The sequence below is a fragment of the Numenius arquata genome, chromosome 10, assembly GCF_964106895.1.
Source record: "Numenius arquata chromosome 10, bNumArq3.hap1.1, whole genome shotgun sequence".
Lineage (NCBI taxonomy): Eukaryota > Metazoa > Chordata > Aves > Charadriiformes > Scolopacidae > Numenius > Numenius arquata.
The window spans coordinates 55,320,127-55,391,949 of NC_133585.1; the positions used below are offsets into that span (position 1 = coordinate 55,320,127).

General features: G+C 41.7%; 2 protein-coding genes across 2 annotated transcripts; one reads left to right on the forward strand and one right to left on the reverse strand.

Moving 5' to 3' along the window:
* Nucleotides 1-2,638: 2,638 nt before the first annotated feature.
* On the reverse strand, nucleotides 2,639-17,147 carry CEP44 (centrosomal protein 44). Its single transcript, XM_074154923.1, has 11 exons — nucleotides 17,074-17,147; nucleotides 13,732-13,878; nucleotides 12,953-13,100; nucleotides 11,808-11,954; nucleotides 10,743-10,850; nucleotides 9,545-9,676; nucleotides 8,963-9,172; nucleotides 6,179-6,248; nucleotides 3,954-4,081; nucleotides 3,656-3,693; nucleotides 2,639-2,852 (listed from the first exon to the last, which is right to left on the reverse strand). Exons 2-11 carry the CDS (start codon nucleotides 13,818-13,820, stop codon nucleotides 2,795-2,797), a joined length of 1,128 nt encoding a protein of 375 aa, XP_074011024.1. The 5' UTR covers nucleotides 13,821-13,878; nucleotides 17,074-17,147; the 3' UTR covers nucleotides 2,639-2,794.
* A 4,771-nt stretch (nucleotides 17,148-21,918) lies between these two features.
* On the forward strand, nucleotides 21,919-33,648 carry FBXO8 (F-box protein 8). Its single transcript, XM_074154960.1, has 5 exons — nucleotides 21,919-22,250; nucleotides 24,086-24,212; nucleotides 30,347-30,465; nucleotides 32,017-32,213; nucleotides 33,000-33,648. The coding sequence occupies exons 1-5, from the start codon at nucleotides 21,922-21,924 to the stop codon at nucleotides 33,185-33,187; spliced, it is 960 nt and encodes a 319-aa protein (XP_074011061.1). The 5' UTR covers nucleotides 21,919-21,921; the 3' UTR covers nucleotides 33,188-33,648.
* Nucleotides 33,649-71,823: the final 38,175 nt, after the last annotated feature.

Genomic DNA, 71,823 nt, shown 5'->3' on the forward strand with positions numbered 1-71,823 from the left:
AGTTGGAAGGGACCAGAAAGAGCATCCAGTGCCACCCCCTGCCCTGGGCAGGGACACCTCCCACCAGACCAGGTTGCTCCAAGCCCCCTCCAACCTGGCCTTGAACCCCTCCAGGGATGGGGCAGCCACAGCTTCTCTGGGCAACCTGGGCCAGTGAACAGGTTGAATCTTAATGGAAATCCTGTAAGTTTTCATAGATTTATAATCTTGCTAAAAATTTCAAGTTAAAAAGTGTATTTTTTTTGGAAGCTTCAGTTTTAGCATTCTGCTTTAATGAAATTATGTTTCATTATCCCACGTACTGCATAAACACTTCCAGTTATTACTGTTCCAGTTAAATAATACCAGGCGGAATTATTCTATTGATGTTGAAGGAAATAGAGTTGTCAAAACAATTCTTAACTATAAAATTAATAATATATATTTTTAAACAAATAATTAAATTCGGTAGCTTTTAGAGACAGCAGTAGCTCAGTTAATGATTCACAATCTGAGAGCAACAGGACTTTTTTCCAGGTCGCTGGAAAAAGTGAAACTATAAAAAAAAAAAAAAAGAAACAACAGTGAGGAACATTCTCTGGATTTGGGTTTGGGAAGGCATCGAACATTTCCCGTCACCTGGCAAGATCCACCCATTTGCACATGTAGGATGTCAACTCCCAGTGTTGTGACGATGCTGGAAGTAGCACTGCACCAGGAATTATTCCCAAACTGTTGCTGTTCTCAGTCATGACATGAATATCCGAGCTTTGCACTGCTTTGCTGCAGTTTTACTGGGACATGTACCCTTATTATTACTGGTTCCAATGAGAGAACCGAATATAAAACAAATTATAACTCAAACATGTAAAGAGGGTTTGAATGCCCTATGAATTATTTTTTTTCAGAAGATGGCACTATCTTCCAAAACAAAATTTTATCTCAAGAAAAGGAAAGCAAACGTGAAAGACCTTTAGAAGAGCAGCTACACTGCCCCAACAGTAAACCAGCCTGGGCTTCAGCTGCAGCAAGGCACATCCCTGCCTTATCCTGAAAATAAGAGCAAAGCCTTTAATTACAAAGCCTGAATCCCTCTCTGCAGAGAAAAGTGCTGCATTTAAGCCTCTGGAAGAAAGAAAAAGTTGAACAACTCTAGATTTTCCACTTTGCAGTACTAAATTGACATGACATTAAATTGCACACTTACAGAAAGAGCTTTTTCTAACACTTTCTGCCTCAGACGCATTCAGTGATAAATCCCCGTAAGTTGACTCATTGACACCGACTAACACGTCTCATCTCCGCCGTGACATCCACAAACAACAGGCTTATTGCTCCGACTCCTGCCACGAACATTATCAAGTATCACACAGAATAATTATCCTACTTCACATAAAAGCCTCTTCGATTCCAAGGCAAAGAGGAAAAATTAAAGAAAATTAATATTTCAAGATATTTGATCCTTACTAGTTTAAAGCCATAACTTTAACTGTATAGGAATATACTTTTTTCCTCTGGTAATTACTTTATATAGATTTCCACAAGATGGTGCTGTAGCCCTATTTCAGAAAATCACACCTTTTTCCTGGTGAATTGGTCAAACATTTAGAAAAAAAACTATTTATTTCATTGTTGGGATAACAAACAGTGATTTGCAGGGTCTATTTTCAATTAAAGAGCAAAACGTGTTCCCATCATCTAACCTTCCTTTTTTGAAGCAACTGGAAAAGTAAGTTTTATTGCAAAAGTCCCAAACCCCTCAACTGAAGTTTATATAACATAATGGATCACCGCACGTTCTTCTGTTTGTATATAAAATAAAGTCAATTTATATCCCATCTGGTTATAAAAAAAAAAAAAAATCATAATTACTGTTAAAACCTATAAATCACTTTTTACAGCATAATGTTAACCAGCTGCTTTTGCCTTCATTTGCAAACTCTGCCAAAAGAACCCACTGGTTTTATGAAATCAAACCCCCCAAAAAAGCCTTTTTAAGAGAAGTGAGTACTGTAGCACAAAGGATGTGTCGAATAATAAATAAATTTGATCAAAGACACGTGAGGTTTGATAATATAATGTCTATGGAAGTCTTACATCTACTTATGCCTCTAAAGAGAGATTTTAATATGGCTTTCAAATCCTAAAGATGTTGGGTATCTTTGGGTACTGGCTGGGCTCCATCTGTGCTGCTGGGCAGAGAACTAAAACGCTCATCACACCTCCTGCAGCCAAAGGCTCCGGACTTATTTCCACATTTAGATCAAACCCACCCTCGCTTTTGTCAATGTTAAATGGAAGCCATAACGTACTGGTGCTCTCAGCATCAATATTTATATTTAAAAAAACAAAAAAAACACACCAGCAAAAAAGGTACATATTTGAAATTGAGTATTTAAGTTTTCATTAAGACTTATTCCGCAGTACAGATGGTAAGAGGGTACGTAGGAAAAGCCTCGTGGGGGTAATACACACGTCCCAGCTGGAATGTTTCCAACAGGATGTAAACCCTGCACTTTAAGAACCACATTACTTAGCACCCCGCTAACAAGTGTCAACGCAGAAATACACCCCTGTAATGACTTCACTTCACAAAGCAGGGTGGGAAGCTATTCCAACAGTTTTAAAACCAAAAATTGAGGCTGAGGGGAACGGAATTAATACACAGACGCATTAGAAAATATTTATTCAAAGGAATAAAAGCACTGGTCATCATTACAAATTCTATATATTAAAAAATTAATGCTGTACAAACATACATATTAGTTTTGATATCCATAAAGTCTCCAGAGAGGAGGTCTGAAGACCAGGGCTTTCAGGTCTTCTCAGAGGTGTTGCTTGAGGTTTTCAACAATTCTGAGGTTTCTTCAATTCTGAAAATAAATTTTGTTTATACACACACGCTTATTAAAATACAGTAAAAAATAACTGACTCACCTTTAACTTTCTAATGAACTGAAAATACTAACAAGCAACACAAACCTTAAGTTTCCTCATCCCTCCTCTGCAATTGGTTGGAATTTAAATGCCTACCACATCTCCATAAACTTTAAGTTTACATAAAGAAAGAAGTAACCCACACAATAATATTAAATCACAAAAAAAAGGCTACAGCCTTTGTTTTCCAGGCCAGGTGCTTAGAGAAAAGAAATCTCCCGCTAAAGAAATACTATACAGCAATATTTTTCTCCTCAAGTGTAAAAAAAAAAAAATTTTACTAAAAATAATGTCATTACAGATCTCAGGACTAGTATGAAATACACCTTGACACAGTTATTGCAATGCTTAGGCTGAAATTGATTTTACTTTTCCTTAAATAATAAAAAACAGAGTTAAGACCTTGTAGTTATTTTTCAGGAAGAGAAGGTGCAGGGAATTCCTACCAGAAGATAAATAATATTCCTATTCCTTGTCAAGCAGATTCTAAACACTCTTTAATCTCTAGTTAATACTATTAAGGCGGCTTTCTATTGCTTTTTAGAAACCAAAACAGTGACTCATCCCACAAACACAGGGCCGTAGGTGGATTTATTATCCGGGGGGGTCATAAGGAAATGCCACACCTGACGCAGAGACCTTTGAGGTTTGGAACACAGATGTACGATCTCTCTGTGCCTCAGTCCAGCACAGCTCCCTCCCGGGAAAGGAATTCCTCCTGCCCTTTCCCATTACTTACATTTTCCTTATCCTTTCCATTCTTTGCCTTGTTGTCTCCTGCAATTTAAAAGCAACAAAGTCAGCAAACTCTTCAAAGCAAACATTCTTCAGATGGACTTCCCACCTGAAAAATCCATAGGGAAAAATGTGACTTTTAAGCAGTGTTTGCGTATCCGAAGGATTTGTACGAGACAGACCTCGCCGTAGCTTTGCAGTTTCCGTGTTTTTCACCACTAGTTTATACAACTAAAACTAATGCTTACTTGTTCTCTTGACCTCAGAAAGGAACCAACTAAGGATTTGCCAGTTTTACTCACCTTTGAGAGGTCTGTCAGCTCGGGAGAACGGACGGTGGTGGCTTCGGGAGAGGGGTCTGTGGGTAACGGCGAGCTGCGTCCAGGCGGCTGGTGGAGCCTCTTGGGCCTCTCCTCCTTCCTCTCTCTGTCTGTGGGGAAAGACTCGGGTTTTGTGTCACCTCTGCCTTTTTGCTCTCCTATTGCAAGGTCAGCTTTCAGAGAGCTTGATTTACAGGATGGACTAACAGAAGAGAGTGCATTGTTTAGAGAGGGGAGGGGCAAAGAAAAGCTACTGGTGAGGGTCCAAAATAGGCTTCTCATTTTCTTAAACCAAGGGAAGTGCAGAATATTGTGTATGACACACAAGACAAATCCCAAAGAGATCCCTAGGAATGCTGCCTTTATTCCGATTACAGTAAAATCAACATTTAATAAAGTCTAATTACTGGGTCAAACGTTTTAGAGTAATTTCAAAGTTTGCCTGATTTTTATTGTAAACTACCTGTTCAAACACGTCTTTAATTTGTGCTAAGTGCTGTCTTAGAAGCATTAGAAATATGAACAAAATCATCACCTTCTTGCTTAGCTTAAAATTTGTATCAAGCTCTTGCTGTTTCCCAAGCTCTCTTCCCTCTGGGATAGGTTTAGCATCCACTCAGCAGAAACACACTTTTTTCCTACATTGGGAAAGGCTTTGATAATCTTTGCAATTTTAGAATTCTATTGTCAGGGAGGGGAATTTAGTATTTAGAGAGAAAAAGTGTTTCCATACCTTTATATTCTTAGTAAGGCCACCACCTATGGCTCCTACCTTTGGAAAATGTTTAGCTACACTATTCCGTATTTAAAATCATATTAAATTATTTTAAATCAATTAAAATTAAAATTTTTTCTTCTGTACAGCTGTGATTCCTGAAGACCACTACAACCAAGGAGAATCAAAGCATCCGAGTACAGTGCATCTCAGATACAAGAGTTCAGACCGGCTGCACAACTCGCATGCCTAAAATTTCCTGAATCATATTTTAGAAGAAACAGGAATAACAAATTCAGAAGAATTCTAGAAGTCTGAAAACATAGAAATTCTCTCTCAAAGCCCGTCAGCCTGCCTACAGATGCCTGACTGACTACGAAGCCTTCAAGTGCCAGTAACATACCACTAACCTTACAAAAGGCAGTTAAACACATTGCGAACTTTAAGGTCTGTAAAAAGAAGGTCCCATTTCTGAGACTACAAAATTAAAACAAACTTTGACATAACCAGGAAACTGCCTTCCTAATTTCCATGGAAACTGGGTTACCGAGAGCCCCTTTTAATTTCAATGCAACAGCCCAACACTGGACAAAAATGTCTACTAAGTGAGAACGGGAAATAGAATATTCTCCTTACTACTACTTCTCCTACTACTCTCCGTACTGCTAACAGCTGCCATAGGGGAAACAGGCCTAATTAATAAAGATAACGATGTAAGGTAAGGGCTAAAGAGCTACCATTGAGGAAGAGAGAAAAATTACTTATGGTCAGGGGAATGTTTTTAATTTCTTTCCCGCTTAAAATACAAGAAATAAACGAAACAATGAACTTTATCAAAATTAAGTTGGAAATGGGAGAAAAAAGGTTGTCTCGCTCTTCAAAATAAGAAAGTTTAGCAGAAACGTTCGTTGGAGAGCCGCAAACTGCTTCCAAAGGGATGGGACTATAGAGAACATCCAGCACTAATTTGAAAAACAACACAAATTATGAATGAAAAAGCCCTGATTTGTCCTGAGTCCCATTATAAAAGTAAAAATCAATATCATAAATGTGACACTATTTGATTGTAACAAACACGTGGCAGCAGATATAACTCCTGTGCTTACAAATAGTTTATTTTTAAAACATTATGATAATGAAACTGCTCTGGAGAGCAGATACCATCATTGTTTTTCAGAGCTTTAGCTATAGCACCTTAATTAAATTTGCATCTTTGAGATTTTTAGTAGAGTTGTTTGTAACTATTAATTACTATTGCTGTATATTTTCATTAATGCTTTAAAGATTATTTATTTCAGTAAATAAAGCTTCTAAAGAATAAAATACAAACACGAAATGACCAGCAGGTTAATTTCTATCTTGCAGCATGCATTTAAATTCAGAGGTCGCTAAATTGCAATTGTCTACTTAAAAACCACTATTTTATTCAATCAAGGTCAGAAGAAGCATTTAGCATAGGATGTTAATTAAAAAGAAAAGCATTAATACTCACCAGGAGAAACTGGAATCCGACTAGAAGTACATTCTTGGCTTATATTGCTGAAGTCTGTAGGGAAGTCCCTCTGAAATACAAGTTGTCTGCATTTTAGCCACATACCCTCTTTAAATCATTGACTGAACAAAAGTATATTTAAGTACTAATTATGTACGCATTTGCTACACCACCCGGGTATGTTGGCACTGCACAAATGTCTTTACAGGACTAATTTTGGGGTTTTTTTTAATCCAAAATTTCCATACAGCCATTGCATTAAAAAACTAAGTTTATTTCACAGGGCCCTTTTTAGTATCAATATTGCTGTTCGCAAACAGGTCAAATCTGGGTCCAAATATCCATCTAACCTGGGTGTGAGCAGAATGAACAGTCAGCCTGGGCCAACAATTACATCTTGACAGGGACCTTCACAAAATCAGTGCACCTTCTACTTCTGGCTGATATTGAGAAATGCAGCTCCTCTGTCCTAAAATTTCAGCCTGTAGAAATTCATTCCACTTAAATGCTTAGAACTCAAAAGTCTGCCGTAAGCTACTTTCCCAGGCTCCTAAATGAGAGGGCCCTTCTAAGAAAGGTTCTCAGTTTAACTCAATCCACCTTAGAAAAGGTTGTTCACAAACAAGGAAACAAAATTGATGTTATATTAACAATAACTGGTTTTGAGTGCGGTTTTCTAATTTCGAAATTAAAAAATCCAGACTTTTTTCATTAATATGCTATCGTTACGATTTAAAAATCTTAGCCTTTGGTAAAGTATATCACTTTGGGGAATATTATAGCCAAGTATGTGAATGAAGGATAAATAGTAGGTATTGTGTGGGAAGAAGCTGGAGAAAACTATAATAATGGATCTCTCTTAAAAAAAAAAAAGTTTAAAAAAAAAAACCAGCTATCTGCACTGACTGCTTCTGCTCAGTTCCTTTGACTGAAATGGATTTGGTAGCTTTGAGAGGTTCCCAGAGCTAAATGCACAGCTGCTGCTGCTTTGGCAGCAGGGCAAGCCAGACCTTGGAGTGTTCCTGCTACGCTGGCCGGAGGCCAAGGCTTCCCTGGAAAACGCAAGAGGAAGAAGAAAGGCGTAATTCTGAATTGCTTCTATATCTGTGCAGCACGACTGGGATGGAATGTCACGAAACAAAGAGGCAGCAATTCTCTGGCCCAAAGGATTATTTCTTGGCAGTTTTCAAACGCCTATTGCAAAAAAGTTCGGGTTTTGAAGACTTTTTAATATAAAAACCAGCTTATTTTGCTTTGAAAAAAGACAAGCAACAATGCCACACACAAACTACATTTAAACTTCTTTCTGCAGATGACTCCTTTCAGTAACATGCAGTACAGAAATATAATTAACTTAACATTAATATCACTCAAAAATTTCCATTAAGTATTTTCCAAATACTATTCCAAACCTTTGAAGAACTGCAATAAACATGTTACTTAAGTAATAATAAACCAAATTTACAAAAGGAAAAGAACAAGCTTAGTCTGCAATACAAGCTTGAGAATGTCAATCCTTATCACTTGAGCTCCGGCCTTTAGAAATAACCCAGTGCTCAGCCCGAACACTTCTTTATTTCAAGATTTTATACACCTACCACACTTTCAGGGCACAAAGGGAAAAAAGAAAAAAGTGTCTTGTATACTAGTATTACCAACATTTTCAAGTTTGCAGGGCCAACAACACACACAGAGCTCCCGGTTACAAATAAATTCAACATTTTTACAACTACAGAGGAAAACGCAACGCTCATCAACTATTTTCCACAAGGGTTGTTAACTTCTGGAAAGCATCTGAAGGATACACGAGATACACATGCAAATACCTTTGAAATTAAGCATGTGATCACAAAGTTGATGCTAGGGTTCACTGCATCTCAAAATCCTGACATGTGTACATATATGAAATTATACAGTGTGCATTCAAGGACCTTTCAACACCATAAGAAATAACCCAGAGTCTTAATTCAACAAAATACTTGATTTGTTCTGACAAATACGCCAAACGTAGCCACATCACAACAATAGCACTTTCACAGATTTATAAATGCAATTAGTATAACGGACAAGAAACAGGAAAGAGGGAAGGGGGAGTGCAAAGAAGAGAAATATCATCGATTAGGCTAGAAATTTCAAAGAGCCACAAACTAAGACTAAAAAATTTGTTTTTCTATTAACCTTGTATTTTCCATCGAGCATACTGTCTATTTTTGTCAATGCTAGTTATACATAGAATGAAGAATTAATCTTCCAGAGGAAATATCTGCATCTGATTAGAGTCCGGAGAATTAAAAAATGTAATTGTATCAACAGTAACAACATTTGCAGGCCAGTATAAGAAATTCAGAATAATGCAGACCAGAATAAGGAAACCCTGAAATGTGTCAGTAGCATGATGAAACTCTTAACTACAGAAACATCAGGCTTTCAAAGACAGCATAATTAAGAGTCTTCAAAAGCCTCCTCCTACAATTTCACTAGGAAATAAAAACACACACAGTTTAAAAAAAAAAAAATAGGCTTAGCTAAACCTGCTGTTCCTGCAAGGAAAGAATTTCCAGAGAGCTTTGCTTCAGAGAACATGAGAAAAAAAACCAGCACTTAACAACAGTTAAGAAAAAAAAAATACCACCAACTCCCTAAACAGCACTTCCATTCCAATCACGCCTTTAAAAACAGGAAAAAAACGCTCATCAGAAGGCAGGACAAGCAGAAAGAGGCTGAAAAAAAAACCTGTGTCTGGGCAATTTTTGCTATAGAAAAAAAACCCAGACGTTAACATACCTTTTTGGCTTGCAACAACAGTTGTGTTTCGAGAAGCAAAACTCGACTCAACAAGTTATTCCAATCCTTCTCGTCTATGATCACCTTCCCTTTCAGTTTCTCTTCTAAAACATGCAGTTTGTCTTCCATCCAGTCCAGCTTCTGAAGCTTCTCCTGGCAATCAGCAAGCTGGCTCTTGAGGAACTCCAGCTGAGAATTATCTTCTATGGCCTGGAAATACAGATAAGAACACATGACCTCTGATTTCAAAACCGATATAATTCATCATTTGATCAATGAAATTAAGTGGAATCTTCCTCCAATTCAGTAACCACATTCTGTTCTATTAGAAAATTATTTTTCTTTCAGAATTGCCATAATAGGAATATTTGTGGAACTTGGCTTTTAAAAGAAACTGTTGACAGAACTGGCTCTTGGAAGTGCAGTAAATTATAACTGACTTTTTAAATATATTTATTATATATCTGTCAGTTATACCTAAGGAGCATCCAGCTATCTTGTAAAAACCTTTGTCCTTTAGAAAAGTCCTGTAAGAAAAGTTAAGAATACATGCAGACAGCATCTTAAAATAAGAGTTCTTACTTGTTCGCCTTTAACTTCCACAACATCATGATCTAGGAACAATTCCTCTTCATCACCTCCCTGTGCTGGAAGGGGGAGTGGATGAAGGTTATCAGTAACTTCATTTCCTGTGTGCCGCTCTACCTGAGGCTTCTTTTGAGTATGTTGAAAAAAAAAAAAAAAAATTAAAAAATTCACTGGTGTTATTCACTACAAGAACATTTCAATTAATCAGCCAAGTAACTGACAGAAAAGACCTACCAGTTTAGTATTTATTTATTTAAAGTTGACAAGCTTATCCCAACCAGCTGCAGAACACAGAAAGCAACAGCAGGCAGTTTAACTTTAAAAAAATCGTATAGACATGAAACTGTAAAACAAGTATGGAGAGACGCTACCATATGTACTGTGTACCCTGGTTTCCTTCCATAAAGGGTAATGAAGGCATTAATGTCCTCTTGTATTGTAAGGTGTGTTATATTTCTAAGCGTGGATTGGGAGGTATGAACCTCCCTGTATGTGTTAATATACGTGTAGACAGTTCCAACATCAAAACCACCACTCAAACAATCAGAAAATAAGAAGTTTAACTAGGAAGATTAGAACTCTCACTTTTTCTTGACAGCAAAATAGCCCTATTTGCTACACATTTCATTTCCTTTGAATGCTTCCCTCGGAGAGAAAAATGAGAGACACAAATTTTGCCTTTCTTTGTGTCCCGTCACAAAACAAAACAGATTACCTAATGATTAAGAACCCACAATTACAGCTTCCTAGATGTTTTAGTGAAGCTGAAACTCTCCTCTTCCAGGGAATTCTTAATACGCTCCCATCTACCCCCCTCCAGTTCTACCATTCAACAACCAGAAGTGCCAGAGAAATCATTCAACATATTTTCTTTGTGAAGTTTTCCTTGCTGCTAAGAGCAGCATTTTCCTTCTAATTAGAAATCACCAACATTTAATGGGCAGTCCCAGTCCTAAAAGTTTTGTGCAATTTTACTTTAGCAGAAAATACCAGGAAAACTGTCTCTTCCACAGGCCAAGAGCAGCGTAACATAAAATCAAGTGTTACTCTTGTAAAACTGAAGCCAAGAGGAACGTTACACTGGTCTGATCAAACATGAAGACCTAAACAAAAGCAGATATTGCTGAAAGAGCCTGACTCGATACAAACGAGATTCACCTTTAGACATACAACATAAAAACTAATTTCCTACCTGTTTGGAATTCAGAGCGCTGCCACTAGGAACAGTGAGGACATTCTCACAATTTGACCATACTTCACATTTAAAACATCTGAGTTTTTTCCTTGTTTGGGATTTAACCTTCAAAGTGCAAGGGAGAAAAATATTATACATTCTGCTTCTAACACAGGAATATTTTCAAGGCTGGATACGGGGATGGGATGATACATCCCATTTTCTACCATCAGTAAGAGGCAGGAATATTGCATGGCACATACACAAACACATTTAAACATCTGCAGCATAATAATGTCTAAAAACCTTTAGGTATGACCCAAACTTACAGAGAAAACAGATCTGGAAGTGAAAGACATGTTCATACACTCATTAACACCTAAGCAAGGCTGCATCAAAGCTGGTTGTAAAGAGAAAAGGCAACTTGCACTAGAGTTTAAAGACAAATATGAAAGAAATGTAGTTATGCCCCTAAAAGTAACAAATGAAATATACAGAAGTCCTGAAGACTGTTACAAACTCAAACAAAATCCTGTCAAATATGAAGATTGAAAATTCCTTTTATTAAAGCATACACTGATACACAACATACACTGGTGAAAAATAGTGTCTTAACAATGTAGGGCAAATATGAGTAATGAAAATAATCCTATATGAGATGTATACCACTGAAACACAAATACAAGCATCATGTTTGAGTTAAATGTTACCAGAACTTCAACACATCAGATGGTATTTGCTTTGGTTTTAAATCTATCTGAAAAGTCTACTGAATTAGGCAAATATTCACTGTGTTGAGAAGTGCAAAGGAAAATATATCACTTACTGTAAAGTTATCAAGTACTAGATTAATCTTAATTCAAGTATTTTTTTGTTTATACTATGAAGCATTGGCAGTTGCGTGTCTTTTGTATTCCTGATAGCGCTCAAGCGTCTTACAATGGAACTTTAGACTTGTTTTCCCCCTATTTTGACCATCAGCGATGCTGCACCTTCAAATAAACTGTTTTTTAGCTTCCCCCTGCAGCACCAGGCATGTCAAAAGCAGCTTATCTCATAAGAAAGTTACAATTTAATCAGTACCTTATTCAAGTTACTTAATTCCTTATGTTTTTTCACCACACAGTTGATGATGTCGCAAACAATCTGCATTTTTCTTTCCGCAAAGCCAAACTGAAGAAACTGCTGTTTTGTTAAAACTGGTTTATATTGAAACTGATCTCGAAGCAGCTGCAACAAGAGAAGAGTTTACTTTGCTTTCAAAACCACCACACAATTTGTGGTAGAAACAGACTGCTCAGGCTCTTAATTTTCTACAATCTTTTCTTTCATTCTGCTCTTGAGCAGCTAAACCTTTTCTCGTTTGGTTATTTACATATTCTCAGCTGTTTCCTCTAACTAGACTTCCAACACAACTCCTCCAGAAACATTTCATTCCCATCACTCTTCTAAAGTTTAACTCGGCGTCTTAAGATTCATAAAATAAATGACTGTAGACATTAATATTTAAGGACTTAAACAAAAAGTTTCCGAAGTGAAGGCACAAGAAGAAGTTGTGTTAATCTCAGCAAATGCGTCAGAGGGCTTAAGTGAGGCTCCCACAGAGACTCTTTTGTGAAGGAGCCTCTGTCCTCCTCGAGGAAAACGAGCCTGAATAAGCCAGTACTCAACGCACCAAGTCACCTTTTATAAAAATGTGCTTATGGATAGTTTTAGGTATGATTCAAACTTATTTTCATTCAGTTAAGAATTTGGTTCCAATTAATAATTATTTTTAATTAATAAATTAATAAACTGTTAAATACTGGACTGTATATATTAATATGGTATGGTGTGTTAAAATAGCTGTATTTTTTAATCGTGCTTTCATCACAATTACTGAAGTTTGCTGGGATTTTTTGCTAGCTATGATTTCCTCCAAGGTCACTTTTATAGAAGTGTAATAAATATTTTGGTTTTATTCAAAACTAACATAAAACAATAATACTTCTGTTTCTGCAAGTGTCTCAAAATATTTAGCTAACAATATCCATCCCGATTTTCATAACATTATAAATAAAGATTTACCACGTAGTGACTTACTACTCATTTTAAATCCGAACAGAATTACAATTCACATTCATTGCCAAAAATCTTCCTTTTCTAGTAATACTCAAAGTAGATGTTTCATTCTTAGCAGGCCACACTCAAAACTGTGTCTCCTCTGCAAAGAACACGAAGAGAGATACCTTATAAATAGCTTCAATAAAACGCAAGTCACTTTTTGCTGCGAGTTCCACGTCGCACTTCACCAAAAGCTCCGCTATGTGAGTTGAAAAGGATGTAAAACAATAGCTGATGATGGGTAAAAATGCAGCTGGGTCACCCTTTACTAACCTAGTGAGAAACAAAAACATTTTACACAGCAGAAGATAACAAAAGCTTTTCATTACATTAATTCAAACGTTTCACTTGAAAGGTGTTTTAATATCGCAGAATGTTATATACAACTATCTCCTTCATTTTAAGGTTTTTTCCAGGCATCTCTCATTCAGCAGCCTTTACTGTTATCTGTAAAACGCTCAAAACAACATTTTTGTGACCCTCATATAATTGCAACATTGTCAGGTCTAAAGCCCACCAGCATTTCCATCTCAAGATTCAACCCCTTTTTATCGTAATCCTTACAGGCTGAAACGTCCTGGAGAAAGTTTTGGTAGCACTTACAAAGAAATTATAAAAGTGAGAGATTAATAAAAAAAAAAAAAAAGAGAGAGAAAAAATAACATCACAAAAAAGAAGAAAGCAAAGCAAGATAATCAGACAGTTCAAGAATATTCTAAGGACTGCTCAGCACAGCAAAACTGCATCCTTTTATCTTCCAGTTCATACGTATCAAACCCCAGCTTCCCCCAGACACATGCTCTGCTTACTCATCCCTGGCTGCAACGCTAATATTTATACACATCTTCTTTACTCTTCTCACTGTCATATGTATCAGCATAAATTTATTCACGCTGCCACTTACACTGTGTAATCCACATCTCTTGGATAATTTAACAGGCGAAGTCCTTGTTCTATTTTTCTTATACTTCCTTTTAGGTCTCCCGTTGCCATTATTCCAAATGCTATTCTTCTTTCAGATTACAAAATAAATGTAATATAGTACATTCTCCTGCTTAAAAAGAAAAGGTACACAAAAGTTACAAAATGCAATAGAATTATCACTGAAATTCAAAGGTTTTCACTCCTCTTTTCTAGACACTACTATTTCCAAAGTGTTACAATACAGCACAGAGCTAGGGCTTGATACCAATTATTATCAGTCATCATTTCCATTCATTCTAAATGGGATCAATTAGTAACCCTCAATCCAATCAACCAGCAAAGCTCTTTACATTTAAAAGATATCTGAAAGCATATTAAGAATTTAGGGTTGGCTAAATCCACTAAAACTGAGGGAAAACAAGTTTCTGTGCTGTTTCAAAGGCGTGGAAGCTCCAGAAGCAGTGAAAACCTTCTGCATTTTTCAGTTTTTTTGCTGCTTTTTAGTCTTTTCTTCACCTGGCCCCAAGAGCCATGTTTGGATGTATAAACACCAGAAGGCAGGACTAGCAACTCATCACAGAATATACCTCTCTATTTAGCTGATGCATTAAATACACTTAAAATTGTTTGGGGGGTGGGGGGGGTGGGTGGGAGTGGGGGGTGTTAACAGACTGTGGGTATTTCAAAATAGGTGCGAATTTACTGGCATGATAACCAAAAGGTTTTTGTTTAACTTCCACATTGTAACACGCAAGTTGAGAGATCCCACAGAAGAAAAAGACTCATTTAAGGACACAGTGCAAAAGGTGCCTTTCTCCCTGCAGAACTGTCCTGCAAGGAAAGTGAAGAAAGAAAAAAATGGAAAAAAAAAAAAGTGGGAAAAAATAAACCAAAACAATAAAGAATCACCAAAGCATGAAATCACCATCATCCAAATCAGTTTTCAGATCTATCAGAAGGATAAATAAGAACTGATCAGTAAATTCTTAAATGGAGGGAGAGGAAACTGTGGAGAGGAAAATAAAATTTAAAAAATAAATAAATTGCTGTAAGAGATCCAAAAAATACTGGCAACTCCCCCTCGCTGGCAGACAGTACAAAGACAGACCTGAAGCAGCACCTTCAAATACCAGTATTAACAATAATCTTAAAGAACTTTGTCTCTCACTCCACTGCTTCAAAATACATTTATATTTAGAGACAGGCTAAGAGTACTATTTACTGTATCTTGCACACGTTTGTTTATAAGCAGCCAATATTAGTTTTTCTCCAACTCGACACCTTTAAAGACTGGATGACAGACCAGCTCTTAAGACACAGCTGAAAACAAGTGGCCTGCATCTGAGCTCTCTGGACGTACCGAGAGAACTTGAGGAAGCCCATTAGTAAACAGCTAAACTCAGTGGTTTTTGGACTGGTTAGAGAAGAAACAAGGAGGGGGAAAGTACAGAAAGTTGACACTTCTCACAAAAAAAGTTCTCCTTCCTCTCATCCTTGAGATTTGCTTGTGACTGGCTCAATCCTCTACAGTACTTCCTCTAAAAGCCGTGGTAAGAGTAATGATATCAGCTATAAAACAGAAACTTACTGTTGATTTTTTCTCCTAGAATCTGGGAGATAATTGCCTGCTGCTGTCTTCACTGAATTTCTTTCCTCGCCAGAAAACAAATACTTTGAAGCCTACCCATCCAGGCAGCTAAGAGGCATTGCCTGACAGCCTATATGTATTAAGGGATTGTCTCAAGACACAGAGTTTTATATAATTTCTCTTGCTGACACCCAGATTCGGACAAAAAATACCAAACAAAAGCTCCAAAGAGACTATGCCTAGCCTTGTCAGAAATCAACTCCGATGGGTACTCCAGTTTGCAGCTTTGTTATTTGGTCCTAATCATTAAAGCAATGAGTCTCTTTGAAAGGAACTCCTTGACAATACACAGTAAAAAAAAATATACATATATTTACAGTTAAAGCTTACATTCGCAATGGTCTAGGTTTGATTTGGTTTCTTTTTGGTTTTTTCCTTTTTTTTTTTTTCCTTCTTGTGTCATGGTTTAGTGATTTTTTTTTTAATCAAAGTTAGGTTGATGGTTGGACTAGATGATCTTAAAGGTCCCTTCCAACCCGGACAATTCTACGATTGTATGTTAAACACGTGTTCTGCCCTTGTTAAAATATTTTCTTCATATTTAATTATTAGGTTCTTTCTCCTTAAGCATTAGCTTCTGAGCTATTAGTCATGCTAAATATAAGTACACAACACTCATCGTTAAAGGCTGGGGACAATTTAACCTCAATTATTTGGAAACTGAGGCAGCTATTCTTTCTGCATTACCTAACAAAGTGATCCACCCTACAGTTCTGCCAATTGAACCAGACCTCAAGTTTCAAAGAGTCTGACATAAAACTGAAGCTCTAATTTGCAACGTAAATACTCATAGAAGACACTCTCATAGAAATTCATCTGATTGTATAGGCTGTCTCCCAAAAGCGTCAACAATCCTTTCTATACCTGACCTCTGGATGCAAAACCCAGCAACTACCATCACTACAAACTGAATCACAGAATGGTTTGGGTGGGAAGGGACCTTAAAGCCCCCCCAGTGCCACCCCCTGCCCTGAGCAGGGACACCTCCCACCAGACCAGGTTGCTCCAAGCCCCCTCCAACCTGGCCTTGAACCCCTCCAGGGATGGGGCAGCCACAGCTTCTCTGGGCAACCTGGGCCCGGGTCCCACCACCCTCACAGCAAAGAGCTTCTTCCTAATATCTAAAACTGAGAGGAGATAGCTTAAGGGATGATAAAATTCAGATAAAAAAAACAGAGCTAAGTTTGTAGAAAATACTTTAACATCCTGGGAAGGTGAACACTAAGAAGTGCCACAGGCCTGTATGAATTCATGACAGAGCAGTTACAGAACATCAGCTACCCAGAATAAAGTCAGGTACAACAAAGGTTTAAAAGGTAATAACCCAGAGCTGCAAATCGTTTAAAGAACAACTCTCAAAATCACAGGCGGTATTCAAAGAACTAATGAATGTCAAAAAAAAAAAAAAAAAAAAAAAAAAGCCAAAACCCCACCAAAAGGCAAACAACAAAACACAAAAAAAATATGCAAATCGTCAAGTATCTCGGTATCCCTAGAGCAGCCGGAGAGCGGCCCTCCCCTGCTCGGCCCCGGGGCTCGACGGCCCTGAGGGGCACGGGCACAGACGGCCACAGGCCGGGCCCCGAGGGGGGAGGACACCGACACCGCCCCTGCCGCTCACCCGCACCCTCCGCCGCAGGACCCAGCCGCCCCGCCGCCCCCCTCAGGGCCCACCGTCCCTCAGCCGCTCCCGGGCTCAGACCAAATCTGCCGCCGCCGCCACAGCCCAACGGTCGCTTCCGCTTCCCGCGCCACCCTCCGCGTGACGTCACTTCCACCAACAACAGCACACGTCACACCTGCCAAGCCAGGAGACGGGGTGGCGGCGGCCTCCCTGCGCGCCGGAGGGGCCTCCCTGGCTTCTCCGCCGCCTCTCCCCGCCGCCGGGGGCTGCCCAGCCCCGTCCCGCCCGGCGAGGCTCACACGCACCGACCCGGGGCCGGGCTCGTCGCGGCGGCGGTCGAGACCCCCAGCTCGCACAGGTACGGGCCGCCACCGGGTCCCCTCAGGCGAGCGCCGGCGGACGGACGGGCGGCGCATCCAATCAGGAGACGGGGTCATTGCGGGAGGACCAATGGCGCGCGGGGGGCGGCACCCGCGGGGCCAGGCCCGCAGGTGGGCGCTGAGGGAGAGCGGGCCGACCCCTGCCCCGGCTCAGGCCCAGGCCCAGGCCCCGGCCGGTCCCGGCTCCCCGCGGCGGGGAGAAGCGGGGCCCGGTGAGGCGTCGTCGTCCCCTCAGCTGGGGCAGGAGAGGCCGGGCTGTGGTGCTGCAACGGCCGGTGGGGTCGCCTGGGGTCGGGTCTGAGGGGCCCTGGCGTGAGGAGGACCGGGCAGGCCTCGGGCACGGGTGCAGCTGCCATGAACGGAGGTTCGGTCGCGATAACGTCGAAGGAAGGGATATTTACCTCTTTGGGTCGCACAGCAGCAGGCGTAGGGCTTGGCTGCCGTGAAGTGCTTACATCGAGAGTGCGTGTTGTGTTGTATTTAATAAAGCAGAAGCCAGTACAGCATTAATCATAGAATGGTTTGGGTGGGAAGGGACCTTAAAGACCACCCAGTGCCACCCCCTGCCCTGGGCAGGGACACCTCCCACCAGACCAGGTTGCTCCAAGCCCCCTCCAACCTGGCCTTGAACCCCTCCAGGGATGGGGCAGCCACAGCTTCTCTGGGCAACCTGGGCCAGGCTCTCACCACCCTCACAGCAAAGAAGTTCTTCCCCAGATCTCATCTCAATCTCCCCTCTTTCAGTGTCAAACCTAGCTTACATTTAGCTTTTAGTATCCTGTCATGCTCTTCAAAGAATTTATTATGAGGTAACAAGGTAACATGAAGAAGACGTGATTAAAATAGAAATCAGACTCAGACAGATATCTGACAGACAAAAAATCAGCAATTTATAAATGAGCTTGATGTTGTTTTTACTATGATAGTTATTACTGCCAAACTGTCAAGATGTTTCAATTATTAGATAAAGTTACATAATTGGAAGTTTGGAAACATACATTTAAGTGGCCTGTTGAATCTGGAAATTGAAAATGTATGCTCAAAATACTTTAAAAACATAGTCTGGACACCATTGCTTAAAGGGCTTTATAATAACAATGAGTTTACTCATCTGGTTTTATGAGTGAGTTCTCAAAGCATTCATCCTGGATTGCTACAAAGCAGTGAGGAAAATAAGATGTGATTTCACAAATGGCCTATAAGCTGCTGAATAGCTACATGCAAATTAAAGCTTGTGGGTTTCCGGCAGCTGGTTCTAGAATGGCTTAAATTTTGTCTCGCTTTGTTTCTTCTCGGAAATTTCTTCAGTTGGTATTGAAAATAGAAACTATATATTTTTTTATCATTTTTTATCTTTAAAAAGACTTTTGAAATTATTTCTGCAGAGCCATTTTATGTGTAAGTATATGAATACATTATCAGCAGGCTAGTTTCTTAAATAACACAGGATTTGTTTTCTGTCTTAGAGTCGCTTTCTAGTGTTAAATAATTTAGAAGTGATTATGTTGTTGGTGTTGGATCATAATTAGCTTTTGTGTGGGGTGAAAAACGCTGTGAGCGCCAGTGAAAACTGTTGATATTCCTGTTAGCTCAGCATTCCTCAATGGAATGTATTTTGTGAACAGGAACTTCTAGCTGAATATTACAGTAAACATATTAAACTAGCAACTCAAATTTGGGTGTTTGATTTAGGGCTAAGTAGCCTTGAGTAGGAAAACTTGGTCCTCTGCATTTCCTTTCCGAGTTCTTTACAAGTAGTGCATATGGAACAGAAAGATAACCTGACTTTGAAAGAGGTTTGAAAGCTATTATAAAATTGCCAGATGCTTATCTGATAGTGTAAAGTTCACTTGATAATTCACTGGACACGGCCTTTCTATGAACTGGTTCTGATAATGCCCCTGCTCTTTCTCTTTTGTCTTTCTGGTGTATTATGATTACGAAATTTTTGCACTATGATTCCTAATGATCTTCAGAGCCTTGAATTTCCTGTTACTCCTTTTTTGTTTGTTTGTTTAAACTGTGCCCAGATAATGAGTATTTTCAGAAGATTTTCAACAGATGGGAGTTAACAAATGTCTATAGAAATGTGGCTTTGTTCTAATAATAAAAACTAACATCAGAAAAGATGGCAGAAGTGCTAGCAAAATTAATTCTTTAATTTGTCTTACCAAATGTTACCTCAACAAAGAGATTTCTGCATTTAACAGAACTTCCCTTTCTTGCTACTTGAGTTTACATGGAATAGGTTCTCTCATTTCATCTTTTGTAAAATGTCAGGTTTAATATTGCAACGTTACCGTATTTTTTCTTGCTGATTTCTATTGCTTTAGTGGTTAAGGACTTGAACTAACAATGAGGAATTACAAGCTGGTTTTACTCCTGGTATTTTCCGTCCCTGAAACTAGTATTTTGCCATTTGGCTATTTTATCATTTTGTTTAGAGTCAGTGCTGTGTTTTCAGGCAGATTTTATTTTTGTATTTACATGAAGAGCTACACCAAGAAAGCGTGCAGATTCTATTTGAGTTACATGAGTACACATACATTTACATCTTTCAAACCCCTACATTTTTGACATAATTGAATGGAATCCTCATTATTCAGTCATTCAGATCATCTCATATCTTCTGAGGGTGAGCACAGCCTCTAAATTTGGCATCTGGGTATTTGAAAGTGTAATGCCTTGTTGGCAGTGTTCAGTTTACTCACGGGGCTAAGGTCAAGAATTGCCTGAAGCCTCTCGATATTTAGAGTTATCTATTTACTAAGTACTGTACTTAAGTAATTAACAAGCTCATGTACAGTGCCTAGCAAAATGGGAACTTTATCTTAATTGAATCCTCCAGCGCAGTGATAGTAGCCCTTTTTGAAATGTTGTATTTGCTCAGAAATATTCTTTATCTGCTCTTTTCATCCCTTAGGACAGTCTCCTCTCCTCCTCCCAGCCCCTGGCTGTTAACTGCCTCCCCTTGCAAACTGGTTTTCAGCTTGGTGCTAAAAAAAAAAGGTGGCACTGAGCAACTGCAGCTCTGGGAATGTCTCTCTAATAAAAGTTGCTACCTGTTATTTTAATCTAGCTAGGCAATGAAAAATAAAGTCACAGCTCTTCATTTTGTGAAGAAATATGTTTTATTTACATCTAGAAGTTTCATAAGTTAATTGCGAACACCGGCATGAACTACCACTTTCATCAGGGCACTCATTCTTGCAATGCCATGTTTTAAATGGCAGATTGTGGTATGGCTTCCTCTTGTGAAACAACTTTACCGGTAGCCCTAAGGACTTTCAAAATTTTTATACTGGTCTCAAGAAAATGAGAATATCTTCTTTATTCATACATTCCTGCAACCAACTGTATATCCTGTTTATGGTGTGACTCAGTAAACTTTTTTTTTTAAACTGATAATTTATAGGAGTTCATCGTGGTTTAACCTGCCTCTGTGTGATAAAAAAAATTAAGCCAAATATATAACTGTACAAGAAATGAGAATAAAAATAACGACAAATATATGTAAAATCTTGTATATTACTAAATTGAATATAATACAGTTTTAATGTCCCTTTTTAATTCCCTGTGCTGTTAGACCACAGATAATTTCAAATACACGTGAAGTCCTAACAGACTAGGTCATAAGGGTTTCTTTATTTAAAGTCAGCATTGTGAACCTGCGGATTCTTAGTATGATCACTTCAGTGATCTGTCATCATCACAAAGGTTGAAAAATACGATAGTTCACCATATATACACTACTTGTGATGGGATTAAGACAACATTCCCATACTGAATTACTATGATTTATTGTACTTTAATTTCCCCTCTTGGTAAATACAGGTGGTTACTGAAATTTGAGTTGTGGCATTCAGACTGACATTCAGGATATGTTCTTTTTATTACCATCTCCAACAAAGTTTGACAAGAAATAATAAACGCGGTGATAAGTAAGATAGAGAAGATTTATCATGAATCTTTTATGCTGCTGTGCAGGAAAGCTTGAAAAGATATTTTGGATGCTAAGAAACAAGAAACTGAATCCTTAATGCGTTATCATTGAAGTCATTAAGCTTTGTCTTAATGTCAGGCACAGCCTAATTTTGTGTACTAGCCACTCAGGACATTTTTGTTTCTCCTTATATGTTACAGCACTTAAATTGACTCCAAATAAGCTATTTGTACTAAATTTTAAAGGAAGTCTGAAGATAATAATTCCAAATGTGCTGACGTTTAAGGCTTCTTAACTTGCATAGGACGTCGGTATGTTTGGTACTGTTTGCAGAAGGCTATTGTTCATTTTGTATATAAAATTTTTGGAAAAAATCTTCTAGTTTTTTTATGGGTTTTGTTTTCAGTATTTATTCAATTGCTCTATTGGAGACAGATTACATCGTGAGCATAACTTTGTTAAAACTCACTTTTTTTTTTTTCTATTCAGATCAGTCCTACAATTTTCTTTTTCCAGTGTGTCTTACAAGTATTTATAAATGTTTAATTTTTATTTTATGTCCAGCAGGCTCGCAGATGGGTCAGGGACTCTGGAGAGTTGCTAGGAACCAGCAACTGCAACACCAAGGTTATGGTGGACAAGGCTACCTTACCAGAGACCATGGGAGGAGGATGGCTACTAACAATGTTCCCAGTACAAGCCATCGCAAACAAGCCCAAGGAGGCATCGACATCTACCACCTGTTGAAGGCAAGAAAATCTAAAGAACAAGAAGGATTCATTAATCTGGAAATGCTGCCACCAGAGCTTAGTTTTACCATTTTGTCATACCTGAATGCAACTGATCTCTGTCTGGCCTCGTGCGTCTGGCACGATCTTGCTAATGATGAGCTTCTCTGGCAAGGGTAAGCAAAAAAAACCAAAAGTATCACATGGACATAGTAAAAATAATTATTAGATTTTAAATTTGTCTTTTGTAATTCTAACCTGGGCGAAAGATTCCTACATTAAATGAGATTTGACATGAATGTTGTTAAAAATGTGTTATTCTGGATTTCTAATTATCATCAGGATATTGTTATTGGAGATTACTCGTGCTTGGTACAAGTATACATGTCTAGAACTACCCACCTGTTTGATATATCATGGGGAAAAAACCCAAGGACTTGTCTCCACTTTTGTATTAGCTCAAAGCACATCTCAAATATTTGTATTACTACTTCTCTGAACTTCAAACAAATGTCTAGCTTGAGCAAGCAAGCCTACTCAGCTGAAGCTCCAGGTAGAAAGGGATGAGAACTCATCCACTATACTCATCTTAGAGCAACATTAATGTATGTTTTTTGGAAGATGGTGATGGAAGGGGGAAAGAAAAGGTCAGTTCCACAAATGTGTCAAGTGGAAACACATTTATATATTACTTCTGCAGAGTTTGTATGTCCAGGAAATAAATAAAAGAACATTCTGTCAAATAAAATAGTATAAGATCAAAATTTAATGGAAAATATTTTCTTTGACATTTGGTGTTTTACCACAGTAGGAAAGACTCATGAAATCACACTTATCTTTAGAGGAGATGGTCAGCAGAAGTTATATCTTCTTTCACAATATATTTTTACCCATTAACTTAGCAGACAGTGAGAGTATTACTGTAATAGTTGGGTGGTTGGTAGGTCCCTGAACCAAAGCTTGAAGATACTAGAGCTTCTTAGTTGTATGCAGTATATATTTTTAACATACGGGGGGGAGGGGGGGGGAATAGGTATTTTCTTCAGAGTTCGCCGTGGGAAATAGCTCAGGCATTTTTAGTGAAATCTTTCCAAGTACTCAGTTCAAAATGTACACTTTGATAGTGAAAATATGTCCCGATTTAGCAGATTAGTAACAATCCCAAATGACATAATCTCTGTAGACGTTTTAGTCTTCAATATTCTACGTGTATTGGATGTGTTTGAGTTTAGGCTTTGGCAGGTCCTGGGGCTGCAATTCTCAACTCAGGCCAGGTAAGACCCACATCTGTCCCGTGTCCTCAGTGGCCAAATTATTTACAAAACAGATGTGTTGAAGCAGAGCTACCAGTTCAGTAAAGAATCTGGATAATAATTGGAGTGCCAAGAAAGAGCTAGTTCAAGGGAATTTCATATGGTGTCATCAAAGAGACTGATGAAGCTGAGACAGGGAGTTGGGGTGGGATAAAAGGGAAAGAAACAGAGAAGCGGTGGGAGATACAGAGGGATGGGGCTGGCTCAAGTAATTAGGACTGGTCAAGACTGGAAAACGGACAGTCAAGTGGAAAATGACCTGAAAGCAGTGAGTTAATGGCATCACTTTGTGCCCATTGGCTGCACAACTGGGGCACAAGAAAAGAAATACAAATTTTTTTATACTGTCCTACTGCCACAGGAGAACAACTTGTCCCAGTTAGCCAGTGTTCAGGTTCCGGGAGTGCCAGGGATCCCAGCTGCATGGATGTCATTACAATGCCACCTACTGGGATATGTTTTGAGATTGCACTCAAACACACTAAAACCTGTGGGAGAAGAAAACAGTAATCATATAAATGAAGACTTTTAGCAATGATTGTGCAAAAGGCTCAATAACTAAGTGTTCTGAGCAACCTGGTTCTAACTTTTCCTATAGTTTGAGTGTTTGGCTTTGCACTGTTGATTGCGCTTTGGTTCTGTAAAATACATGAAATGCAGAAAAGAACTTTGATAACAGAGTGATTCTGTTTTCATAGGTTGTGCAAATCCACTTGGGGTCACTGTTCTATATACAATAAGAATCCACCTCTAGGATTTTCTTTTAGAAAATTGTATATGCAGCTAGATGAGGGCAGTCTCACCTTTAATGCCAACCCCGATGAGGTAAGTAAACTGTCGTAATAAACAGTTAAAATAATTGTGATCGTTGCTGTGTAATTATAGCCATATTAAAGCCAAGTTTTAATAGGTGTTTGGTTTACTGTAGGAATGGTTAATACCCAGTTACAGCCCTATCCTGATCTTTTTTTGCGTATGGTACACATCATTTACATGGCTCACCTCTTAAGCGCTCTGTACAGCAGTCTGACCTACGGATGCCAGAAATTCATAACCACGTATTGACTTAGGAGGGAGGCAGAGATCCCAACTGAAGAAAACAGGGAATTTAAAAAGGACAATAACACGCTTACATAAATTAAAGTGCTAAAATGCTTCTGCAGAGTATGAGTTTGATCCCACTTCAGTTAAAGCAGGGTGAGGTATAAAGTAACGCCGGTTAGTCCTATGACAATTACGGTTTCTTGTAAGGGATTTTTAAATATGTCCACTCTCAAGGAGCAAATCTTGAAATACTATGAAAAGATGTCCCAAAGGTCAGTATGATTTGATTTCTGTGGGTTTGTTATGCATAAACACAAACTTGCTTTATAGTATATAACAACATATATTTATTTTCAAAAAATACCCCATGTCAAATGAAAAGCCGTCCATTTACTAATTCACGTAACTCACTGGAAAACTTGATTTCTGCATATTTCCAAGAAGAAAAGAGTTTGAGAGTAGATGGCTTTTGCCTGGGAGATAGGCAATTAACACCCAGGTGACAGAGGGAGTCTTTTGGGTACAAAACCAGACTCCTGCTTCATGTTTCCTGGGAAAAGAAGGTATACGCTACTGGAAAAAAGGAGTGTTAACTTCCTGCATTATTTATACGTACGCAAGGAAGTGGTAATTGAATAAATCCAAAACAGGAAAAGGATTAAGAGACATGAAAAGATAAAATTCTAGGAGCCAACAGTTCACTCTGCTGATGTGATACAGAAAACATGAACTTGTGACCACGGGGTGAAATAAATAAAGCAGTCTTATGAATCATTACAGTAATGTAATTTGGTTTAAATTCTTGCTTTATCTCATATTCTGCTTGATAAAGAAACCCACTTCTTTTATTAGGCGCAAATTACAGTATTTTGTAATTTCTCTGGCAGAGCTGTGACTTGAGCCGTGACAGGCGGTGCTGAGACGCCTTATCAGCACCTTACCTCAGGAGTGATTAGCATTGATTTTCAGCAGGATTTTAGTGAATTTAGTAATAAAGGTAAAGCTTTTCAAATGAGACACAATATTTAGGTAACTTAAACGTGTTTTCAAGAATATACCGAGTTTTAACTGGTAATAGCTTTGTCTGCACAAATTTTTCTTTGTGTTCCGATTTGTTTTAACGTAATTTTTCACTTACTGTCTTAGTTTATAACATGTTGTGATATTGCAACCTAATTTAAAGTCGTCTTGGTAGGCTTAAAGGATTTGGAGCCTTCACAAAAGGCACTGAGTAAAAAATTTGTTATTTTTAAAGGAAATTCAGATCTGCAAATTAGAGCTAGCTTATAGTAGTTAATTAGCTACTTTTAGCTAATATACCTAAATTAGATGTTAAATTTATTATGCTACGCTTACTTCTGGGTTCATCATGGTTATATTGTACAATAGTAGAAGAAACCGTCTGCTTCAGGCCTAGTGAGAGCCGAGAACCTCAGGGTATCTCCTAAGGGCTTCTGTTCCTCTCTCCCTGTGGAGCACCATAGCCTGGCAGGAATTATTCAGGGCCTGAGTTCTGGGAGAATTCACAAATACTATTGCTTTTCTTGTTTACCACTGTGATATTGGCAGAATTATTCTTATAAGGACACTGTGACTGGAATTTATGATATGACCATTCCACTATTACAAATTGTGTCTCGATTTTCCTGCCAAACTCTTGCTTTACATTTGATAACAGACCTGATCAAATTACTGTAAAAATAGGAATACTTACAAGCCACAGGAGCAAGATTCTCCAAAGGACACGTCCCATGTCATGAAAATGGGTAACCAGGCTCCCCAGCACCAGCTCCAGAGCTAGCGGTGGCTCACGGGGTAGGGACGAGCATCTCCACACGTTGTGGTAGGATTCTCCGGTTGGCCATTGTCGTGTGCATGGTGTTGTGGTATCTGCTGTAACTTCACGTCTCAGTTGTGTGCATGAGCTTGCCTAATTCCCAGCAGGTGCTCACATTCTGCTCAAAGGATGTGCCTAATCACATCTCGCGTAATCTGGAAAAAAACCCAACCCAGTGCATGTTTGGTTTCTCATTATTTTTTTCTTTGGTTTTGTCTTTGGTTTTTGGTTTTTCATATGGCAGCACCATTGTAGCCAAGATTTTGGAACTTGGTTTTTATTTCTGTGGGGAGAAGGGGGTGGTTTAGTGTTAGTGTTAATCCTTGAATATGAATTATTACGTTGTTTAATCTGCCGACGTGGTCTCTGCTGTGTTTTATTCTAGAGAGCGTATGGTGTATGTGAAGCGTTTCTCATGCACTGCTCATTTCATAGCTCACACGCTTATGATTCAGAATTTGTAAGCAACCAGAAGTTATTTCCTGCCGTTCTGTATGCTGTTTCTAACTCCCTACCAAATAGTTTGTCAAGTTCATTACATGGAGCTATGCTCTGTAATTAAAATTGGAACCGAAGGTGGAAAAGAGAATCCTTTGGTCATTCGGTCAGGAAAGAAGATCTAATTTTTGTTTTGTTCCTAATGGTAACAATTCTAACTGATTCTATTGAATAGCATTTATTTTTATGGATCTGTTGGAATTTGGATTGTGCTGAAACTCTCACAGTTTAATGAAGTCAGGATTTCCTTTATGTAGCAGAATAACGACAAAGTAGTGTAAGACAGTGCTTGTAGTAAGCACTTTCTGCTCTTCTCATTGTCTCATTCATTACCAGCTGCCCTGAGTTTTGGCCAGAGAGGTCAGTTTTCTGACCTTTCCATGATTATAACTGAATTGTTGCATAAAGCTACCCTACCTGGCTTTTAATTGTAAGTAGTCAGTAGAGATGAAATATATCTGTGCTGTATATTTCTAAGCAAATTTTTTGAAAACTTTTCCTATTTCGTAGTGATCTACTAAGCAAGCCAGTTTTGAGATGCACTGATTTATCTGTCCTAAGAATATTAAAAGTATGTGTATGTTGTAGAGGGAAGAAGTTCTTTTGTTATGATTTATCTAAAAAGTCGGAATGGACCAGAGAGCTGAAACCTTTTGAAAACTACATTAAGTCAGAGAACTTTAAATCTTGTAATTCACTAGTTATGGATTCTGAGTAACACTACATTGTACTTGTGATTTCTGCCATCATAAGTGTGTATCACTGAGACTGTATTTTAAAGGCATCCAGTGAAAGAGACACTGTTTGAGATGTATGTTCTATACCGTGTCCGCATTTGTCACCAAATGACTTGATTCATAACTTAGAAAACAAATCTTAGGAAAAGAGTCTTATATTAGAAAATATAACATCAGTAGTGTGCGTTTTGTTCCAGAATATGCACCATGAAATATATTACATTTCCCTAGAAAAATTAGAATAATAATACTACCATACATGTCTAATTATTATTTACTAATAATGTTAGTGTTACCTAAAAGCCCCAATTAGAAATCGAAGCCCTACTGTGCCAAATAGTATAAATACAGAACAAAATGACAGTCACTGCCCCCAAATTTCTCTAAATAATTAAGCTAGTATTTAAACTTGAATTCCTATATTTCATCAGCTTTTATTTAAGACTCTTTTAATTTGGTTGGTGATCAAATTGTCTTTTTTTTAATACAGTCCAGACTAGAAAAAAATCAGCATTTATGTTGATACTTCTGTAATCCTACGAAAATGTAAAAGCGTATCACTCAGAGAATTATGAATCACCTAAAAATGTTAATGTAATATGCTACTAGTGATTTCCTTAGTCACCTTTTAACGCTAGTTAAGCTAAATAAGTAGAGCATGGTACAACCACTTATGGGAAATTTGAAATTTCGAATATTAAGTAAAATTTGTCTTTATTGACAAATGTATTTGTTCTAGATTTTCCTGCACTGCTTTTAAATGTGCATTAGGTAAAAAGCTTAATTGTCTCCCAACTCTTGACTTTGCAAACAATTCCATTTAAATACTAAAAAGATAAATCATGTCTATTTGTAGAAAAATACTGACTCCAAAACTTTTGTGCTGTTAATTTAGAATGTGTGGGGTTGTTTTGAATGCCTTTCTAACCAGAGGTGTCAAAGGCGTCTACAAGAGGTTTGGTGTTGACTGTGGTACTGAAATGCTTTGAAAGTACTTTCAAAAGAGAAGGAAATCAATGCAGACATGAAACCAATGCTGAAAAAGCAAACTTTTTTGATTTTCAGCTATCCCGTGTGGATTAGATGAATGGAAAAGCTCTTGGGAACAGGTAGAAATGGAGCTGGGAGTGTCAGGGCTGTAACGGAATAGGTTGGTAAAACAAGCGTCCTGTGACTGGGGAAAAAGGAGCAAGTATAAAATATAACGTTGAAATACAATGAATGGCTTTTGTCGTTACTATTAGTCTATAGTTATGGTTGCTATTTGCACATATAATATAAATCAACACTTTCATACATTAAGGTTTTATCCAGAACTGTCTGAAGTTCAGTGGGAAGATCTGCCTTCAGTCCAATCTTTCCTAAGAGAACCACCAGACAGCTGATAAATAACCTCAGCGCAGATTTTAGCAGGGTGTAGAACAACTTATCTCAGCCAGTGTACCTGCCACAAGCGACTGTTTTAGCTACCGAATACTAATTACTGAAGCAAATGCCTAGGTCTCATTAAGTCAGGATATACATAAAGGAGATGCTCTGCTGCTGGTCTTGTATCAATTGCCAAAATACTTGAGGAATTAATATGCAGCTGATGTTCATTTTGGTCTCCCATTTTTAGTTTCCTATTTAGCTCTAATTCAAGAAAGTAGTTAACCTTATGTTGTCCATCCACCTTATGAACAAACTTAAATATGATCTAATTTGGACTGAAATGCCAGCTTATAGCCCAATGCGTGTGTCATTATGGTCCTAAATAAAGGTTCTTCTTAAAAACAGGACCTGAAATTGCTAGGGTTATGGGGTTTTTTTTGTCTTGCTTGTATAAAACCTTTTATTTATTTTATAAACCATTATTTTAACAAAAAAAAAAGCATGCTTATTAGCTGCTATTTTCTATAAGAATGTAAGCAAAACTTATGGACTGATAAAACCAGCTAGATAATATTACAGGTGTTTGTGGGCATCTCACTCGTGTTACCGACATCTTAAGCATATATTCATTGGGTTTGATTTCTGGGGTCGTAAGGAAAATAGTTTCATGCTTTGGGATATTTCAATGACCAGAAAGAGTCCAGAATATCACTGAAATATTTTACAATGAAATTTGGCATGTGTGTTCCATAAGAAACGTGTGCTTGGCAAAGCGTGGAAAATTCTGAAAATCATAACATGAATATAAAATAGAAACATGTAAAATATAAACAATTGTCTTATCTTTTTTAACTTCTTGTGTGTGTGTTAGGCACAGTGTTCTTATTTATGTGTATGCATATTTCTATATGTTGATATTTACCTCTGCTTTGAAATCAGCCTGCTTGTGTTTATTTGCATTATTACACATTTAAACAAATGCATTTAATGCATCTATTTGAATGTGGTACATTGTATACATGTGAGAGCATTAGTGTTTTAATGAAAGATATTGAAGACTAAACACATTATGGCTAAGATTTTCTTATTTACAAAACTTATGAAATTGAAAGCTATGGTCCCTGCAGCATTTTATTTACCATTACAAAAGTATGAAAACCAAACTACTGGTCTACGCTGTAAAGAAAATATTAAAGAACCCTCATGCCCATGACGGGGTTCATAATTTTAAATTTCCTGCTATGAGTCTATGTAAAATCTCAACCATAACAAGAAATTGTTTCTTTGCATTTGATTTATACTTTTAGAGTGTATTGTGCATGTTGAAATGTGATTTTTGAGGAAGAGAAATCATTCTGAAAAACAAGCCTCAACTAATTTAGTAGGATTATGTTCCTGCGTTGCCAAGTACCTTGTTCCTAAACACATTATGAGGATTAAACATATTTATACATACGTGTATTTTACCCCAGGGAGTCAACTACTTTATGTCCAAGGGCATACTGGACGATTCACCGAAAGAAATAGCAAAGTTTATCTTTTGCACAAGAACACTAAATTGGAAGAAGCTGAGAATCTACCTTGATGAAAGGTAATTGGAATTTCTCTCGAGCCATTTCCTCTGTTTTCAGTGTACAGCGCCATTCAGCAGTATTTTTCTTGTATTGATGTAAATTTGAAGAGGTAAAAGTGGAAGAAAATGCAGCTAAGTAACAATGCTGCTAAATCTGAACAGTTATTCATGTGTCTCTCTGTATTTATGTGCTAACGCTTTATAAGAACCCCTGAAGAGACCACCTAAAACTGGTAAATCTCACATCTGTGCTTTTGCTGCGTTTTTGCAGTTCTGGGCATAAATTGGTTTGAAATTACGACGAGTGTGTAAACTGCACAGGATAATCTCTTTGCTATATGACATTCAGATTTTATAGATATTTTGCTGCTTTTTTTTACTTGAGGTTTCTTTTTTTCCTATCTCATATGGATGTTAATCAGAAAAAGCAGTTATCACTTTCCCAAGTGATGATGGCTTTGCAACTACTGTTGAATCATCTAACCGTTATTTGGTTGATCTTTCTCAAGATTGGAAGTTGCAGCCACCTTCTACGATGCCGTGGAGCATCCTCTCCCTGCTCTACCATCCTCTTCCTCCCCAATGCTTTCTCTCACCCTCTGATCACCTTGGGGTAGAGGGGAGTCAGGAGAGAGGAGCACCAGCACGGTCAAGGGGAGTTGAAAGAGGAGGAGAGTAATAACTTGGACCTAAATAGGAAGAGCAGAGGGAACAGCAAGAATAAAAGGAGTCGTTCCGTAGTGTTATCACGGCTGACAGTCCTGTGCTGTAAAACTTCAGATTATCCTTCTATTTGGCAATAGAAAAAAATTACAAAACCATTTAACATACGAGATTACAAGTTGATACTAGCAGCCCATACAGCCATTCATCTTCCCTTCATAAACAGAGTGTAATCAGGCACTAAAAATAAAAACTAGGGTTCTAAATATTGAAACTCCCCTCTTAGTACTGAAATGTTTAATGGAAAGGATAAACATACGAGAATATTCTTTGGTTCACTTTAAATTTGCTTCTAAATGTCCTTCAGATGTCTCTTGCACATCTGTCCATGTAGACTAGTCTGAATCCTTTAGATGTTTCTGTGGTCAGTGGAAAACGCTTGCGAGCATCGCACCCTGATGGACTTGGATTTTAAAGGGGTTTTCTGAGCAAACTTTATCTAACTTCAGCCTGGTCTTAACAAGATGCTCCTGTAACAGCTTCTACATAGGCACCAAAATCTGTGACACACATGAATCTATTCCCTTTATAGTCTACCTAGAGGCTTTGCTTCCTTTAAACTGCCTGACAAAGCCATTAAAAAAAGACAGTAATTCAATCTGCATATAAAGAAACATAGAATTCTGATTAATGTATATTTTTATAGTATTTGGCTACTATTGTTTCTGAAGAACATGTGTTTCTATTATCTTTGTGTCGTTAGTGATAATTTTCTTTGTCTTACAGCAAAAAGCAAAGCTCATAAACTATTCTAAAACTTGCCTTTTTTATTTTTTAAAACCTAAATTTTCATATTGAAACGGTTCAAAGAAACTTCTCTAATTCTGGGGGATTTCCTTCTACCAGGCGAGATGTTTTGGATGACCTCGTGACGCTGCACAACTTCCGAAACCAGTTCTTGCCGAATGCACTGAGAGAGTTCTTCCGCCACATCCACGCTCCCGAGGAGCGCGGAGAGTACCTGGAGACTCTCATCACCAAGTTCTCCCACCGATTCTGCGCCTGTAACCCCGATCTGATGAGAGAGCTTGGCCTTAGCCCCGGTAAGCAGATTAAAAAAAAAAAACAACAAAAAAAAGAGCTTTGATTCAGTGGATCAGTCTTTATATTTCTGGATGGTGCTGCTGTTTGTAATAGTTTTAAAATCAGCATCTACATAAGTATTTTTGAAAGTACAGAGGTGGCACGGGAGGGTTCAGTGTACGGGCGCCGTCCCACTCGGGCTGAAAAAAATCAAAATTAACAGATGCTTTTCTTAGACCCAGCTGATAAGTGAGGTTTATTTTCACGTTATCTTCCCTTTGCTTTTGTCTGCACTCAGGCTCTGTAGTATCTCCAAGTCCCCTCTTGCAAAGACTTTACACACTTAACATTTTACCCTGTGGATAGTCCGGCAGAAAAGAGAGGGGCTGTTGGACCTCGCTCAAGTTAACGAGCATTTCTAATTGGCTGGGGGGGAGCCAGGTTTGGGCAGGGGGACTGCTTACATATTTAAAGATAAGTGTCAGCAGGATGTTGGCCTTAGTTTACAAGAGCTTCAAGAATCTGTTTAAATGAATGTGCATAAAGCCCTTAGTGACTTTGGGCTAATGTAGAAATATTAAGAGATTTGTAAATGCTCTTTTGGCAATGTGCTGACATTATTACTTTGAAAATTGCTGTATTAAATGTTATTTCACTGGGATACCCTTTTGAGTGGTTACATGTGTGTATATAAATACAATTATAAGCCCAGATGATGAAGACCGTACGGTTCTTGGACGGGGAATAATATTTTTAATACTCATGGTTTCCTTTTTAATTTTTTTTATTTATTCTCTCTTGCCTAGATGCAGTTTACGTACTGTGTTACTCTCTGATTCTGCTTTCCATCGATCTCACGAGCCCTCACGTGAAGAACAAAATGTCAAAGAGGGAGTTCATCCGCAACACGCGACGAGCCGCGCAGAACATTAGCGAAGATTTTGTGGGGCACCTTTACGACAACATCTACCTTATCGGCCACGTGGCTGCCTAAAAGCACAATTTGCTAGCACTTAACATTTGTAATTTTGAAAAATTACGTCGATTCAAGAAATGAATTATTTTGTAGAGATGGGGGTTATTTTAGTGCTGGTCATTCTAACCTCTGTATGCAATCAAAGTTGGTGTGTGTCTGTGTGTGTGTGTGTAAACTACCTTTTCTATCTATTTACCGTGGGGAATGGAAGGATTTGGAGATTTGTTTTTTCATAATTTTTTTTAGTTTTTTGCACAAAACAATGCCATTAGTCTGACACGGCCATTTATGAATGTTCAACTGACATTGCAGCCTGAGCTGACAAAGTGGTGACTCTGTGCATTAGATCCGCTTGAAACTTTAATAAGTTCCTTCTTTTTAGAATACCATGTAATGTGTATATATTTAACTAAAGAGATTTATAATCATAATTATTTTATTGTAAAATATTTTAACTAAAATTTCTCCTTTTATCTCTTAAAATAGTGTTGTACTTCTTTCTTTGGCATTTTTTTTTCACAATGCTGACTACCTCAGGTACGTAATTTAGGTGACACGTTGGTGTGAGTACTGCAATAAAGTTTATTCTAGGAGATGACAGAACACTTGTAAAAAGACGGTATTTCATGCTATATTGACTAACTTGAATTAGCTTATTGCCAGCCTGCTCTTCACACAATTCTAAAGGGTTCATTTACAGCTTAATCTGGGTTTTTTTTATGCAGGAAGCCTGTGTGGCAGAGCCAGGAATTGAACGCGAGTCATATCCCTCATAGGCAGGCGCTTTGCCCACGCTGCTGCTCTCCGTTTGGCACCGAGGAGGGGTTACATTTGTCTTAGGTACAAGAAGGGCGATGACAATGACAGTCCACATAAGGGCTACATAAATGACAGGGAGAAAAAAAAAATCAGCTACTGCTGCTCATTGTGTTCAGTACATTGTAGCTCTGCTCCACGTGCAAAAATGCACCCCAAAAAAGTTGTATTTTCTTATTGCGTTACCTTTAATCAGATGTAAATGCCCTTTGTATTTGTGTGGCAGCCACAGCCAAAGCCAGGGATCTTCCAGACAAGGTTTTGCGCTACCGCTGCCCTTTCCCGGGATAACTTCTCATCGCTTCCCCCTGTGGCGTTTCTTACATTTCAGAAAGCCCAAGGATGCATTCCGCAGCGGTCAGTTAATCCCAAACACAGCTAAAGATGATATGGTATGTTGGGGAGCTTTATTTAAGGCACAGGTATCTGGTCCTGGAAAAAAAAGAGGAAAAAAAAAAAAAAGAGAAGATGTCAAGTTGCAAAACTTTTAATGTAATCTGAAAAATCAACACTAAGGAGAAGTGTCTCTGTGGTCCTTAAAGTGATCTTATGATATGGCTTTCTAGAAAACACCCCTCAGAAGGTCTACGCTTAAAAAGAAGAATTCTGTCAATTTTGAAATTAAAACCAATCTTACCAGGAAATGTTTTCTTCACAAACCACGAATGCAGAGCGAGGCCTGATTCTCTTCTGACCGGTATTTGTGGAGGCATCAGTGATAACTGGTCTTGATTTTGCTCTGATCCGAACGTATGACTTGCTAATCTGCATTTCTCTTAATTTCCAGTTAATTTCCTCAGTTCCCATCCTCAGACAGACGCAGAGCAAAGCCTCTGGGCAGCCGGAACGTGGGTTTTCTGGAATAGACGAGTACATCATTTAACGAGGTTTAGAAAGCTCCAAGGCCAGTGTAACAGCCAAGGCGATAAATTAGAAAGAGGATGGTAGAGTTAAAGTTTCCGTAAGGCACAAGTCACAAGGGAGAAAACCCAAAACAACCCAAAATTGCCCCAAACCAACCCGGAATCATGTACAGACAGCAGCGTCTGATCTTCACCCGGGATTCTGTGGAGTGTTGGATGGTGCCCAACGTTGTGTTACCGACGCGGCAGCCAACCCGGCACACCAAGGGTGAGTTCCCGCAGAGGTAACCAAGAAACACAAAATAGACATTTCTTCTGGCCTTTTTTTTTTCTTTTGAAGTTTGGGTCTTTCTCCAAAGTGTCAGAGAATTATTTTTAATTTTTTTTATTATTATTTTTAAAATCTAGACTTCATTAATTTAGGCATTTTTCTGTCTTAAAATAAAAACACGTTTCAAGCAGGTATAACAGTACACTCTTGCAAAGTGAGAAAGATAAAAGTTTGAATTCTCTTAGTCGTCCTCCAAAAGTCCTCTAAAAAATGAAGTTTTGGGCAGTGGCTTCTTCAATGCCCTGTTGCTTTCTCCACATACATTTTAAAAGAAAATAGCGATAGATACTTTATTGACCTGGGTGTCCCCAAGTGCCCTCAGTGGTGTGAGGTGGAAATAGCTGCTGGATCAGGCACTTGGGAGAACTTGGGCAGAGGATCCCAAGGCTTATTCTGATCCTAAAAGACACTAAAGCTGGTTCCAAAGGGCCATTTTGGATATTTTGCTGATTTTTGTATACAGGGATGTGACAGAACCTGCTCTTTGGTCACATAGGGGTAACAACGGTACTGGCGTCCATCCAAATTTGTCTATTTTCTCAAAACTTTCTGTCTTGAATACCTTCCATTGATACTCCAAACAACAGATTCACACAGCCTTGGCTTTTTAAAATAAATTAAAGCTGCTTCAGCACACAAAAGCCCAAACAACTGTAAGTTAGAGACGCGGTTATCAATTTTTCAAGTGGGCAAGAAATTAGCATTCAGGGAAGAAAAAGATCGGTTTGTTCTCATCAACCTTTCCCTCCCACCCCCCCAGTGGAAAAAAGCAAAATTATAAACAGTTTAAAAAGACAGGTTTAGGAAAATAAACTGTCAAGCTGGGCAAATAAATGTTGCTGCTTCCCTGCAGTGCACTGCAGTTCCTTGATGTGCTTTGCATAAACAAATCCATCAAGGGGAATTGCTTTTTTTTTTTTTTTTTTTTTTGAGGCAGTAAAGCAGTAATAGTTTGGTTCTCTGGGTGAGGGTGTCATTGTGCAATCTGATACCTTTTATAGTTGGGTTTTTTTAGAAAAACAAGTATTAAATTATTTTAAGTACCGAAGGAGAATGGAGGTCTGCCGACTTGATCGTGTTAAAATGTCAAAATAACAATATTAAGCATTTAGAAAAGTCAACTTTTCTTGCCTTATATTGGATGGGGGATTTTGAATTTTTTTTTCTTTTCTCATATTTCATGGAAGTATCAGAACTAATAAACATTAAGGCTGGTGACTGGTTCTCTGCCGCTGTAAAATCTACTGCCATTAAAGCGGACAAAGGACAGACTTAAAGGATTTCCTGTGTCTCCCATAGGCGCAGCGCCGTTTCCTCTCGCCTTAAAGAGAAACACTATACAGGCTTGTATAATCTGCTTATAATAGGGATTTTTAGTAAGACAAAATTTTATGTGATCCCCTAATATTATTTATCAGATGTTAAGACTGGCCGTACGATGTGTGTAGTTAAATCAAAGCCGGCCAGCTGGAGTTAGGTACAGAAATGGGTGTCGATGGAAAAGCTTCAGAGGGATCACATCGTTCCTTCATCTGCTTTTTGCTGAGGGTGATGTCAGTAAATTTGCAGTTTTCCTTTCTTATTCCTATAAAACAAACTTAGAGAAGAGGCGGATCAGAAAATATTTACACAGAATAATTCCATCGCTCTGTGAAATCTTCTTCCCTTAAAAATTAGCTTTCTGTATTTGCTTTAAAATTTAACAAGAAAGCAAAAAGCTGCAGTTCATTGAAAGACTGAAGAGACTCATTTTCAGAGCCGTGGTTCGCTCCTAGCTCCTGTTACAGAAAACGAGCAAAAAAGCGCTTTTCAGATTGCTAGCAATCCCACAAAGGTGTGATTTTTTTTTTTTTTAAGCTTAAAAATGCTACTTCTTGTGCGTGAGCCCACCACAGAAATCAGGCGTATTTCTCTGCCAGCGGCGTGCTGGGGGTACCGGCTCTTTTCGGAGAGAGTTATTCCTTTGTCAAAGTCTCCGCTTTCTTCTGGGCAGCGTCGGGGAGGAATGTTGGATTTAATTTAAAATGATTAATGAGATTTTGTCAGGCTCCCCCGCCTTCGCCACCGCTGCAGTTCGTCAGCACAACAACCTGGGGAACCCGGACGCCGCTCTGTCGCCCGAAAACGGCTTTCCAGGAAAAAAATAAACCCCGGGAACTGGTGCCAGGTACATGTCAATGGTATTGTCTTTCAGCCGCTGACAGCTTAACTCGGAGTTGGGACATTTACACATTCTGAGGAATTGGAGCCCATTTGTTATTTCAATAGTTTGCTTTGACAGTGGGCACCAGCAGCAGCTGTGGTTTTCGGAGCAGGCGCTTTGCTATGAATCTTATGGAAAATCCTATCGTCCACGCAGCCCAGAAATTCTTTAAAAAGGGGGAAAAAAATTATCAAAGCTGGTTCGGGTAAGCTTTTTGAGAGAAAGAGCATCTCTGCAACCTGTCTGGGTCCCATCCCCTGAGCCCTACGTGTGTCCAGGGGACACGTGGCCAACACCCAAACCCAGCCGCGCTCACAGTCCTTTTCCTACATAACCCTAACTTCGGAAAAATGAGCAATTCTTTCGAAATGTAACACGGAGCTGTGGGAGCGGGGCCAGAGGAGGCCACGGAGATGCTGGGAGGGCTGGGGCCCCTCTGCTGTGAGGACAGGCTGAGAGAGTTGGGGGGGTTCAGCCTGGAGAAGAGAAGGCTCCGGGGAGACCTTAGAGCCCCTTCCAGTCCCTCAAGGGGCTCCAGGAAAGCTGTGGAGGGACTCTGGATCAGGGAGGGGAGCCATAGGAGGAGGGGGAAGGGTTTGACACTGAAAGAGGGGAGATGGAGATGAGATCTGGGGAAGAAGTTCTTTGCTGTGAGGGTGGTGAGAGCCTGGCCCAGGTTGCCCAGAGAAGCTGTGGCTGCCCCATCCCTGGAGGGGTTCAAGGCCAGGTTGGAGGGGGCTTGGAGCAACCTGGGCTGGTGGGAGGTGTCCCTGCTCAGGGCAGGGGGTGGCACTGGATCGTCTTTAAGGTCCCTTCCAACCCAAACCGTTCTGTGTTTCTATGATACTGAAAATTATTTATTATTTTCTCTTTTTCGCTTTCCTTATGGGAATTGATTCTGTTGGGCTACAGCTTGAGCGTTGTGTTCTCCTTACGCACAAACTGAAAAGAAGACTTTAATTTCTAAAGCAGCTCACAGAGGGGTGTTATCACCTGCCACACGGCCACCTTCTCAAAGCTTTTCTACTGCAGTTACTTAATACAAGCACTGAGTGAGTCAGAAAGCATTTAACCTCAGAGAAAAGAGAAATAGTAAAATTCAGTGCCCACGATGCCTGGGAGATGTGTAGAACAAAGAGCAGAGTCCCACCCCTACGGGTGTAGCACGGTATTGGTTTAAAAGAAAGGGCGTCTCGGTTTTAGTAAATTATAATCTAATTTTCTCAAGCGCCCTCGTGGTTTCACCCCCTTGTAGCCCGTGTGGCTGGCAGTGTCCCCCAGCAGCCTTCGGTGGGGGGGGGGGGGCAGCAAAAGTAACATCTTCTGTCTCAAAAGAGATTTGTCACCTGCTGTATCACAAAATCTGGAAGTTCTGCTCAAAGGCTGAAGTAAACGTGGCTGGCTGGGTGGGGTTTTCGTACTGTCAGGTACGTGAAGCATACACTTCTCCCCGCCTTTGCCTCCTTTTTCACTTCCTTCATTTCAAAAAAAGTTTGTTTCTATCACGCTTAGCAATCATTTATCTTGGGGGGAAAAAAAAAAAAAACACACCAAAACAAACCAACAACCAAACAAAACAAAAAGAAACCCCAAGAAAGACTGTGAGTCTTTGAGATTAAAAAAATAAAATTGTGATCTTTCACAGTTTTTCCATAACTTTAAAGTACCGTCCCTGTGGTTGCCAAGAATTTTTGCCGATAAAGATTGTGAACTTCATGTCAGCCCAAACTGCTCCGCCAATATCTGAGAGCAGAACGAAGTCACAGCTACCCCCCAAGAAGGCTAGAACCTGGAAGTGGTGCTACCCTACTCACAAAAATATCACCTCGAAGTTATTAAAAGTTTACAGAATCCTCACCTGCTGTTTTAATTACTGTTATTTATTTCACATACTGTTTTAACTGGAAATTGTTGATTAATACTTTTATCCCTCATTGTGTCAGTCTTATCTGCCACAGATCAAGACAAGTTTCTGTGAAGGGACCCCACAATCCATCGCTGGGGAAATAATACATCGGGTTTGGAATAACAAAGCAGTGACTGATGAAGCTCTCACGTACGTGGTGGAAAGTAGAAATCGTTATATAAAAATGAAAATTACTTTTAAGCGAGCAGGTGATGCAATCCATTCTGAACACAAGTCCTTACAGGGGGGCGCAAGCAGATGAATAACCCGATCCCTGTTCTGCTGACGATGCACATTTTTAAACATGTGCTTTTAAAGTTCCTGAGAAGCCAATGAAACCGATTTTCCTTACTATTTGTGTCTGTAAGCCCCAGGCAGCGGGGCAGGACACCCCCAAAGCCACCCTCCCGACAGGAGCAGTGTTTGGCTCCGGCTCCTCCTGTGATTTGTTTTGACAGATGACAATGCCAGAGGGAAAGTCGGTTTAATACCAAGTTTATTCCCGATAGGAAAACTTGCACAACAAAGGCAGGAATTGCAAAAAAAAAAAAAAAGAAAAAGAATCCACTTGACAACAGCACCATAGAGGCAGTGCAGTCACCAGGTCTGCCCTGAGCACCCTCCCCCCTGGCTGAGCATTCTCCCCCCTCCTTGAGCATCCTTCCCCCCTCGCTGAGCATCTTCCCTCCCTCTCTGAGCATCCTTCCCCCCATCTCTGAGCATCTTGCTCGCTGAGCATCCCCCCCCCCCTCTCTGAGCATCCTTCCCCCCTCTCTGAGCATCCTTCCCCCCTCTCTGAGCATCCCCCCTCTTCTCTGAACATCCTTCCCCCCTCCCCAGCCAAAGCAGCCCAGGGCTTTCCATGGTGCCTGCTGTCCAGAAGAAGGGACCCCAGTGTCGGGTCACAGTGTCATTAGAAGACAGCCCACCATTCCTGCAGCACCAGCCGCTTCTCTGCTTTGGGGAAACTCTGAGTTTCCACCAGCTCAGAGTCTGTCCTTCTCCTTTTAGCCCTGAAACGGGATTTTCTCCTACCTCGACACATAATTATTCTCTCTGCAGCTCTTCTTGCTGCGGGTTCCTCGTTCACCGGCGTCCTCCTGCCAGCAAAAGGCTGGGTGTCAGGGCAAGGGGCACAAACTCCCTGCTCTGCAGAGCTCTCGTTATCCAAAGATCATTAAAAAAAAAAAAAAAAAAGATACAGTGCATTTGCAAGGACCTGTCCCTGGATACAAATATGTTTCGAATTAAAGTGAGACTAGAAATGACTGCAACATAAAGAAGACTTTGCTGGCTAGAAAATCTGGGAAACTCATGTCTTTTCCAGATATATCTATTGTATCGTATTTTAAAGTGAGCAGGTTTCATGTTTTTCAGCCAGGCATTCTTGGAAGCGTGTCCCTGACTGTAAGTGTAATAACTTTTGGGGTTGTTTTTTTTTTCCTACGTCTTCAACTTGCTCAGACACATTTTTTTCTGTCTCTTTTCCAACATTTCCCTTGCTGGTCTTAAAACCTACCACGTAACAAGAACTTCCTAACGCTACCTCCTACTTTTTCAGTGGGGTTTCCTGACTTTGGCGGGATCTTTCTAGGTATAGTTGCTCTTAGAAAGGTTTAGAGAAAAAAAAAAATAGGAAAAAAAAAAAGAAAGAGAAAGAAAGAAACAAAGAAAGAAAGAAGTGTAAATACGACAAAGTTGACAGGGTTTATATGTACATATTTATGCCCTGTGTATACGCGGGGCTCCTGGTGTGCTCGCTGGCCGCTGTGATTGATTGACTGCCTCCCGAAAGATGTTTATAAAACCCGGCAGGTCCCGAATTTCTCCAGATCTGGAAACACCCGAAGAAAACCCAGCGCCCCCGCCGGCTCCGTCCCTGCGGGCTCCGGGGCGAGCCCCGCTGCGGCGGTGGCTACAATGAGCCCAAGCGGGCTCCTGGGGATGGGGGTCCCCCTGCCCCGACCCCGGCACGGGGGTCTGGTCCATGTGGATCCCATTATCATCATTTGCTCCCAGTATAAGGGGGATTATAGCGATTAGAATGAGAATAATTTAATGATCTTTCAATTTCGTGCTGGTCGCAAGTGGGAAGGGAAAGGGGACCCTCCCCCGAGTAACCGAGTCGGGGGGTTGTGATTGCTTTTTGAAGGGGTTTATTTTTAAAAGAAAGGAAGAAAAGGGAGAGGGTGGGGGGAAACCCTCGCGACTGTCAGTTGTTTTCCAAACACTGGATTAATGCTGGCCAGACCTTTGCCGCAAACCCTACTGCTTCCCAGTGTGTTTTCCGACCTGTAATCGTTTGTTAAGTCTCAGCGATGAATAACGAAAGCAAAAGAAACCCCCCCAAAAATGCTCAGATGCTCTGGGGTTTTTTGTTGTTGTTTTGGAGGTGAGAAGGTGGAGAAAGTGTTTTGTGGGTTTCTCACTGTTTGGTTTGTTGGGTGGTTTTGGTTAAGTTGTTTTTTTTTTTTCTCTCTGACAAGCAAAATCCCCTACATTTGATCATTTGAATAAAGCCATAATCCTGACGAAAGGATTTAAACATTTAAAAATAGCAGACGGGTTTTAATCTGATAAAGGGATAACCATTTGTTCAGTCTCTTTTTCTTTTTTTCAAGGAAAGCGCCCTGAACAAGTGACAAAACACTTGCGTGTATATATATATACACACACACATAAATACATATGTATACATAAATATATATGCACACACTGTAGCTACATGTTCATTTATGTGTTTTTATGAATCCGGACCTCGGTTTTTTCCTGGTTTCGTTTGCAAGGATAAAATTGAGTTTAAACCCATGTCTAAGAAAAGGCTCACCGAGGGGGGGAGGAGGCAGGGCAGGCAGGGCAGAGCAGGACAGACAGAGCAGGCAGGACAGGCAGAGCAGGCAGGGCAGGCAGGGCAGAGCAGGACAGGCAGGGCAGGACGGGCAGAGCAGGACAGGCAGAACAGGCAGGGCAGAGCAGGACAGGCAGGGCAGAGCAGGACAGGCAGAGCAGGGCAGGACAGGCAGGGCAGGCAGGGCAGGACAGAGCAGGACAGGCAGGGCAGGCAGGGCAGGGCAGGCAGAGCAGGACAGGCAGGGCAGGCAGGACAGGGCAGGACAGGCAGGGCAGGACAGAGCAGGACAGAGAAGGACAGGCAGGGCAGGACAGGCAGGGCAGGCAGGACAAGCAGAGCAGGACAGGCAGGGCAGGACAGGGCAGGACAGGCAGGGCAGGCAGGACAGGGCAGGACAGGCAGGGCAGGCAGGGCAGGGCAGGCAGGGCAGGGCAGGACAGGCAGGGCAGGCAGGACAGGCAGGGCAGGGCAGGCAGGGCAGAGCAGGGCAGGCAGGACAGGCAGGGCAGAGCAGGAGGCTGCCGGCAGCGAAACCCCCCCTCTCTGCCCCTGCCCAGAGACGCAAAGTCACTGGAACCAGTCCATTAATCTTAAATGGGCAGAGAGGGCGACATAACCCGCCCGTCACGGCCGAGTAACACCGAAATTAATGAATAAATTCGGATTTTACCCCCTGGCAGGTCGGGCGCTGGTGGAGGAAGAAGAGGAGCCGCGTTCAGGAAAAAAAAAAAAAAAAAAGCGGAGTTTCAGCCCTAAGGCTCTGCTACCTGAAGGCTCCGGGTAATGCCTTTTCCTAATTAATCGTTTTGACAACGAGCAGATCGAAAAAGAAAATCTTGTAGGAAGAAGTTCGGGATCTGCAGGGGAGAAGAACCTTTCTGTGCCCCCCGCAGACGCGAAAATCCTCCCAAAAATAAGGTGGATGCGCTGCGCTGCCGGGCCCTGCGCCCCGCTACGGTTGGGTTTAGCGGCTGCAAAGGGCCCCGCAGGGTGCTGCTCCCGGGGACACGGAGCATCTCCCAGGGGGAAATTTAAGCGTAGAAGTTCCTTTAACGCAACGCGAAGGGAAAATCCTTCTTGCCAGAAGCTGTTTTTCAGCTACTGGAGAAGTTACTGACCTCAAACATTTTTTTCTTTCCTCTTACAGCAGTTCTCGCCCTGCTTTCCCAGTCACTGTAAAGCTTCCCCGGCGGACCGAAGCCCAAATCCCGGCGTTCATTCCCTCCTTTAGCGAATACTCGTTATCCCGCGCAGCGCCCGGTGCCCCCCCCCCCCCCCCCCCCCCCGCCCCCGGTCATTAACGCCCCCCGCGGGACGAGCCGCTGCCCCATCGCCAGTAAAACCTCTAAAAGTGGCTTTTTTCTTTTTTTTTCTTTTTTTTTTTTTTTTTTTTTTTTTCCCACCGCGCTGGCTTTAATTCCTCCTTTCCTGGGCGGAACCGCCGGCACCGCCGCTTTGGCTCTTTGTGGACGGTACAAGCGCTCCGCGGCCGCGGAGGGAGGGAGGCGGGAAGAGGGGGCGCGGGGAGAGGGGGCAGCGTCCGTCTGTCGCCGTGGGACGGACGGACGGACGGACAGACGGACAGAGAGCTACGGGGCAGGAACGGACGGACAGACAGAGCCGCGGGGGACGGAGGGAGGGAGGGAGGGAGGGAGGGAGATCTGACGGGGGACGGACAGACAGACAGAGAATTGCCGGGGAAGGACAGACAGAGAGAAGATGCCGAGGACGGACGGACGGACAGACGCTGCCGGGGGACGGACAGAGAGAGATCTGCCGGATCTGGACGGATGGATGGACAGACGGAAAGACGGACAGAGAGTTGCGGGAAAGGACAGGCTGAGAGAAGATGCCGGGAACAGACGGACAGGCGCTGCCACGGGACGGACGGACGGAGGGACAGAGAGCTGCCAGGGGACGGACAAACTGAGAGAAGCTGCCACGGGACGGACGGGCGGTCAGAGGGCTGCCGGGGAAGGACGGACAGACGGACAGAGAGGTGCCGGGGACAGACGGTCGGAAAGACGGGCAGAGAGTTGCCGGGGAAGTACAGACAGACAGACAGACAGAAGCTGCCCGGGAAGAACAGACAGACAAACAGACAGAAGCTGACGGGGGACGGACAGACAGACAGAGAGCTGCCGGGGGACGGACGGACAGACAGATGGACAGAAGCTGCCGGGGAAGAACAGACAGAAGCTGCCGGGAGACGGACGGACAGACAGAGAGCTGCCAGGGGACGGACGGACAGACGGACGGACGGAGAGCTGCGGGGCGACGGAAGGACAGACAGACGGACAGAGAGCTGCACGGACAGACAGACAGACAGAGAGCTGCCGGGGGACGGACGGACAGACAGACGGACAGAAGCTGCCGGGGGACAGCGGCGCTGCCCGGGGTGTCACAGCCGCCCCCGGCAGGTCCCTGCCCTTCAGAAAACGCCGAGGGGAGGGAAAAAGAGAAGAAAAACCCCATACCCCCCCCCCCCAAAACCCAAACAAACAAGCCCCCCAAACCACCCCCCCCCCCCAAAAAAAGCCCCGATATTGGCCAAACCGGGTTTACCTTTGGGTGCCACCCCTCTCCCTGCCGGCGGGGCGGGCTCTCCGCGGGGCTCTCCCTGTCACCGCAGTGCCACCCCATCGCCACCGACCGGCAGCGGCTCCCCGGGGCGCTCCCCGTGCGTGTCCCCCCCCCCCCCCACCCCGCCACCTACGGGGCAGCCCCGGGGGGACCCGCCGGTGCCGAGTGTCGTCCCCGGGTCACCCCTTAAAGCGCGGAGAAATCCTCCTCCTCCAGCGATATCCCGGGAGGGGTTTCTGAGGGGGTGCCGTGTGTCCCCCCGGCACGAGAAGCCGCCCACCCAAGCGGGGCACCCCGGCCCCCCCCCAGCCCCGGCCCCGCCGACGCGGGGGGGTCTTCGGACCCTCCTCTGCCCCGAGGGGTCGTTAAATCCCGCTCCGCCGCCCCCCCGCCGGCTGGTTTTGGGGGTCCGGACGGACGGGGGTCCTCCCTGGCACCGACATTCGGCTTGAAACGAGGAGAGAAATACAAATAAATAACTTCTTTGGGAGGAGAAAAAAGGAAAAAAAAAAAAGCTCCCAAACAAAAGACAGCATCAAACCAAAAAAACAAAGAAAAAAAAAAACCAAAAAACAACCAATAAAAAAAAAACCAAACAAAAAGAACACCAAAAGCAAAACACTCCGAAACTAAAAAAACCCAAAACAAAACAAAACAAAAAAAAAGGGAAAAAAAAACAATAAAAAAAATCCCCCAAACAAATAAACAAACAAAACCCCAAAAAACAACCAACCAAAAAAAAGCCCCAAACAAAAAGCCCCAAACCAAAAAAACCTCAAACAAAAAACCTTCCAAAACTAAAAAAAAAAACCAAAGCAAAAAACAACCAAACAAAACCAAAGGGAAGGAAAAAAAAAAAAAAAACCCAAACCAAAAAAACCCACCAAAAATACCCCCAAAAAACCAACCAACCAAAAAAAAAAACCCCAGAACAAAAAAACCCACCAAAACCACCCCCTGCCCCCCCCCAAACCACCCCCAAAGCCGAGGCGGGAGGTGCGCGGAGGCGCAAGCCCCAGACGGGGTAGGGACGGGCGACAGAGCAGAAAATAAAGCCAAATAGGTGCCGGAAAGGCGGGGGCGAGCCCGGGTGTGCCCGGGAGAGGAAAGGCAGAGCCGGGGCGGGGGGGCCGGGGGGGGGTGAGGGGATCTGCCGCCCCCGGGGGCTCCATCCCGGCCCCCCCGGAGGAGAAAAACCAGAATATTCGGAGGATGCCGGTGCCGGCGAGGGGGGGGGACCGGCTGCGGGCAGGGAGGGCGGGGAGCGGGGGGGGGCGTTCGGCCGCGGTGGTGGGAAACCTGCAATGAAGCTAAAAACGTGCAAAGAAAAGCCCATGAAAGGAAATATAAGGAAATATCTCCCTTTTTTTTTTTTTTAATCCTTTTTTTTTTTTTTTTCTTCCATCTGCAAACAGCCTGCGGAGCCGGAGCAGCGCAGCGGGGGGTGCGGGGGGGACCCGGCCTTCCAGCTGGGTGCAAAGAGCAGCCAGACCCACTCTCACAGGGTCGGGGGCGGTTGGGGGTTTGGTTTTAAACTGAGGGCTTTGGCAAGTGTGTCCGCACTGGAGTTTCTCCGCGTAGAAACCAAAGGATCAAAGGGGGTTCCGTAATTCTTAATTATTGGGGGCAAACTCCGAACCCTCCCAATTCCGAGCCGGTGATAAAGGACTGAACATTAATCTCACGAAAGGGCTGTTTGGTGTCTCTCACACACACCCACAAGTTTTTTCCCTCCCTGGGTTTATAATCACCCCCAATAGTTGCCCAAAAGTAGAGGGCGACGCGCACATCCCAACCCTCCCTCTGGCACCATGAAGTGGTTGACGCTGGTTTGAGGGATCGGGCTCTTGCCCTTCATGGTGGGAGGGCACAGAACAGCCAGGGGCGCTCGGGACAGGGGGTTCCAACCCATCAGACTGAAATTCAAACGCAAATCAACCCTATTCCTTCCCGCAATCCCTCCTGCACCCACAGCAATTAGTCACAGCAGCAATTAACAGTTTTGGTTTGACGTCCGATAGTATTTTCCGCAGGAAAATACACCCCTGGTGTGCGATTGGCAGATTCCGGGGTTACTACCACCCGCAGAACAACCCTCAAACGCTTCTTTTCTCGACTGTGACCCTCCAAACCACCTCTCCCGGGTGCCGAGGGCGGGTTTTCCCCACCCAGTCCCAAACCAGTTGGCAACTGGAGAGGGATTACAGCAGCCCTTCCACAGAACCCCCAGGCTGGTGGCTCCGAAGGCAACGAGATCACTTCCATCCAGCTTCTCCAGCTCAGAAAGAAAATCAGGCTGTCGGCAGACCTGTCCTAAAACTGGCTCAGCGTGCACATAGAGGTGTTTCCAGCAAACGGTAGTGATTTTTCGGATGCTTCTATAAATATGTATATTGTGGGCGCAGTCAGAAGCGTCCTTACAAGTGGTGGCTATTCTTGGCCTGCAGGTGCACGTCTGGGCTGACCAGGAGCACAGAGGTTGTGAAGTGTCACAACCTCTGCCCGGTGTCACCCACGCACTCCTAATTAGCCGAGGCGGGTGCCGCGGAGCGATGCCCTCTGGCCTCCCTCCGGGGCCGGCACAACCGGGACCGCAGAAAGCGGTAAGAAAAATGGCTGCAACCATGAAATGGCTGTAACCTAAAGGGGGTTTGAAATTTTAGAATAAGGATGAAAGCTATTTTCAGGTATCAGATTCCTCCATTCTTGCTTTTACATAATTGGAAATACATCCCACGGGTGTCGGCATGAGCCGGGTGGTGAGCTCTTCCCAGAAGGAGACCATGAGAAGCAAGAGTAGAAGAACCATTCTGGTGGTAGCCCATGACCAGCTGGGAGGACAGTGCCGGGGATGGGAGCTGGTTTGTGCAGTCAACATGGAGAGCCGGAATCACAGAATCAGGGACTGATTTGGGTTGGAAGAGACCTTAACGACCATCTAGTTCCAACCCCCTGCCATGGGCAGGGACACCTCCCACTAGACCAGCTGCGAGTCTCCCTTCGCTTGAGCCAACAATCCCACCAAACGCCTCCTGAGCCCTGCCTGGAAGAAGCACATCTTGTTAATTCAGGCAATGCTTATTAATTTGACTATCTGGCAAATCACAGCTTTGAGAAAGCGAGGAGAGGAGAGATCTGCTGGGCTTTTCCTGCCAGGAAACATTGGCGTGTTGTAAGGGATGCTCCGAAACACCTTCTGTAGAGAAATCACCATTTTCCTCATCTTCCCAAAGTCAGAAAACCTCTTGGTTTGGTACGACACCCGCTACCTCCATACTCTGGGGCTGATTCCTGGGATGACGGCATCAGAATTGACAAAAACACTAGATTTTGTGTGACTTGTTTGTGGCTACTGAAACCTGTCTGTGGGGGCAAAAACTTCAAGCCACAACTATGGACTAAGCACAATAAAGGCTTTAGGATTTATGAATCACAGTTCTGGACTCAGATACTTAATTCTGCTTTCAATTTGTGTCCATATTACTTCAGTTCCATAACTGTGGATTTTTGGATTCTACAGTTCCCTGTGTACCTTGAATTTGGCTCCGAATAATCGCAACTAAACCCTGAGCCCACCTGGGACTGAGAAAGTTTCAATGTCTCTGCAGAAATTCCCTGAGGTGCCTCATCCAAAGGCCATCTTCTGGTCACCGCTGCTCTGAGTTCCTCATCAACTGCAACTCCATTTTGCTGTAAATGAAAAGAACCGCCCAGGGATGTGCTGTTGTTGCCCAGTTGGGTCAGACGCCCAGGGGATGGGGGGCAGAGACTCAGTGCCTTTGAAAACTGAAAATTTTAGGAGAAATTACAATTTTTGTATTTAAAATAAATTTAAGGTACAGAGTGGAAGTCATAGAGCTGCTTTGCCTCCCCATGGAGTATTTTGGCTTATGAATCTTGAAAAATGGAGGAATTTTGTCCATCCCCAGGCGAGGCAACTGGAAATAGGTGTGGTTAAAGACACAGCCCTGCCCTGTGTGGCCCCGCTGGTGCTTTGTGGTCACAGCTCTGCATCCCCAAGGGGGACCGTGGGCGCAGGATCCCACCCCACACTCGATGCCCAACCAAGACCCGAGTGGAGAAATGCTCCTATTAGAGAGACTGTTCTGTGGATTGAAAATCCCTGAGGGTTCCTTCCACCGGAGGAGGGCCGAGGTGGCCAAGGTGGCCGAGGGGGAGGTGCAGAGCTGGGTGAAGGCTCCGGCAGCACCCACAGTGGCTGGAGAAACAGTCGTGGCCCCACTTTGGGAGAGACAAGGCAGAGTGCCAGATGGCAGCTGGCCAGAAGAGCTGAGGTCTAAACAAAAACCAGGAAAAAAAAAAAAAAAGAAGGTGGAAAAAAAAAAAAAAGAAAAAAAAAGAAAAGAAAAAAAAGAGGGGGTGAATAAAGAAAAAAAGGGAAAAAAGAAAAAAAGAAAAAAGAAGAAAGAAAGAAGAAAATGGGAAGGAAAAAAGAAGGAAAAAGAAGAAAAAAAAAGGAAAAAGAAGGAAAAAAGGAAGAAAATAGGACGAAAAAGAAGGGAAAAAGAAAAAAAAGAGGAAAAAAGAGGAAAGAGAAGAAAAAAAGGAAAACAAAATAAAAAAAGATAAAAGAAAAAAAGAAGAAAAAAGTAAAAATAAGAAAAAAGAAGAAAAAAGAAAGTAAAGAAGAGAAAAGAAGAAAAAAAAAAAAAGAAGGGAAAAAAAAAGGCAAAACCCTAAACTGGGAACTGGTCTTTCAGGGCAACACAGATTTCATTGAGACGTATTTAATAAAATCCCCAGAGCCCTCCGTGCTGTTCTGCTGCTTTTCCAAAGGGCACGTTTTCCCCAATACCTGCCCCAAACCCACCACACAGCGTTACCTACCTTAAAGAAAGCCACTAAGGGGAAAAAAAAAAAAAAAAAAAAAAAGAGCTTTTTTCCAGGGGAGTTTGATGTGCTGTTTCGCCTGCTCTGTCATTTTTCTTGTCTCTCTTCATAATCCCTATGTAACCCAGAAACGGCCAGTAAAAAAGAGAGACCCTCTGCTTGTTTAATTACTTCCTGAAAATTTGACAACTGCTGCTTCGGTCTCATTGGATAATCTACTTTTAAATTGCCTGGTCTTTCAAAGACAGCATAATTATTTGCGTACACTTACTTCCCCAGCTATACATCATGCCTATCAAAATTAAATGCTTCCAACATACCATTGCAGCGTTTGAACGTCTCACTTCTGCAGTACATTTAACAGTAAATTGATCCTGCGCTTCCTTTTTAACAAATTTTCATACCTTTCACAGTAAAGCCCAGTCCGAAGCTGGACCTTTTTTTTTTTTTTTCCTCTGATGGGGGAATAAAGTTATTTAAAGAATGCTTAGAGAGATTTATACAATGCAAAGCTTGGCAGCAACATTTGTGATGTTTCAAAGTTATTTCCTTTATTTCTGGTTAAAAAAAAAAAGGGCTATTTCATGAATACAGCTAGTTTTTGAGCAAAATATCTAAGCAGATGTAACTTTGTGAGTTTACAGTTTTGCTCTAGGTATAACCAGAATAATAAATGATATCTTGATATCATAAATGATATCTTGATAATAAATGATATCTTTGTGTGACTTTTCCTCTGAAATTTTGTGAAGATTTTTTTTTTTCCTTCCAAAACAATAAAACCATTTCCAAAAATGAAGAATAAACAATTTTGTGTTCTCATTTAGCAGATGATTCCATGGGCATTTCAATTGGCAAATGTGTCCATTTTTAGAAATATTTAGAAGTACTATTTTTCCTGCTTCTCTACCATCAGAAAGCCAAACCCGCCCTTAACAACACGTATCGATTAATCACGAAAATGTGCATCCAGCACGTTTTTTGAAGGGAAAGGTTTCCCTGTGCTGCATGGGGGTCTTTTCTGGAGAGAAACAGGAGCTATGAGCACGAACACAGCCCTCAGCATCGCTCCTCAGCGTTCCCCTCGTGGGATACATGGGATCAGAGGGTGTTTCTTATTTTTTATTTGCAGCGAGACGTGTCGCTAAAGCCCCATTTTCCACAGAGAGGGCGGGGGGTTTATTTCGGGGTGGGCGCTGGTGGTGGAGGCAGCACATGTGCGCGTCGGGGTGCAAGCCAACAGAGCGTCTCCAGCACATCTGCGGGTCAACCCAAAGCCAAGTGCAAAGGAGGTAAAGGAACAGCACGTAAAAAAAAAAAAAAACAACACACCAAAAAATAAAGGAAAATGAATGAAGCATCCCCCCCCGCACCATCCCCGGTTCTAAATCACCACGAAGACTGCAATATCCTGTTATCTCTTGTAGTAACATCATATACAAAATAAAGAAACAAATGTTGCCCTTCTGTGACGGGAGATCATAAAAGATTGATTCATTAAAAAGGAAAAAAGAAAGAAATTGAGATAAGAAATATGTTGTTTCAAGCCATACTGGAGAAAAGCCCTGACTGAGAGAACTTTCAAGCAGCCCAAATTTCTTCCCGTTGGCGGTTCCCGTTGTCTGAGGGAGCAAAGAGCACAGACCGGAGATGAAAGACGGGAAAAAGCCATTGGGTGGCTGGTTGCCACAAACCTGCTTCTAAACCACGCTATTGACCCAGCGAAGAGCTGATAATTTTCTCTTTTCCTACTACAGACCTAAAAAAGACTAAAACCCAATGAGTGTGTTGTTGGGGAGTGGATAGCAAATACATTTCACCCCAAACAGAGAACACTCCTCACCCAGGCTTAGTGTTGATTTAAAACCTCCATCCAGAACGTCTCTTTAACTCTGTTATTATGACACCTAATGGCAATTAGGTAGATATTAGGAAGGCCAAAGTTTCAAGTTATAACATTAATTGATGAGAAAACAGCGACACCGCTTCAGACACCAACATTTTTTAATTTAGTTTCAAAGAACTCAAACCCGTTGCCGACCTGTTTCTAAAATTTCTGATTCCGGATTTCACTGATTTACCAAATCTCGTTTCATCCTCTCTCCTACCCTACTAAACACACTTACACCTTCAGGAAATATTCAAAATGGCAAGTTTGATTAGAAGCTTATGAAACGTTTGCAGAAATAACATACAAAATAATAAATAGTCTGCATAAATAAATCCTACCCTTTTCCCTGCTACAGACTCAAGGCACAAAAACGCATGAAAAGCGAAAACTGACGCCCAAGAAAATATTTCGGCGCTGTCTACAGAGCTCACAAGGACAGGCTTGAGGCCAGCAATATTTGCAAGCTCGGGAAAAAGGGACATTAATCAACTATGTGTATGTTAAGAAATTTTACAGGTTGAGTGAACAAAAGCAGAGTTATGTGCCTGTAGCCAGGCTCCGAGGATCTGATTTCCCTCCTCCCAGCCAGCGGTTCCCCACTGGTGCCCGTGGGAAGTGTCTCACGCTTCTGGAAACCATGGAAATACCTATCAATTTGCCTAAGGAGTTTATTAGGCAAAAGGCATGTTAAAGGGAGGGAATAATCCTCCATATCCCAACATCTCAGGACTTTCGGAGTCCTGGGGTTGTTGCTGCCCGCGGTTGGTGCCAGTTTTCCTTTGGGTGGCCCAGGAAGAGCTTTAGCTCTTACCCAGGGCTCAAGGGTGCGCTCAGCTTCTCCCCATTTCCCAGTTTCTTATTTTATCCCCGGCTTAGAGATGGCACATGTGTAAATTATCCTAAATAGTTACGGAAGAAAAAAAAAGGCTTATTTGAATTAAAAAAAAGTTGATTTGAATTTTGTTGATTTTGATAATAGTTAGTGGATTTTCCTTACCCATCATCAGGTTTGGAAAACAAAGACATCTCAAATTTCTGTAAAAAAATTAAATCTAAATGCTTTTATTGAGGAGAGTATTCCATTACAGTTTTTACTGCGCATCCCATCCTTGCTTAATATTTAAGGTCAGAATAGTCACAATAGAATTAAATCACTGCTCTGAACTGAGTCATGCTCATACAGTGATTTATAAAAACGGATTAGATCTTAAAAATCAATCATTCTAAATGAAAGAATCCCAGGTGACATCCCACCTGGAATTAATATCTAATTAAGAACAACAACCTCAAAAGGGAAGAAAATAACTTCTTCAGTAACTTATGCACGTGCGTCTTTTATTTCCAACTTTTCTTAAATTATATAGAAAATGTTATATAGCAGCTGCCAGTCAAGTTCTGTACTTTTGTTGCAGTCTCAGATATCAAATTCATGTTACACTGAGTTGCCATATAAAATATTTAATAACCACTCCTAAACATTTGATTCATCTTTAAAAGCTTGTACTAAAATCGATTTTCAAATTGAAGTTTGACTCAGAAGTCCTCAAAAATACCTGAAAAAGGAGTTGTTCTGGTAGTGGGTTACAATACATAAATTTTTAATAAATAATTTTTAAAATAAATAATAAAAATTTTTAAAAAGCAACATTTCCTTTCTCTTTCCTGCTTTTGTATGCTCTTGATTTCTTCTTGAAGTGTGAGAATGTTATTTTCTATCCTCTCCTTAAGCTCCTTTCCTCTAATGGGGCATCGCAGACGACCACGGGGGTCCCGCGGTGCCGAAATCCAGCCTGTCTCGGTGCAGCCTCCTTGGGGCGAGGTGGGGGGAATCCTCCCTTCCCTGCAATCTGCTTCCCAATGGGTCGCAGTGGAGCCAGCAGTTTGTAAAGCAAGTGCTTTTGTAAGAGATATAATATTCCTCTAGAGGTGGAGTGAAAGTAGAAGCAACTCGGCTACTGCAGTCAGACAAGTATTTCCTTATTCTCAGAAAAATAAAATAACTTTATAAGTAAATGTAATTAGCCCTTTCTAATACTGGGTGATTTTGTGACAACCTGCAATAAAAAAACCCCAATGGTCAGAGATTCCTCTTCCCCGTAAGAGATTTCCTTTTACTTATTTCCTTTTGACTTTGAAGAAGGGCAAGAATTATTTCTTTAAACAACTGAGTGTAGATCAAAATTAACACTGTACGTTTCAATTATTATCAATTCATCGGGGAATCAAAAGAGTTGGTATCTTTTTAATTAAAATATTTTTATCAGATAACCTAAGCCTCTAAAGCCATATATTTGATTTTAATTAAAAAAAAATTCTGGTTGTGATCATTGTTCAGAATTAATATACCAAATAAAATATGGGAAGAAAGGAGGTAAGGGGAGGTTATATAGTGTTACCTGATAAAAGGAGACAGTAATATTTAAAATGAGGTAAGTGTTACACCGATTTATGATGTATTTTATCTTCTAGAGAAACCCTAGTTTATCGTGGTGTCGTTCAGCTTGAAACGTCAGCTGTATATCTTTCTGCTCTTGAATGTAACTCCGGGTTGAAAGGAAAAGGTTTGCAGGGATGTGATGTATAAGCAGATCAAAAGCTTGGCTTTTTTTTTTTTCTGGGATAATTCACTTTTATATTGAAACATTTTTGTTGTCATAAATACATAAATATTATAAATATCTTCTAAATATCTTGAAAGAATATTAATTTATAACCCTTAGTGTGTCTCTCATCTTCATGGTGCTGTACAAACAGCTATTAATCAGAAAGGCTGAAAATGTTCCTTTTGGTTTAGTCCCCACTCAAATTCTCCCGTAAACATCCTCGTCCCCGACCCACCAGCACCAGCATCTGTATTTTTTCCTTCATTTTGAAAACAAAACAAACTTTCTTCACTCACAGCCTGCTTTCCTTTGCATCCATAGCATATTTGCGTCAGGAGCCCTGCCAGTATAAAAGCGATTTAGTTGGTGAGAAAACAGAACCGATTGTGTGGTGGCCTTAGAAATAGAGTGCCTAAGTAGCACCGTATTGATAATGGATTTATTCTCAGTATATGCTCCCAAAAATTGTAACTCAGACTCTGCCTCTGTTGCGTATGTTTAAACATGGCAAAATCCTCCTACTTCTTATGCTAAAAAAAAAATAAAATTAAAATTAAAAAAAAATTAAAATATCCAGAACGAAAATAAAAGAATCCCAATTCCAATTCATCAGCTCCAAACCAGCAGAGCAAATCTAATCTCCCCACTCTAAAGCAACCCACCAGCCCAACACAGCTGGCCAGTGCCTGGCGCGGGAGCAGGAGTGGCTGCGAGATGGAAATGCTCTGGCTTTTAATGACACTATTGGATTTTGCATTTATTTCCATTTTTTTTTAACTAAAATGATAAGCCAGCCAGGATCCAAGAGCTGCTATGGCTGAAGGAGGAAGGGTGGCATCAATCTGCAGATGAACGGGATTTCTTTTCCTACCTCCCGCCGATTTCCAAACACCAAAGAAGCAATGAAAGGTCACTTCTCTAAATATTCTGTTGGTTCCCAGCTCCCAGGAATATACCATTTACCACTCAAAACCACACCAAAATCCTGAATTGCTGACCCCACTGCTCGAGGGCATTTATCCATCCCATTTCTGTACGTGCACCCATATGTCCGAGGCAGAATATATATCTAATTTGGATTTCATAGATTTAGCAGTATGTACACACTTCTAAGAAATAAATGAAGGAAAAAAACATGCTGGTCTTTGTCTGTACTCTCAGTGGGTTATTTTGCTCGGTGTAAGCAAAGCCAATCCCCCTCAGAACCAGGGGGTTTATTTGCATTTAGAGCAATTTGTGGGGTAATGTATAGTTGTAGCCTAAGGATTACAGTTGCCTGACACAATTGTCAACACTTTTTATTAAAATAGCGCCAGCCAATGAAAGAAAGTCCCATGACCTTCCACTTCTTGTCTTTAGAACACAACTTTTGGTCTAGGTTACGGTAGTTTTGTTCATTATACTGTTCATTTTTTATATCTCATAGCTTGTTCCCAGAGTAAATGGGATAATAGCTATTGTAATCTATAAACCATTAACATATTTGCCTCGTGAGAATTCAGTGTCTGGGCTGTGTACTTTAGTGTCAACATCTCGGATGTAAGTAGAAGAAAAGAAATTGCAACTAAACCAGAAGGATTAATTCTTATTATTATTACTCTTTTTTTTTTTTCTTTTTTAAAAATAAAAAAGGCAACTTTTTCCAATTAAGGAAAAGAAGAAACTTGCATAAATCTTCCAGGGACCTCAGCTCGCAGTTTAAGCTCGTTATGGCGGATAAGGAATTAATGGCTGTTGAGCACTCATGTGCGTTCAGGGGATTTAAATGAGCGTAATTCAGAGACGCAGGACAGCAGGGTTTCATTTACGCATATGCCATCACTTAAGCTTCTCCTCACATCAGCTGCTGGATCCACCGGGCCCCTTCCAAATCACAGCAGCGCAAAAGGCGCCTCCGATTGACTCAGGGAGCTTTGGCTTTGGCCCCCTGAAGCAAGTGGCCCTCAAAGTCATTTTCTGACCTTGTCTTGGCCAGACATGTCCTAAACACATCAAGAGTTTGCAACAAATGGAGAAGTGCCACTCAGGGCTTTGATTTTTGCCTCTTAGTCTTCCACTCAACCTCTCTCAGATTATAATCTGAGTTGTTTCTGCACAGGTGAGTGTACGTGGAGGCGCACAAAGATGTAGAGCGTCAACTCTTGCGTAGGACATTAAGGGCTTGCCTTTCTGACTCCCTTACAGGATTCTGCACAGGAAAAAAAAAAAACCCTACTTTCTTTCAAGTCTTCTCCAGACAAGAAAGGTTCTCAGCAGCCCCAAAGCAGAGCAGTGACCCAGCTCATTACCGAAGGGACACCGAGAGAGAAGCGTGTAGGCGTCCCTTGGTCCCTTCTTCATCGGCTCCCTGTCAGAGCAGCATCTGCTTTGCTGTTTGCTGAGTTCCCATCAAGCCAGGAAATACACAGCACTTTGCAATATTTGACATTGCACTGGAAACAAGCTATAGTTTATTCAAAATATTGAAGAGAAAGCCATTATAAAATAGGTATTTGTACAGGACCCCAATTACTATCGCTTTCCCTTGCTTTTCCCTCTTTCAGAGAGAAACCTTATGCTTTTTTGAAACATCGGGCTACCCTGATTAAAAGTAAAAATACATAATAAAGGCCTCGCTTTTCCTTCAGTCACATTGCTCCTTCGTAATTGGTCAGGGTCTACAAATGATGAGGCACTCCAACATGCACAGGTCAGTCAGAAGACACCATGGAGGCCGAGGGAACAGGAGAATTTACCCCTGCACAATTCTGAAAGAGTTTTGATCTCACCTTTTTTTTTTTTTTTTTTTGCATTTTGCCAGAGTGTGCTCTTTCTCTCACTGGTTTTTACTGCTCATTTCTTCATAGCCATCCCCAAATCCAAGCCCAGACTCCCAGTACTTCATCACCTGTATTTTACAGGAGGTGACCCTGGAGCAGAGAGATATTGCCATTTATCTCAGGCAAGCGAGCGAGCAGGATTTTTTATTTTATTTATTTTATTTTTTATTTAAAAATAAAACTTACTTTCAAGACTCCTATTCCAAGGCTCTAGGTACATATCAATATGTTTTCCAGTCACATACTGCATCCTCAGAATCTGAGGGCAAAATCATAGAATCATAGAATGGTTCAAGTTGGAAGACATCTTGAAGCCCCCCCAGTGCCACCCCCTGCCCTGGGCAGGGACACCTCCCACCAGACCAGGTTGCTCCAAGCCCCCTCCAACCTGGCCTTGAACCCCTCCAGGGATGGGGCAGCCACAGCTTCTCTGGGCAACCTGGGCCAGGCTCTCACCACCCTCACAGCAAAGAAGTTCTTCCCCAGATCTCAGCTTAATCTCCCCTCTTTCTGTTTAAAAAAAAAAAAGAGAAGAGCTATTTTCATTTAAAGCCATTTCGATTCCAAGGAAGAAGAACTTTGCTGTGTTTGTTGTGCTTGATGGGACACACCGCCCGCGGGGCGACGCTCGCAGTGACCTTACACAGCAGTTCACACTCATCATCCATCACTGCGGAGGGAAATCAAAACAACAGACTCTCCCCCGCCTCCTTCCCAAGGGCTGCTCTTGTTCTATGCTGCGTCCTCAGGAAAGAACCAGTCATCAAGCCAGATTAGAACTAAATAAAACCCACCAAACAAGCCCCCCCAAGACCCCCAACCCTGGCAATGTGCATTTGCGAATCAGTTGCAAGAATCAAGTGGCTAAAAAAAGGAATAAAACAACTTTTCTCCAAAGCTCAAAGGTCTTTTTAATGCCTTTGTGACACCAGGTGACAAAGCCCACTGAAATATCGCAGGTATTACATTTAGAACAGATTAAACATGTTACTTCCTAAAAAAGTTACGTTTTTCAGTGAAGCCTGCATTTAATACAGACTTCCTTTTCCCTTCCAACTTCTCTCTGCACCTATCAATATAATATTCCAGGATCTTGCAAAATAATATTACTACTTACCAGAACAGGAGAAATCACACCCACTCTTAACTTGAAGCTGACAATGAAAACCTCCCTCATTCTACTTGTCAGTCCAAAAAAAAGAAAAAAACAACCCAAAAAACCCAAGTATTCTTACTCACCTCGCGAAGTGAGTGAATAAACAAATCTGACACAGCAGGTTTAGCGATAAGAAGTCAAGGGGCTGATAAAAAAACCCTCGAATTCTGAAGTATTCTCACTATCACCAGATCTGAAACAGTTTTGCTAAAGAGCTCCCCTTCTTTGGTAAGAGGCAGAAGGGTGGAAGCTTTACAATAGCCTTCAGTGCTGCTTGACAAATAGCAAAAAAGCTCGGTGGAAATGTTCAACTTCTTTATGATTAAAAAACCCGAACCTTTAATGTAGTTTTTGTTTACTGTGTCATAAGTGCAGCGTTGGAAGTTGCTGCCAAGGAATCATTGGAACAGGCATCCCTGAAACAGTGTCAGCCAGCCAGCTCTTTGAAAATGATTCAGTTCCTCTAGTCTTATGACTAAAATAATATCCAGTGGCTCCAGCTCGAAGCCTGGTTAATACATCTGTCCAGAACACATAATTACTCGGTCATAACATTCCCCCGGCCACCAGCCAACAAACCAATCAGCGTTTCTCCCTAACTCACCAGAATTTTTGCTGTGTCAAACCGTTTGATCTCTAGGTAGTAAAAATGCAAAAAATGGAAGGACGCTGCACTGGAAGGTTTTAATTTAGCGCAGTTTCTCATGGAAATTAAAGCTGAAAAGAAACATGTTTTTGTTGACATTGCCGAGGCCGAGGCTTTCATTCTGCTTCGGGAATGATGTTAACGCGTCTATCTTGCAGCTTTGCTGCTTATCTCTGCACCAGCTCACATTCTGCAACGTAATCTCACTTTCCTTAATTGCTTTCACAAGGGAACTCCTGTTTATGAGAAAAGTGAAATGATACCAGCAAATCTCAAAGGCCGTTCTGTGTGGGCAGCTCCCGAGGAATACCCCGTGCGTGGAAATGAAACTGAAAGAGGTGAAACAAAGTCTGGATTCACACAGACATCACTGTCCACAGTCCCCCAAGCTTTATTTGCAGGAGTATATGTTTAATTTTCTGAAGCTAAATTTTGAAAACTCTGATCCAGCTCCTGAGGCGCTGGAGTCAATAACAGCTTTGTGTTGACTAGGACACGGGATCAAGAGAACCGAAGCCTTGTACTTACTTCCCATCTCCTGAGCCAAAACCGGAGCCAGGAAAGCACTCTGTGCACAATTCAGAGTAATTCAATCTTTTCTCTCTACAGATACACTATTTCTAAAATGACAAAAGAAATTGCTGAAATATCTGCAGTGAAGAACTTAGACAATACCCTCAAATACGCAACCTCAAAGAACCCACATCATTTCCAAGAACATAGTGTATTTATTGCTCAGCTGCTGTAGTTTTGCACAGTATCCTTTTCCACGGTGTCTATAGATTGACAAACACCTTTAGATCATGGCCGATATTCAGAATTTAAAGGCACTACAGGAATAAAACTAAAGAATGATGCACCTCCCCTGCCCACACAGGATGTTAGTCATTTGTTTGGGTGAACAGAATAGTAGAATCACAGAATGGTTTGGGTTGGAAGGGACCTTAAAGCCCCCCCAGTGCCACCCATCCCCTGCCCTGGGCAGGGACACCTCCCACCAGACCAGGTTGCTCCAAGCCCCCTCCAACCTGGCCTTGAACCCCTCCAGGGATGGGGCAGCCACAGCTTCTCTGGGCAACCTGGGCCAGTATCTCACCCCCCCTCAGAGTGAAAACTTTCTTCATTATCTCTAGTCTAAATCATCCTTCCTTTAATTTAAAACCATTACCCCTTGTCCTATCCTAGGAAACAAACAGTTTCCCTAATTTCCTTCACAAGAGCCACCACAGACAGACACAAGTTGGCCACGGCCAGACGGGTGCAGGGGTGAGGACAGTGAAGGCTGGAAGGAAGAAGGTGTTGGGCTCACCTGGGTTCTGCCTACGGGTTTTCTCTCCATAGGTAAGAAGAATACAGGAGGAGGAGGGATTGGGAGGATCCCTCTTTCAGATGGAGCTAGGATGTGGTTGGAGTTGACTTTCAGAGAAACTCAGAAGCTTTCCCGATTTAGATTTTGCTGTTTATTCCTTGTCAGTACCAAATCTCTCCGATTCAGCACCTACTCTGTGCAAAACTGGAATTCAAGGGATCCAAACAGCATATTCTGAATTTTTGGCCTACTACAACACAGGGAGAGTTAAATATTTCAAAGGTCTATAGATTTCTTTTACGAGTGTTAATAACAGTATCAGGCATTTCAACATCAACAAAGATTTTATGGACTTGGGTGTCAGAGAATCTGCCACAGAACTGCAAAACGGTTCATCGTAACCACAAAGGATGCCAAGGAGTGATGGGCTTCTTGAAACACGTATGTCAAGCTTCTGCTTGAAAGTACCCTCACTTTCCTGAATCTAAACATTCAAACTATTACACTTAAAAAGCCAAGCCAACACTTCACAGCGCTTTGAGCAAAATGGGAAAACACTGTATAACTTGCATCCCCCAGAGGAGCCTTAATATTTATTAAGGCTGATGGATTAAGCTTGGAAGTGCTGGAATAGCGTCGCCTGAATTCCTGCAACCGACCCACAGCAGTTGCCTCAGTGCAAGCGCACTTTTATCCAGCTGTAATTCTATGATCCTGCATTAGCTTTTCAACAGGACTCCTGTCCTATTTGGTGGAAGCATAATACTGCATTTTTCATGTCTTCTGCATTCACTGTGTGCTTAAGTATTACACAGAGGCACGTTATCCGAGCCCTGTTTTGAATACAAAGCCATGAGCTTCATGGTTTTATACTCATTTCCACCTTTCTCATATCCAGTTTAATGGAGTGCTTTGATTTATTTTCACACCACCTCACTATTATGACCCATGAGATTGTTGGTATTTCTAGCCTCACAGAGAAACCAAAAATTCAGATCAGGAGCAGTCAGGAAGTTGTGAGAGCATTTTAACATACACAATACGGTGAAACACTGGACATAATACGGTTAAAAACCGGACTTTACCTACATAGACTCTGAAAAGCAGCACTGAACAATCCCAGCAGCAGCCAGGAAGGCTCAGTCCCCCTGGAAAGCTGGCCACAGGTGTTTCAAATTAACATAAGATACTGTGAATACAAAGCAAATATTGAATGAGGGCACCAGCATTTTTACGCTTTGCTGTCCCCCCTCATCTATAGGAGTGAAAAGCTGGTCTGCCTTCGCTGCAACACCCTCTATTGCCCATTTGCTTTCTGAGTGCATTGATGAAAAGGGAAGAAACACATCCTCCCTACCCCCTCTCCTCCTTTAAAAAAAAAAAACCAATAAATTAAGACATATTTTATCTTTAGGGAAGCAAAGCCAAGTGCGCCAGTCTCTGGACTTGGTCAAACTTGCCCTGGGGATACTGCAGTTAATTTGAAGAATTCTACATGCTTTAGGGCAACGGCACCTGAACATCAAGTTTCTTATTTGGAAATGTCTAAAGATTTCCATGGAGGTACGTTTGAGCTTAGAAATGTGTCCCTCACAGTAATATAGTCACATTTTATCTTTGGTATAAAGTGCAGAAAGGCTGTAAAGTTGTAGGGCTCAGCTGTACGCGAGTGACAGTGGGCTGACTGCTGTAATCTCTCTGGTTGCTTAAATTTGCACATATAATCGCAGATATTATTTTTGGGCAAAGGAATTTCTACACAAAACAGAGTGAAAAATAATTAAATCTTTTTTTTAGTCTTTTTTTTTTTTTTTTTTTTTTTTTTTAATGGCTCATACCGGATTTACGTGCAGTTACCTGCAGCCCCAGAAACAGTTCAAATAGCAGTTCAGGAGACATTTAAGTAGTGGCCCTACCCATCGGCGAAATTAGAATCACAGAATCATAGAATCGTCTAGGTTGGAAGGGACCTTTAAGATCATCGAGTCCAACCATCAGCCTAACTCTGATAAATTCATTTTGGGCAACTCCTGGTGCACATTCCAGAAAACCAAAGATGTCTTTTCTTGGGGCAGGACAGATTAGCTTTTGCTGTTTTGCTACCCTACAGACTTAGGATGCTTTCTAACTGGAGCTCGTTACCTCAAATCACCTGCAGCTCTTTGGTTTTAAAATAACACGTAAACTCCCACTGCGACTCCTTGTTACAACAGCAAATGCTGTTTGTAACTCATGTTTCAATAATTTAACCTACAAGGATGGGAACCATCTGATCAGATTTAAATACTCATTATGTGTTCACAGGTAAAAGTCATTCTCTAGCTTATCTTTTGTAGTTAGTGACAGAAACAGTCATTGTAGGACGTGATTTTAAACGTCTATTTCTCTAGTGACTGAAAAAGTTCCAGATTACACACTCAGAGAGAAGGATCTCAAGTAAAATAAATGCTCTACAGCATCTGCAGCTGCTCTCACCAGCTGATCAGCAATGGACATACTCATATTGAATCTGAAGCAACACCAGCTTCAGGGTCTGGAACAGAAACAGCAGCAATAGATTAATAAATGCATTGAAACAGATCAATTCTGCTGTTCAAACCTCATGCCCAGATTTTCTCACTGTCAGTCACTGCCCATGTTCATTTTCAATTACTTTGGATACAGAATTGTGTTTATAGTAATTGCTAGCTGGAACTTTATAGCACGATGTAGACAACATGTTCACAGGATTACTACACCAGATATTTAAGTGGAGCGCCCTCAGTAGAAGAGCAAATATTGCAACTCATTTAAGCCCCAAGCAAGAACTATTTCAATTAAGCTGAAACTCTCAATTCATGACTGTCTTTGAATGCCCATTGCGCTGAGAAGCCCGACCACAGGAAGACCTCAGTGAGATCTGGAGAGGAACATTAAAACATTGGGCACTTGAGCAGAGGTGTCCATTAATTTGGTTGAGTCTTGAAATCTAAGAGCATCCTGGAACCAACCAAAGAGGATTCCCGTGAAGTTTGTTCCCAGGCTGGTTCTGCACTGGGGAAAGGTTGCCATTCAGAGTAACGAGGTCCAGAATAAGCAGGTGGGTGGTTTTGTTTTATTCTGGTGGGTTCCTTTGTTGCTTATTTTGTATCATGCATTAGATTCTGATGAAAATTGAACACTTTCCTCACTATATGGGAGGGATTTTGTTGTTTCATTCCAATTTAAAATAAACTTCCAAGGACCCAATTTGAATTCTTAAGACCTGTATAAAAAGAATATTATATGAACAGACACTACATGTTAAAAGCTAAAATAAATAGAAAGAATACTCTCTCCACTCCCCTCTGTTTCTTACATTTGCAGGAGCTGCAGCATCACATGTTCTCATGTTCTGGTCCTCCCTCCATTCTCGGGAGCCAGTACACTCACCAGCGTCCCCTTTTCCTGCTGTCCTCTCCCAGAGACCCATAGTTCAAATCCAAAGAGTGTATTCCCACAATCATTTCTCCACGTGTCCTCTGTCCCACAGCTTTTCCAGTCCTCGTTCTTTGCTTTGCAAGCACTAGGAAAATACATACTGGGGAGTTATCAAAAAAATGTTATTAAAATATTATATGAATTGAAAAAAAAATATTCTGAAAAAGAACATCGTTTACCACTTCAGCATGTCATTTAAAGAAGGGGGAAAGGCTAACAAGTTGTCCTAATTTATTCCAAAAATAAGGTTAGTATAGAAATGAAAGAAAGCATTAAGTTACCGCCGACAAGTCTATATACTTAAGATTTCATGTATGACCATAAGGAGCCCTCTTCTAATTCTCGTATTTGTCCCCTAAATATGCCTTCGTCACAATCATTTACAAAGCTGATGGCTAGATACTAATTCTTTTTCCCTGAAATCATTATTGTTCCTCTCTCAGTATAAAATTCCAATAAAATCCCACTTGCCAAAACACCGTCCAAGCCCAGGCACTGAGGTACCTGTGACCCTTCCCACCAGCAGTGGGCAAAGGCCCCCAGAACCCCCTGGAGATGCCTTTCCAACTGGTTGTGGGGCTTCAAGTCAGCATACCTCGGGTTAAATTAAGGTAAGATTATCTCAGTTAAGGTGACTTTAGTTTAGGGACTCAGTTTCCATCACTATGTGTCCTGGTTTGGCCCATCCAGCCCAAACCACAACACTATGGGAGGTGGGGTGCATTCAGGCCTACATGGCGTGAGATGCTTTGTTAGGCCATGATGGCCACAGCAATCTGGGACATGCGGCATGCTCTTTCCTCTGCCATCACCCCTCCCAAAGGTGGTTTCTCCTCAGAAATTACCATGAAAGCTTGCGTGTGAGCCTATTCTGCCCTGGTGAGGTCCCATCTGGAGCATGGGGTCCAGTTCTGGGCTCCCCAGTTCCAGAAGGACAGGGAACTGCTGGAGAAGGTACAGCAAAGGGCTATGAAGATGATCAGGGACTGGAGCATCTCTCTTATGAGGAAAGGCTGAGGGACCTGGGTCTGTTTAGTCTGGAGAAGAGAAGGCTGAGGGGGGATCTGATCAACGCCTATAAGTATTTAAAAGATGGGTGTCAGGAGGATGGGGCCAGTCTTTTTTCAGGGGTGCCCAGTGACAGGACAAGAGGAAATGGGCACAAACTTGAACATAATAAGTTCCATCTAAACATGAGGAGGAACTTCTTTCCTGTGAGGGCGGCAGAGCCCTGGAACAGACTGCCCAGAGATGTGGTGGAGTCTCCTTCTCTGGAGACGTTCAAAACCCACCCAGACACGTTCCTGTGCAACCTGCTCTGGATGACCCTGCTCTGGCAGGGGGTTAGATGAGATGATCTCCAGAGGTCCCTTCTAACCCCTGCCATTCTGTGATTGTGTGACAGCCCATTGGGGGTGACGCAAAGCGCTTCATGTCCCAACACACCCAGCTGACCGACAGCGTGCCAGTGATGATATCATCCATAGACAACAGGTAATTTGGAAGCTGGAAGGGAGAAGCTAATATCTCTGGTGTTACGTGATTTTGTACTGAAAGGCCCTCGCATAAACACAGACGTGATCAGGAATGGAATTAAAGGCACTTAGTTTTGGGACAGAACACCAGAAAATGTGCAGTTGGGAACAACTTTGCATTGGTCAGTAGATGAGATAATTGGCTTTATTCTTTGACTTGTTATTGAACATGTATTAACATTTCCTGGGTTTTGCTGGATCTAACAGAGGGCTTTTTTATCTCCCTGAATGTGCATCTTTTCCCAAGCATTTATCGTGGTTTGCACTGGTGAAAAAGAAAATCTTAAATTACTGTTAAACGCACCTTTGACTGAATCCAGGCTACAAAGAAATAAGCAACTATGAATTCTGGATGAACTCTAAAGAGTTTCTTACAGTCATATATTCATCCCCACCCCCCCAAGACAATCCACTGGGCTGCAGGGAGTACATATATATATATATTGCACTCTGTGTATATAGATGTATATATTACTGCTTCCTTAAAATAACAAGCAGAGTCATGAAAAAAAATATAAAGAATAAAGATGAAAGACATAACTGCTTAGTTTGGAAATTAAACATAAATTGAGGTGGAAGAAATTCTCATTATTTACTTAGGGCCTGATCCAAAGCTCTTCAGAACGAGCGGAAAGAACATCAACAGCACGAGGGTTTAAGCTGTGACACCGCAGTTGGATGCTTTGGGAAGCTGTCTGGGAAAGCAGCAGAAAAACAGCCAATTTAGAAGCCGGGGAGGGACAGGGCTTCCTGGAGTGTCTTACACCAGTCCTACCTGTGGGACAGTCTTGGACTCGGCTTACAAAGACAGGTGTTGCTTTGTCCCAGTCATGTGGGAATGAAGCTTGCGAAGGTTTCATGGCTCTGGCTCAAGTGGAAGAAAGGATTAGAGCGGGAAAGACAGTAATTTGGATAATATTTGCAGATATGCTCTAACTGGGGGAGGGCACCTGAAAGCAGCTCTCTTCGTGGCACTGTCCCAGCCTGTTGGGCAGCTCAGGCAACCAGTCCACATGCTGCTGGCTTGAGAGCATCGCCAGCACACCACATGGAGCCTAGGCAGAGCAAAGAAACTAGGAAGCTGAAGAAAAACCACTTCTTCTCAGGATGGACAGTGTTCTGTCCAGCATTGACTAACCTTTCCACTGTGCATCCAAAGCACAGGATGAGACCTTTGAGATGGTAAGGGTTTTCCTCCCTCTACAATGAAATTCGGTTTTCTCTCTTTTTGCTCTTATGTTTGCCCTTTGTCAGTTTTGAATTACAGGATTCTCTCTACGGACAACTCCATCCGTTACTCCAGCCAGACATTAAGTTATAATTAAATTTAGCACACTACAAGACTGAAGTCCAAATATTACCTCTTGAGCACAGACACTATGGGGCACATACCCAGAACCCTCCTATAGACATTTAAATATATTGGAGGACACACAGCTTCCCATTTGAGATCCAGGAGAGATAAGATATGAGTTGAAAGATTGCAACACCCTTGAACACTTCTCCAAGAGCACATAAAATGGTAGGACCTGTACAGCTTTTCATATGTTTTCCTATCCCACCTCTATAGTAGTGTGAACACTCCTCACTAAATGTCCCTCAAAGCCTTCTTCTCGTTCACTATCATATTATTAGCTCTATGACCATTGTGTTGCCAACAATCAAACTAAAAAAACCCACAGCTTAGTGAGACTTTGTATAGTACGTTGCCTCAGCCCTATATTCCCAACAGAAAATATGATAAAAATCGCAGTTTAGAGACCATTGATTAAAAAAGTCTGGTTCCATGTAACTGACAGAAAATCACAGAATTAAATCATTAATAAAATTCAATTTCTTGTATAAAATTATGACACTGAACTTTTCCTGCCCTGTTTCGATTGTAAGTCGTCCAAGGAAAGAATAAAAGAAGGAATTTAGTGTTTGCTTGTAAAATCACTGGAAACAGAAACCTGAGCCAGCTGAAGTCTTACAGTAAAAAAATTTCCTCACCACCACGTTGCTACTGTTTAATTGTTTATTACTTTGAAAATGTAGTCCCAACAGTAACGTTAAAATCTGGTTCTGGGCCAACCACGGCACACAAGGTAGAGCTGGAAAAGATCCAGTTAGTTTACAGCATCACATTTTGCAGTGTCAAAGCAGCAAGTGTTTACTTTAGATACAAAGACATCATAATATCTTGTTTAAATTAAATGCTGAAAATATAAACCGACTGAGATAATCCTTTTTTTTTTTTTTTATGTTTAGGCTCATGGTAGTGGAAACAACTTGCAATATAGGGATAAAACTAAACAGATATAGTGACATTATTCTGGGAAACCTAATTCTTACCTTCAAGAGCCTGGCAAAGCCAGTTGAGAAGTTCAGCTGCTTAAACTTCAGCGACCAAATTTAAAGGAAAAACTTCCAAGAAAATAAGTCAGCAATGCAAAGCAGGTGTGGGGAAACTTCAGCTTTCACATAAAGGGCAATTTTCACAGGAAATGTAGGCTGTTTGACTGCCAATTCTATTTATGGCATCTTCAGGTTTCGCTCCCCCTCCATTCCTACCTGACGTACCCGGAGCAGCATTGGGATGCCCAAATCAAGTCCATGCCTTCATAGGATGCTGTAAAGGAGTCTCCTCGGAGACAGCTGGGACATTCCTCTCAGGCTCTTGATCTCATAAATCTACTTACAAACAGAGATGATGTTTGCTGCTTCTGGTAACAATTTCTTCCCCCAAACACCGATATTACCACCTCCACCATTCTCACTGCAGTGCCTCAGAGCATGGTGGTTTCTACTCTATGTGCAGAGGGGAAACTGTTCTTTGAACATCCCTCTTGCTCCCCAGCTGAACGATGTGTTAAGGAGTTCTCCATGTAACATTATGTTCTGCAGTGTATTTCATACAATGTTTATTCTGGCACACGTTCCTCAGTACTTTTCACTGAGCTATGGTTTCAGTTATTCTGTAGGAGCTGCTCCATCCCCTCCTCCCTACAAATAAATCCCAACATGGTACCAAAATAAGCTCACAATCACTCCACAGTGGCATTGCCCTTTTCCCTGAGCTGTGATCACACGGCTGAGATGTTCCATGTGCCATCCCCCAGAGGCAACCGTGAGTCCATGTGAGCAGTTGGGCCAGCATCACCAGGACTGGAGGTGGGATCACCATCTCACCCAGCACCACGTGGAAAAGCAGCACGGAAAGTCTCCCATGTTGTATGTGTCTCTAACAAGCTATTACACAGCCCTACCAAAAACAGTAGGTCTATTATTATTTTTTGTCTTAAGTTTACTCCAAGAAGCTGTGGCTGCCCCATCCCTCAAGGGGTTCAAGGCCAGGTTAGATGGGGCTTTGAGCAACCTGGTCTGGTGGGAGGTGTCCCTGCCCAGGGCAGGGGATGGGACTGGGTGGTCTTTAAGGTCCCTTTCAACCCAAACCGTTCTCTGATTCTACTCCTTTTGTCTACTTTTTTTAGCCTGCCTCCTAGCTCGCAGCCCGCGAAGGGGGAGATCGTATATTCTTTTGTATGAATGCACATTTTCATAACAATTACTAAATTAAAAAACATTACACTTATTTTTAGTCTAGATTATATTTTGTGAAAGAACTTCAGTCCTTTCTTAATGGCATTACGAGGAACATGGCCGTACATGAAATGGAATGTAAATACCTGCGATGTTTTTTAACCATTCTGTTCTGAATGGCCTCAAACTACTTTCCGAATGGCTGTATGGATAACAGGGCTTAGCTGCTAAAGCCACAGAAGAAACTGCTATACCACAAACCGGATTAGCACAGCTTTCTTTCCTGGCAGAGCGAGTTTGTTATGAACTTGCCAATAAAATATAGTATTTCACAATACTGAGCTTTAAAGAACACATTAGCAAAGACTCAAACTCTGTCTTCCAGCCAAAAAGCCCTCCAAACCATTCAGAAGGAGGTATTGTATTCTCCTCCAGTTACCCCAAATACAACATTCAAAGAGAGCATTATTCAGAAGCTATCAAGTAGGAACAAACGTCTCTGTCTTCAAGTTCCCAGAAGATTGTGCTGGCATTAAGGGAAATTCAGCATTTCAAATTGCTCCGTCAAAACCAATTCCCGTAAACATGTACTTAGCGTTATAAGAAGTAGATATTTGAGGCTGGATAAAGAGAGCACTCAGAAGAGAGCACAGAAAAGGGCTGGGAGGAGGATTCCTCACAGCGACAGCTGGCTTGACAGAAAATTGAGTTTCAGAGAGAGGAATGGGAAAGGAGGGCAAGAGTATCACAGTATGGGGCTTATCAAATTCTGTGACACCTGCTGAGTGCAGGGGATTGTCACTTGAAGCAAAAAAAAAAAAAAAATCCTTTAATTTGTATTTTTCTTAATAGAGAATCTACCTTTGCAGAGATGTACCCCCATTTTTATCTCTGCTTCAACCACTAAAGATCCCAGTGGCAGCAAACACCAACAAAGCTGCCAGGGAGGTTGCACAGAGGGATCAACGAACACCTCCTGGGGCTGCCTTTGGCTGTCCCAAATGTCTTCCGTCCCTCTGCCCATGAAGATGCTTAAATCTGTGCTGTGCGGGCCCAGGAGCCACCCACTGCTGGGGCAGGGTCCTGTCCTTCTTCTGTTCTCCCCTACCTTGCACGTTCATAGAGGTGGGGGGCTGATCTGGCCTGAAACCATCAGGGTTTGTAGCTTGCTTTCAGCACAGCAGCAAATAATTCAAAGCCAAAAACCCCATACAACTTCAGTTTTTCTTATAATAATCTCATTTCCTGGTTGACAGGTACTAGAAACAATAAAAATATATCAGATTTCATACTACTGCAGCATCACGCAGAGTGCTCCATATCAGAATACAACCCCGTGAAGAGCAAAATTAACAGTTTTCTTTGGATTTAAAGTGGAAAGCCACCATACTTCACACATCCCAAGAAAGTAAAATGTTGGCCCAGAGTGTGGTCTGTCACCTTGAAGGGTGTGATGTTGCAGGTGAGCTAAGTTGATGGTTGGACTCGGTGATCTGAAAGGTCCCTTCCAGCCCAGACAGTTCTATGATTCTAGGTGCTCTTGCACTTGGCTCAGTGGAGCCTGTGAGTTCACTAGTCATATGGTGCATAAATTGTACTGAATTCCATTTTATTTATTTGTTTCTACAAGGTACCCTGTGTTTTCCTCTTGTTCTTATTGGGAAGACACACTCTGCTGCTTATGCCCCATCCCTAGAGGGGTTCAAGGTCAGGTTGGACGGGGCTTGGAGCAACCTGGTCTGGTGGGAGGTGTCCCTGCCCAGGGCAGGGGGTGGCACCGGATGATCTTTAAGGTCCCTTCCAACCCAAACCATTCTATGATTCTATGATTACCTGCATGTAGCATGAACCAAAGATGCTGAAGGGAGGCTGAAATGGCAGAAATGAGTACCAAGACATGAAAAATACATTCTGATACGTCATCCCACAAGACTTTGTTCAGCCCGGTGTGACCCATAAAACAACCAATGTCACCAGTTAAGGAAGTCACGGATGGAATTCGAGTAAATGACGGTGTGCGTGAGCTTCAGGGCAACTGTGGTCTAAGGGCAAACAGAATTTTCCAACGCTGCACCCCTTGTGTAGAAGCAACTTTTAACATCCTCACTCCCCTCAGGATGCACCATGCCTTCAAAACGGGGGAAAGTAAATTCATTGATGTCACTGTTTAATGATGACTCATATTTTGATATTAAATATAAGCATCCTCTGCAAGGCAAGAAGAGCAGAGAACAACAGAATCAGTAGAAAGCGCCAAACTGTAGGAAAACAATTTGAAATTATCTTTCCAGTTTAACTCAGAAAATCAGAAACACAGCTCACGTCTGGATTTCCTTAACACTATTAAGCAGAGATAAAAAAAATTCCAAACAAAACCACGGAATATTAGAGCCAGACTTTCCAAGAAGCTTCCAAAGATGCGTTCGCTGAGCTTGTACACACACTCCTTGCGCAAAAGCCCCCCTTGTTCACAGATCATGACAGTGCGCACTCCGCACATAGCAGGAGCTCATTTCTCATTTTAATCAACTAACGCAGAAGCTAGAGCTCTGAAATGGCAACTTGGTGTCCTCTTTTTTGGTTTTGTTTTGGTTTTTTCCTTTTTTTTTTCACAATAGAAAACACATAATTAAACCAGGAATAAGATATTGCATATTGTAATTAGTGTTTTGTTTTTTTTTTTTTAATTAATAAAATAAATATATATGTGCATTGTATCTTGTCTGGGTATGTCCCACACAAGATAAAAATAGACCAGAGGGAAACGCTGGCCCGGGAAGTCAATTAGACTTTTCCAGGCTCATTAAAGTCAGGCGCAGTTCACCCGTAGCCCTAACGCAGCAGACATGGTGTTCTGGAATAAGTGTGCTGCACAGGACAAGAGGGAAACAGGATATCATGAAAGATAAAACGAAATTAAATCCTGAAGATGCTATTTTATAAAGGACTTGTCCTGCTATTTATAATGCTTGTTCATAAATTTGGACTTTAATTTCAGAATTTAGAATTACGGTTGAGGAGCTGCAAAGAGAGGAGTCACTTTGAAATTGCATGAGGCAACGGACACAAGATTTGCTCCATCTACTTGCTTGTGTGGGGTCTCAGGTATTTTTCAGTAAATACATAGTTTGGCCGATTGGTCAAATAACTCTTTCTCCCCCCCGCCTCCTGCCCCCCGCTCTTGTAAATAGAAATTTATCTCCATTTAAGGGACTCCCTCCCCTGTTTTTTTGGTCCTCCTTTTAAACCCTTTTTAGTTCCCGAGGTTAGGGCTGGTTTCAGTCCAACCTTATGTGAATGCTTTCATGTT

What these genes read in the sequence shown, in the direction of transcription:
- CEP44 (XM_074154923.1), bottom strand. Translation starts at nt 13,820, where the DNA reads ATGGCAACGGGAGACCTAAAAGGAAGTATAAGAAAAATAGAACAAGGA. An exon ending in TTATTGAAGCTATTTATAAG is followed by an intron (nt 11,955 to 12,952) that starts GTATCTCTCTTC and finishes CTCTTGTTGCAG; the next exon opens with CTGCTTCGAGATCAGTTTCA. An exon ending in ATGGAAAGGATAAGGAAAAT is followed by an intron (nt 2,853 to 3,655) that starts GTAAGTAATGGG and finishes ATTTATTTTCAG; the next exon opens with AATTGAAGAAACCTCAGAAT.
- FBXO8 (XM_074154960.1), top strand. Translation starts at nt 21,922, where the DNA reads ATGGGTCAGGGACTCTGGAGAGTTGCTAGGAACCAGCAACTGCAACAC. An exon ending in AGAATCTACCTTGATGAAAG is followed by an intron (nt 30,466 to 32,016) that starts GTAATTGGAATT and finishes TCCTTCTACCAG; the next exon opens with GCGAGATGTTTTGGATGACC. An exon ending in AGAGCTTGGCCTTAGCCCCG is followed by an intron (nt 32,214 to 32,999) that starts GTAAGCAGATTA and finishes TCTCTTGCCTAG; the next exon opens with ATGCAGTTTACGTACTGTGT.